General features: G+C 45.7%; 1 protein-coding gene across 1 annotated transcript; it reads right to left on the reverse strand.

The window, feature by feature from the left end:
* Positions 1-24418: 24418 nt before the first annotated feature.
* On the reverse strand, positions 24419-59448 carry Rhoh (ras homolog family member H). Its single transcript, XM_038344013.1, has 3 exons — positions 59205-59448; positions 27769-27886; positions 24419-27235 (listed from the first exon to the last, which is right to left on the reverse strand). The coding sequence occupies exon 3, from the start codon at positions 27026-27028 to the stop codon at positions 26453-26455; it is 576 nt and encodes a 191-aa protein (XP_038199941.1). The 5' UTR covers positions 27029-27235; positions 27769-27886; positions 59205-59448; the 3' UTR covers positions 24419-26452.
* Between the last annotated feature and the right edge of the window lie 8190 nt (positions 59449-67638).

Raw genomic sequence — 67638 nt, forward strand, 5'->3', positions numbered from 1 at the left:
CCAGGACAGTCTCTAAAGCTGCAGAGAAACCCTGTCTCGAAAAACCAAAAAAAAAAAAAAAAAAAAAAAAAGAATGCAAGATGTGGGGACAGGAAATGGATCCCAACATACTTTCTAGATACTTCTAAAAGAAAAATCAATGTCAACATGCAGCAGGAAGCTTTACAAGATGGTAGGAGGAGCCTCACCATGGCTTCAGTGATAACTTTCATTTGGGTTGAGAACCATATTATTTTCTTCACTTGAGCAGAATGCATATATCCCACCCATGAACACAAAAGTTCAAGGTTGAGTTGTGGAAGAAAGTATGTTGCAGGGTATGGGCAGCCAGGCTCTCGTCATGCTGGATTCACTTGCGTGTGTACACAAACCTAATCATTACAGCACCAAGGCCTCTGAGTTACTCTGCCACTAAGTCGCCATGTCGGGGTGTTCTATGTTTTAAGGGAAGGTTGAAGCAAGAGGGTCACTCCAAGATGCAGTTCAGGTTCTCTGGCAGTAGGGTGGGCCAAATCTCAAACAGCCACACAAAGGCATATTTATTGGTTGTTAACATGGTTGTTGTTGTGGTTGTTGTTTGATAAAACAAGTTCTTCGTACCAAAGACCCTGATCTAATCTACGTGTTTTCTGAAGGAAAACATCACACCCCTGAAACTTCAGTCCTTACTGTGCACTGTTTGCAGTACCCAGTAATTCGAGATATTCCTGTGTGTCAGGACACCGAGGTCATGCAAAGGCTGTAAATTTCCTTCAGAAAAACAGCTCTGTAGATAACAGAAAACAATCACTATTTTCCACAGTGATTTCTTCAAGGTCTAAGTACTTCTAGAAAACAACAATCCATTCTGATGTTCACCCTAGACACAGGAGAAACAACTCTCTCATTCAAACGCTTACCCAAGGCACAATTAATTGTTCTACTAGAGTTCTACCACGCTTGCATTTCTGCTCGTTACCCATATTCTGAACAGGTTAAGAAATGAGACTGGCGCATCTCGGTGGTAGAGCACTTCCCTAGCTTTAGTGAACCCCCGAGTTCAGTTCCCAGAACTCTCGACCATTAGATTAATTTTAAAAATTTAGAAGAGAAAGGCAGGACTAGATAGTTAGCTTGATGGCATAGTACTTGCCTAGCACGTGCGAGGCCCTGGCTTTAATCTCTACCATACACAAAACACGTGGGCAGGGTGGGCGGGAAACCATCAGGTGTCTACATGCCTCCATCATTGCTAATAATGCTAGACGAGAGCTAAGTGACCTTGCTGCCTGAACCCCAGAATCAGAAGGTTTCCCACCAGGCTCAGCAGGAGTGGGGTGGAGAGAGGCCAACACTGAACCTCCTGTCAGAAGCAGACACAACACCACAGAGCAGTGGAGGGCATGTGCCATGCTGGCCTTGGCCAGACCTGGCCCCAGAGAATAAATGGACAGGCCAGGATGAACATTCACAACTGCGTCTCCACATTTGCTAATGAAATGTGTTACTCTACCTCCAGGGTTGGAGTGTATGTGCAGCTGGGAGGGGTGGGACACAGGAGGGGTGGGGATGTCAATTAGGCTCCTTTGCAGGAAGAAGCACCAGGAGTAAGAAGACATGCCTCTAGGACAAGCACAAGTCATATTGAAGCCTGTGATGACGATGAGAGCCTCGAGCCTCTGAGGGGAAGCCTGCGTGTTACTGCTCTTTGTCAAGGTCTTGGACTGAATTTTTGCTGCCTGAGGGACCCACAGATGAGAGAGGTTCAAGCTCCTCACAATTCATTTACAGTGGAAACTTGGGCAAATCCTCTACCTAGGCATTGTAAACCGATGCCCCCAGATCACACAAATCCTCTTCCAAGGCATTGTAAACCGATGCCCCCAGAGACCACACCTGACTGAGGCCTAATCTGGACTGATCAAAGGGTGCCTTAAAAGTTTGGAGATCTGGAGTTGGCCAGAAAGTCCAATGGGCAAAGGTGCTTGCTGCCACGTAGGGCAACCTGAGATTAATTCCTGGAACCCACATGGTAGAAAGGGAGAACTGATGCCCCCATGACACAGAAGAGCCCAGTTCATCTCAGCAGAGTGTGTAAAGTACCCACTGGCCAACTGTGTATAAGAGCATCCAGCCACTAAAGTACCCACTGACCAAGCGTGTGTAAGAGCATCCAGCCACTAAAATACCCACTGACCAAGCGTGTGTAAGAGCATCCAGACACTAAAGTACCCACTGACCAACTGTGTATAAGAGCGTCCAGACACTAAAAGTACCCACTGACCAAGCGTGTGTAAGAGCATCCAGACACTAAAATACCCACTGACCAAGCGTGTGTAAGAGCATCCAGATGTTATTAACATCATATCCGCATAAGCTATAAACAATATCGAACAGCTGTTTTAAGCTACAGCATTTCAGAGTCATTTGTTACACAGCCACAGCTAGCTGGCACATCTGACCACATCAGGCAACACTTAGCTGGGTTAAGACTCGAGAGGAGGCCTGAAGTTGGTAACCCCCACCCCCTACTATCCTCACATTCTGTATTGCCTCCCAGACACAGCAGTGGAGTGACAGTGGCCGCTAATGATCATTCTTGGATTAAGAGTAAATTTAAATGACCTAAAAGCATGCAATCAAGGCTTGCGTGCCTACAGTGATGGAGAAAACTGTATAATCTAAGAAAAATGGGAAGGGGAAGCCATCTTCCAAGAGTGATCTCCTACCTCCACGTAGATTTAGCTCTTGTTTCAATCCCTCTCGGCCTCAGTTTTCTCTGTAGAATGGGGTTAAATACACACGTGTTGAAGAAGTCTTTAAGAACCAATTAGGTCTGACAGAACGGCATAATGGTTTAGGGCATAAACTCAGAGGCCTGTGCCCCAGTGTTCACACCCTAGAGCTGTCATCTGCTAGCTGAACTTTTATGTCACACCTGCCCTAGCACACAGATGTTTATCAAAATTGTTCCTCAGCCCTTTTCCTCTGTAAGCATTCTTTTTAATCCTTGTACCTCTCCAGGAAGGGATTAACAATCAACGCTAATTTAAACAAAATTCTTATTTCAACTGATCGCGGCACACGCTTTTAATCTCAGCACTCAGGAGGCAGAGGCAGGTGGAGCTGTGTGAGTCTGAGGCCAGCCTGCGCTACGTACCAAGTTCTGCATCAGCCAAGGCTACATACGGAGATCCTGTCTCAAAGAACAAACAGAAGAAACAAGATTTTTTATTTTAGTAATATGTTAAGAACTCATACTTAAAAAGCAAAACAAAGTCAATTAATTTTAGTTTAAAATAACTTTCTTGAGAATTATAAAATATTTATACCTTCTGGTCAAAGTATAGACATTTTGTGATGACACTCTGAAATAGAGAAACAAAATATGTCATTTATAGTGTCCATTCAAAGCAATGAAATATTCAACCACAAAATAACTATCATCCTGGGAAAACATGAGATGTTCAAAAATAATGCTAAGTTGAAAAAAATATGTATACAACACAGTATGTTAATGGGAATGTTTTAAATATATATACACACACACATAAGATATATGTATATATTTAAGTAATAAGAAGAGAAGATAACAATATAAATGATCATTATGAAAAGTTTATAATATTTTAATAAAATTATATGATTTTAAAGTTTGTAAAATACAGATTATCATCTTAAAATCTTAAGCATTTTCAGGGAAGGGTTAAAGCATATTGTAAAATATTATTTCACTGACATTTATCCATACATTTAATTTAGAAAATTGGTATGTTTTAGTGGGAGGCATGAGAACATACTATGGTAAAAGTACAAAATTTTGTTCTCTTAAAGCTTGCAATTTGGATATTTACACTCACTCTCCCTTACTTCTATCCCCACACTCATTCCTTCTGCTTAAAAGCCAAACAGAGCAGAATAAAATTTCAACCTCTCCAGCTGCAGATCAGAGTGTGCCAGGGGAAATAAGCAGATTCCGTCCTGGTCAAGTGCCCTTCAGTGACGGGAGGACACTGTGCTCAGCAGAGCTTCCGGAACAGTGCTCTCCCTGGGTCTGCACCTCTAGCTCCCATTGCCCAGGGGAACATCACACCAAGGCGTTACTGACCTCAGTGTGCAGCACAGCTCTGGGAGAGGACCACCTAGATGCTACCACTGGGTAGAGAAGTTCCCTCACCCATCACTCCTCCAAAGAAGAGAGGCAGGACGCACTTAGATGTACGTACTTTTATATTAACAAAGATGATTAATATATAGAGATCTCTTCATTCATTGTCAGGGACCATTGTCCTAAAGATGATAGCAGGGACCATTGTCCTAAGGATGTTTGCAGAGAACCCCACATTCCAACTGTCTTGAGAACTATTTGTTAACAGAACCTGCCCCACATTCCAACTATCTTGAAAACTGTTTGTTAACGGAATCACAAAAAAAATGTTTCCGCTTACACCAGGGGTGCTGACTGGTGACCTTTGCTACCCTGGCAAAGTTCCTTCCTACCTCTACCCCCACCCCAAGCCAAGTTCCTCATTCAAGGGCTATATAAACTGCGACCATTACCCTAATAAAGAGAGACCTTGACAACAGAACTCTGTTTGGCCTCCTTCCTTTCACTCGCCCATGATTCTTTCAGGTATTGCCTCTTCAGACCCTGAATAACTGGACCTGCTGGACAGGTCAATTCATGAGCTAGGTGTGTTGTCCACTTGAATCTTACCAGGTGTCCTGGTTGGGTTTTGTCAACAGGACTCAAGGTGGAGTAGCTGGGGAAAGGAAACTCAATAGAAAATGCCTCTATCAGATTGCCAGAGGCGAGTCTGTAGGGTGTTTTCTTAATTAATAATTGGTGTAGGGGGGCAGCCCCTTAGTGGTGGTGCCACCCCAGGCAGGTGGTCCTGGTGGTATAGAAAAGCAAGCTGAGCAAACCATGAGAAGCCAGCCAGTGAGCAGTGCTTTCCCGTGGCCTCTGTGCCAGCTCCTGCCTCCAGCTTCCTACCTTGGTATGGCAGGACATCTGTTTACACTGTGTGAAGATGTGTCACTGTGGTTGGTTTAATAAAATGCTGAACAGTCAAGAGCTGGGCAGGAAAGAATAGGTGGGACTTCCAGGAGAGAGGAAAACTGGGGATGAACCTAGGCATGCAAGAGACTCCAGCCAGACATGGAGAGAATAAACAAACAGAACAGGAGAGAGGTGAACAGCCATGTGGCAGAACATAGATTAATAGAAATGGGAAATTTTAAGCTACAAGAGCTAGTTGGGGACAAGCCTAAGCTAAAGGCCAAGCTTTCATAGTTAATAATAGGCCTTCGTGTCACTACTGGGGAGCTGGCAGTCGCAAAGAAAGTCTGACTACACTCTGACTTCCCCAGTGCTAGACTAGACCCTGTAAGCCAGACAAACCCTTTCCTCCCCAAGTTGCTTTAAGATGGTCATGGTGTTTATCAAAGCCATAGAAGGAAAACCAGAAAATTCCTATTTCAGTTGGTTTGGTTTGCTCTTTCCTAGTTCTCGCCAGGTGGTGGTCAAACGATAGGAGCTGTCCCAGGCCCACAGCTGAGCTCTTGGTATTCATTTATCCCACTTAAGCGCCACAAAATCAAGAGAAGTATTGGAGTTGTTCTCGTTTTGTGGCTGAGAAAATATGGACTTTGCCTCAATCACACAAGTAAGGCCCAGCCAGGAGAGAATTGAACCTTTGCTCCTTCTGAGAAGGTCAAGTCTAGTGTTTCTCTTCATTCCACGTGCCCTGATCGGATCCTGTAAAATAGCATCAGGACACTTGCTAACCACGCAGGAAAGCTAGAGCTTCCTCGGACAGTCACGGCAAGAAAGGCCTGTTATCTACTATAACTTTTGCATGCTATCCTGGTTCCAAAATGATCTCACTTTGTGAACATTCTCCTAATAACAATGAAGTTACTTTTAATTGCTCCAAGTGCGTGGGGCTAGCAGTCATTAGCACCGGCTCAGCACCAGGAGGGACTGTCACTGTCCTAGAGATTAGTCACCTCTTCTGGAAATGAAGACAGGCAGTCCTGAGGCCTCGTGGAGGGCTGGTGCCTCCCTGACTTTGCAGACCTCGCCTAGCTAGCTCTCTGCCCCTTTCTTCCTCAGCCTGTCTCCACATCTCCAGTAACCACACTGTTGCTTATTAACAAGCTCTGTCTGCCTGCTGGGCTGCCTGCTCCGCCGAGCTCTGCAGGAAGATTCTCAGCCCAACCACACTCTAGGCTCATCACAGCAGAAAGAAGTTCCCTTGCTCACATTTTAAGGCAGCTGCAGCCAAGACGTCTACAGAGCTGAGGACAAGCTGTCCTTCCAGTCTTTGCACAGATGCACACATTCATGCAAGAGGAAAGAAGCAGCTTTTCTCAACAATGGTTTTTAATTTTTTATTATTCTTGTCATGTGTATGGGTATTTTGCCTTATGTACAGCAATGTACCATGTGCCTTCCGGGTGTCCACAAAACCCAGAAGAGGTCGTGGATCCTCTAGAACTAAGATCATATATAGACAGCTGTGAGCCGCCATATGGGTTCTAGGGATAGAACCCAGGTCCTCTGGAAAAGCAGTCAGGGCACTTAACTGCTGTTCCATCTTTCCAGCCCCTCAATAATTTTTAATAATATAAAGGGGTCCCAATACCAAAAAGTTTAAGAATGGTAAACTAGGTTACCGGACTCACAGGGGGATCTCAGCGGCAGCAGAAATGCAGAGTATTGTAGCTCTAGAGCTGGGACAGAGCTCTGAGAAGTCATGTTTATAAAGAGGAAGAAACAATAAGTCAGATGAGATTTGGGGGATATACAGAATCAAAATGCACTCCAATTGCCAGAGAAGGTTTCAGGTGCACAGTTGTCCTTTGATATTCATGAAGGATTAACTTCCGGAGTATGAGACCTCTCAAGCTCCTTATAGATGATGGCTTGGTATTTGCATGTAACCTATGCATATGCATGAGTATATGAGTATATGTGTGTGTGTGAGTGTGTGTATGTATGATATGTGTATATGTGTGTGTATTACAGCTGTATGTGTGTATGTGTATGCATATGTATCCCTAATATATTTTAAGTCCTCTGAAGATAATTTATAATGCCTATATAAACCATTGTTCTATTGTATAGTTTAGGGGATGACAAAAAAGTCTGTATACATTCAGCACAGATACAATATGTTGTTTTCTGAATAGTTTGAATATTCAGAATCCCCCACCGTAGGGTTCTCTGAGGTTTGTTTTAGACATCACTGAAAATGTTGGGTACGTACCAGGGAATAAGACTCAGTCCTGATCCTCATGAAACTTACATACCATTGGGAGAGATGGACCGAGAGGCCAAGAACTTGAGTGTACAATGATGGGTCTGTTGTGGAGGGAGTAGGGTGCTCTAAGCCACAGAGGAAGGGTTCCTTGCTCAGCAAAGCTACCCTCCCATGATAAAAAGGATCTGGAAAGTCAAGGAGAAAGGGTGATGAGGACATTATGAACGACAGCCTGGAGGTCCTGATATCCAGGAGGTATGTGGTGGTTTGAAGGAAAATGGCCCCCAAAGGGAGTGGCACTATAGGAGGTGTGGCCTTGTTAGAGGAAGTGTGTCACTGTAGGGGTGGGCTTCGAGGTCTCTTTTGCTCAAGCTTCCCTCAGCGTGATAGTCAGTTGACTTCCTGTTGTCTCTGAGTCATGGTGTAGCACTCTCAGTTCCAGCACCACGTCCGTCTACACACCGCCATGCTCCCTACCAGGATGATAATGGACTGAACCTCTGGAACCATAAACGAGCCATCCCCACTAATGTTTTCTTTATACATTTACCATGGTCATGGTGTATCTTCACATCAATAAAAATCTAACTAAGACAAGGTGAGCAGTGCCTGGATTAGGCAGGGTAGAATGGAGGAGTGGCTGGTAAGATAACATAAAGTCAGACAGAAGTAGATGGGGGATTTAGTCCCAGCAAGAAAGTCACTTGGTGGGGGTGGAGACATGAAGAAGACCCTGATGACTCTGGTGGCACAGTGAGGGTCCTTGGAGGGACAGAGCTTGAAAATGGTATGCCTGCTAATTGGCATTAGGGTAGTGTGATTCCAGCAGAATCTCTGAGGCTGCAAAAATAAGCAACAATGATCATCATGCCCATGATTTAAAGAACTTAGACAGCCTGCTAAAATTGAGCCATTGGGGATACAAGAAATTGGATAAACCTTCCCTGAACTTTCTTTGCCCCTTCTTAGGGGATTTTAAGAACCTTTCTCAGGAAGAGTTTTTAAAATGCTGGGGTCATGGACTCTCAAGAATTCAATAAAAGCTTTAGATAAGATTCTCCATAGGGGAAAAAGTGAATTAAAGGAAGAAATTGTACTCTAGTTCTCTTAACCCATCTACTTATATCTGAAATAGACGTCATCTGTAAGAATGGGAGAGATGATGTCAGCATCACTGGGTACCCGCGCTTGCCTGGTCCAGGAAGCAGAAAGGATGAAGGCAGAAGTTCGCTCTGGAATCTAGAAACCCTCGTTCTCTTCCAGAAATAGCCAAAACAGGAAATGACAGTTTGGGTGAGAAAGGACAGAGGAAGACAAGTGTCACTCAGGTCCAGCAGCATGTCAGTGAAGAAGGCACAGCACAAGAGCAGTCGCCTAGCAACAGAGCTTTCTGGAGTTACCTACACCTTTGCATCCACTGGGCACTGTAGCCATAAATAAGAGGAGACGTTCCCCCTTGGCTTATCTTAGTTCCTCGACTATGCCTCTGTCTTCCTCAGCCTCTGGAAACCAGCCATCTGGACCACTGGCCACCGCTGTGCAGGAGCTTCACTGAACCTTGCCTGTGCTGAGCTTGCCACGCTCTGTGGGCTTTCATGGGCCAAGGTACCCAGAGCCGGTGAGGTTTCTAATCCTCACGAAGGTACACTGCAGGCTAGCAATGCTCTACTACAGGCCTGATGCCGCTGCCTCCTCCTCCTCCTCCTCCTCCTCCTCCTCCTCCTTCTCCTCCTCTTCTCTTTCCCCATTCTCATTCCTTTCACCGCAGGACACAGCTGAGAAACGTGCCACCTCCTGCATCCGCTCCCTTCATGACTTCCTGAGAGCCTCTAACACACTTACGTGCTCTATAAGTGTGCGCAGGACAAGTGTGCTTCTACCCAAAGCAAAAAGAAGAGATAGCTTCAGGCAGCTACACGCCTCCCTCCCCCTTCAACCTTAGCCTCGAGCTCAAAGGTTAGCCCAGAAATGGACCTGAGTCACAGCTGCTGAGTCAAGACCACTGGTGGGCTCTGCCTTCTCCATAGCACCAGGAGGGGGGAAGGTTGGGGGAGCAGGCTTAGCGGCCTCTAGAACACATTCCTGCTGTGGCCTGGTCTCTAACTCAGCTATCCCTCCACAGTAAGTCCTAAGTAGCAACTTTGAAAGCTGTACAAATGTGAATGTTATCTCTTCATCAAGCCTGGAGCTGGGGGGGGGGGGAGGGAACCCCATTGTTACCCCAGGGAATGAATGAGGACCTGAAGCTGTAGATATCTTCCCCCTTTCCCCCTCCCCCCACCAAAGGATACTCCTTCTGCTGGCCTGACTGACAGTGGACTGAGTCCCAGAACTCGAGGCAAAGCAAACTGCCAGCCTAGGACTTCCAGACTCTCCTAGGCAAGAAAATGCAGGGTGGCAGGCCTCCAATTCCGTGCCCTTGGGGTCCCAGCTGAGCCCTGGAACTAAGTACCTAAGCAGGTTTCCAGAAGAAAGGCATGCAAACACAGGCTTATCATCAGCACGTGATGCTAGTGTTAGCGGGTGGCTTTAGTCATGGATCCACTGCACTGGGTTAAAAATCACAAGAGTAAGCCATAAAGAAACCGATTATGGGAGAAGGAAAATCACAGCCACAAAACAAAACCCACACAGCACTCCCTCGGTCCTGACTTCCCATCTCTGGATTGGGATCGTGCATCTTCCATCCGGGAACTTTATCGGCAGCTTTTAGAAACAGCAGCGCAGGGAAGAGCTGTTCTCATACAACCGCCGTTTCCCAGGAGTCCTTTGCTGAAACAGTCAAGATACCAAGAGTGGCAGATTCTGAGACTCCTCCAGAGTCCAGGTGCCCTTAGTCATCTTGTTGTCATGGCAACCATCCGTGGTGCACAGATGGGCACTGAGCACAGTGCCAAGCCCTCTCATCCACATTTAATTCACAGCAGCTTCCTGTGGTTTTTGGATTTGGGTTGCTGTTATTGATTTGATTTGATTTGATTTTTAGATGGAGTCTTTGTAGCCCTGACTGGCTTGGAACTCACTCCATAGACCAGGCTAGTCTTAAACTCACAGAGATCTTCTTGCTTCTGCCTCCCAAGTGCTAGGATTAAAGGCATGTGCCACCATGCCTGATGCTTCTCAAGATTTTATTGTCTCCATAGCCTTGGTGGGGAAACTGAGTCACGGATATTACAAAGCTAGCTAAGGGCCCCTGGCTCACTCGCTCTCCCAGCCCATCAGTGCCCACCACTGGGTTGCAGGCATTCTCCAGGGGAAGGACCTCTGGGAACCCAGTTCAAAGATTTGCACTTTGCAAGAGCTTATTATGAGAGAAGAGAAGGTCAGGCAGCAACACATAGAAAGGGTTCAAATTTCAAGCAGACTGTGGTCTTACCTTCCCAGGTGATGGGCTTCCCAGAACAAGGCTTCTGCCCACTGCCCTCTGTCTGGAAACAGCTAGACCCTTCATCAGGAGCACAGGTTTTCTTCCCAGAAGGAGGCTATCAATTATATTACACTCAAAACAGGGATCTCCCAGACTCATACTGGGGCAATTTTTCTTATCAATGCTATTACGGTGACTATCTCATTTGATTAATTGCTATTTCATTATGTCATCATAACATACAACACGATGTCATAACAAAGTCCCTCAAGGCAGAGAAAATCAGGCCTGTGACCGGAGCAAAGATCTTCTAAGACGACGTCTGTGTCCCTCCTTTTGGCTCTCAGATGATGGGCGCAATGGACCCCAAGGAATTGGAATCCCCCCAGAGTCCCACGCTGAGGCCCTGGTGCTGGAGAGGGAGAGCTTGGTCTCTTGGGAAGAGTTCACACAGCCTGGCAACCTTGTAGGCGCTGAAGCAAGGATGGGCCGGCGACAGGTAAGGCCTACCTTGTCCAGCACTGCTCCGGTGCTATCCTGTCCGCAGCGGTCCTGGCCATTGTTTCCAGGTTCTCAGCCTCTTAGCAGGCATGAAATAAAGGCGCCCAGAGGTTGCAAAGCAGCAGAGAAAGCTCATTCAAAGAGAAGCTATAGTAGAGATTAGGAACTCAGGGGCTCCAGTTTATTTGCCTGGGCCATCTTTTTAGGGGTCAAAGGGAAGGAGGAGTTTGGTTACTAGGGGTGTGGTTTGGGGGATTCTGTTTTGATTGATGTGCTAAGTTCTATAGCCATTTCTCTACTGTGAACGCCCCTTCCCATACACATCCAGTTTTAATTCTGTGCATGCCCAGTTATTTAAGATGGTAAGTACGGAATTCTCCCTAGAAGTTCACTTTGAAGACACAGTTGGTTTCATTGTGTATGTACCCCAAACTAGTACAGGATAGATCAACCTTAGTTACTTTTCTATTGCTGTAAAGAGACACCATGACCAAGGTGACTTAAAGAAGAAAACATTTATCTCACAGTTCCAGAATGAAATAGAGTTTATAACCATCATGGCGGGGAACATGCCAGTAGGCAGGCAGGCATGGTTCTGGAACAGTAGCTGAGAGCTTACATGTTGCGACAACAATGACCATGAGGTGGGGAGGAGAGAAAGAGAGAGAGAACACTAACTGGGGTGGTGTGTGGTCTTTTGAAACCAATAACACATGTCCCCAATAAGCCACACTTCCTAATCCTTCCCCAGTAGCTTCACCATGCGAGTCTATGGGGGCCGTAGTCTTTCTACCCACAATGCTGTCCTTAGATTCAGACACAACCCAAGTATAATGGGCAGAATCTGTCCAAGTGTGATGGTCGTTAAGGGAAGGAGAAAGTCAATCCATTGTTCTGGGAGAGGTGTGCATACAGCTCAGTGCGGGTGAGGGTCCTAGGTTGCTGGCAGACTGTTAGTACATTGTTCAGAGAGAGGTGTATGTGCAAAACACATGCAGATGAGGGCCTTAGGTTGCCAAGTGAACTTTTATAAGAGGGGTGTATGTAGAGCCCAAACCAAGTAGAGTTCTAGGTTGATAAGTTATTCCCTATGCTTTCTTGCCCCAATAGCTTATATTGTCTATTCAAACTTAAACCTCAGGTCAGAACCCTGAGGAGGGACCTGAAGGGTCATAGGACATTGCTATTTATTCCTCTTACCAATCTGGCTACATTGAAATCTTACTTCTTTACTTTTCTCTATTACTTGTCTTTTTAATTAGGTTGTGAAAAAATGGTGACCAGGGCCCAGGCTCTGATCTTCACAACTCTAGCAACAGGATCACTTGAATATTTGGCTTATAACAGACAATTAACGGATGTTTATCTAGTGAATGGCTGACCTTTCCTATCAGAGAAGTGAATGAGCTCGCTTGGTGCTGTTCAGATAGTCTGCAGCCAGCATGGTCTCTTTTGCTAAGATCCCTTCCCTTGGGGGGATGTAAACAATATCTACTGTCCCAACTACAACCAAAGTACACTTAACCAAAGTCCCTCCACCTTCTGGGGAATAAATGAGTTTATTAGGCTTATGAAGAAAGCAGTTGGTGAAGGGTTATGGGCAGGAGCATGGAGGACCCCTAAAGTATCCACCCTGGAAGGCCTGCACCAACAGGGTTGATGGCTGTGTGAATAGAGGCCTCATCCTTCCCCACTTTTATACTCCAGCCCCTCTCCAAGACCCTGGGACCACCTGCAATTAGGGCAGAATTACATACAGCTAGTTGGGAGGGATGGCTGGATACTCAGGTAAGGGTCTTGGGATACACACACACACACACACACACACACACACGGGGGGGGGGGGGGGAGATTGCTTCCAAGAGGAAGCTCAACAGTCAACAAGCCCAGCTGTGACAATCTTTGGTGAGCAGGCCTCACTAGACTCCTGAGGACGGTGCCAGTTTGGCAGAGGACGATAGCCCTGGACAACCGCCTGCAAATGGGGACTGTGGCAGAAGTGTGTGGAGCCCGAGTGTGCAGAATCCAATGCATTTGAAATGATCGATTCCCACTGGACAGTTTCTGTTGAATCTAACAATAGTCTTTGAAAACGGGTTTGGTTTCTTTCCCATCCTTGTTTTCGGTTTTTCAATTTCACATTTTTGTATTAATTCTTCGGGGGATGTTTGTTGTTGCTGTTGTTTGTTTCTTCTTTTGGAATTCGATGTGCTTTTCAACAGCATCCATCTGCAATGGCTGGAAATTTAAAAAGAAGAATGGTTCTTCACCGTTGCCGGCTAAGCAGCGACCACAGAACCACTGGAAAAGACAAACTTCTCTGTCCGTGAGCAGCTGAGTCTTTTTTTTTCTTTTGAAATTATGACACTATACCGTTTCTTCCTTGCCTTCCCTCTCTCCAAATCCTCCCAATTATTCTGCCCTCCTCTCCTTCAAAGCTACGGCCAGCCTCATTTTTCATTAGTTGTTATTTTAGGCATGTGTGTACACACATATATATTCCTATATGGAACTGACTCGGTCCGTACAATAATTCTTGTATTTAGGTCCAAGGTTCCTCACCTCACAAGCTCTCCCTACCCCACCCCAACTTGAAAACAACCAGCGAGAATCAAAGACATCGGCATCAAAGCAGAGCCTCTGTGTTGTGGCAGGATGGGGGTTTTCTTTGCCCCGGGCCCCCTCCTTTCCTTCCTCCCCAGACCCCCTCCCAACCCTTCCTGGGAGGAAGTCTGGCAAGATGGAGTCAGGCGCTCTGAACTAGCCGCCACAGTTTTACTCTGAGGTCAACAAAGCTTAGGGAAGCTTGTTCCTTGCTGTTTGCTAGAAGGCTTAAGTCTCCTCCGAAGACCAAAAAGAATCTGACTAATTGCTTTCCAGCTAGAGCGCCATCCCATTGGAAGGGCAGAGAAGCTGAAAGCAGGGAGCAGTGTGGGGCAAGAAAACCACAGGACCCAAGTTTGGACCCTAGCACCAATAGGACATTCCCACGTCAGGTGGCCATGAATGACCCGCCTACAATTCCAGCACTCAGAAGATAGAGCAAGCTGGCGAGACAGTCTAGTTATATCACTGAGATCTCTGTTCAACTGAGAGATCGTGTTGTGGGATATCTGTACGCTGTGTGAAGATGTGCTGCTGTGATTGGTGTAATAAAGAGCAGAATGACCAATAACTAGGCAGGAAGAGGTTAGGTGAGACTTTTGGGAACAGAGAGGACTCTGGGAAGAAGAAAGGCGGAGTCACCAGCTAGATGCGGAGGGAGCAGGATGGGCAGAACTGAGAGGAGGTAACTGAGCGTCATGGTAGAATGTAGATTAATACAAATGAATTAATTTAAGTTTTAAGAACTAGTTAGGAACAAACCTAAGATAACTTCAAACATTTATAGTTAATAAGAAGTCTCCACATCATTATTTGCGGTCTTGTGGTCCCGACAGAAAAGTACAACTACAAGACCCTGCCTTGGTGAATAAGGTGGAAAGCCGTTAAGGAAACCTCCGAACAGCATCCTTGAGCTTGCGCATGCGTACATACATGTGTGTACACTTCCCAGCAACACGTACACTTGTGTCCACATGCATGCACACAGACACGTGAAAACAAATCCTTAAGCAAATGATAAACCTCTAAATTCTTTATATCAAGACTGAATCAAAACACTTCCGAGTCCAAAGATCCAGAGTAGAAGGTAGAAAGGCAGAGAGGCATCCAAGAAGGGTAAGAGACCTCCAGGTCTGGCTTTGCCTATGACAGCTGTGTGGCCTGGGGCAACTCAGAAAGTCACACTCTTCCATTCCTAAAGTGACAGAATTGGGCTAAATCCTGTCTGAAGTCCCTTTCTTTTCAAAAGTGACAGTCTGGCAAATAATGGGGAAGCAGAATGGAATGCCCTGACCAGGCTACTTTGGACCATAAACCCCCTCCGTAGAAGTTATCTGCGTCCACAGAAGGAGTGAGGAAGCAAGAATTGTTTGCCTGCAGTATCCAGAGTGTTAAGGTCAAGTTTATTTGAGTCCTAACTTTAAGATAATTTCCTACCTTTGGGGTTTTTTTTTTTTTTTTTTACATTTGTTGGATACAAATATGACCTTGACCTAACTTACCTAATAAGTGCTATCAAAATCAATTGACAGGCTGATGAAACAAGATATTTCAGACTGGGTGAAATAGAGTCAATAAAAATGTATTTCTTGTTGTACTAGAGGCTAGAAAAGACTAAGGACCTACAGATTTAGTGAACACTGAGATGGCTTGTTTTTAGCCTTCTGTGGTTGGAATCAAACCCAGACCTCACTTGTGCTAGGAAGCACTCTGCCCCAGGTAGCGCCTGGATATGTCTTCTTGCTGCATCCTCACATGGTGAACAATTATTCTTATTTATAAGAATCCTGGTCCTATTCACTTCCTAGAGGGTCCGTTCGCTAGAATGACCTCATCATAATCTAAACTGTGAAATGGGGGGTGGGGGTGGCAGGGCGTGTGCAAAAGCACAAAAGGTACTTAGCAGAAGGGTTGTGGATCCGATTCAAAGGTGAATTCCCATTATAAGGATAAAGTTGAGGTTGGAATGGGAGACCTCACGCCATAGCCTTCTGTTGCTGTGCTAAAACACTAACCAGGGAAGAAGGGGTTTGTGTTAGCTTACAGGTTACAGTCCATCACTGAGGGAAGCCAGCAAAAGCTCACGGCAGGAACCTGGAGGCCAGAACTAGAGCAGAGATCTCTGAAGAATGCCACTTACCAGCTTACTCTTAGATTCCCGTTCAGCTATCTTCCTATACTGCTCAGTGCTGCCTGCCCAGGGGTGGCACTGCCCACTGTGGGCAAGACCCTCCCACATCAATCAGCAATCGAGAAAATGTCCCACAGATATTCCCACAAGCCCATGTGCAGGAAGAACTCCTCAAGTGAGGTTCCCCTCCCCCACCTGACTCTAGCTAGCACTCCTCAGGTCCAGTCAAGAACGACGTGTCCCACTTGGCCATGTTGCGATACCTCATCCCACTCCCAGGGCACCCTGAGACAAAAATCTTTGTATCCTAGAAGAAAGTGGAGGAAGGGAATCGGAGTCGAGAGGAATAAGCACAAACTCTGGTTCTATCCATCTGAGTTATAACAAAGATGAGTCATCCAAACCTCCTCAGCCTTGACTGCTTCGGCTGCTAAATGACACACTGAGACTCACAGCAGTGCCGTGGTGAGGTCACATGAGACAGTGTGCTTAGAGGGTTGGCCAGTTCCACAGTCATTAAAATAAGATGTGGAGATGCATTTTAAAAACATCAAAGAGCATCATAGGAGTCAGTGTGGAAAGACAAGGATAACAAGGGGCGATTCTCTTAAACAGGTTGTAGGGCCAGGGAGATTGCTCAGTGGGCAAAAACCTGAGAACCTGAGACTGAATCCCTTGAACTCCATAAAAAAAAAATCACATGCAGCTGGGCAGTGGTGGTACCAGCCTTTAATCCCAGCACTTGGAAGACAGAGCTGTAACCCACCCAGCAGGTCAGCTATTCAGGGTCTGAAGAGGCGCTATCTGAAAGAGACACTGGCGGGAGAGAGAAAGGACACCAAGCAAGATTCTGTTGTCAAGGTATCCGTTTATTAGGGTAATGGTTACAGCTTATATAGCCCTTGAATGAGGAACTGAGGAACTCGGCCTGGGGTGGGGGTAGGGGGTACCAAAGGTCACCAGCTAGCAAACCTGGTGTAAGAGGAAACAATCTTTTTGTGGCTCCCTTGACAAACAGCTCTCAAGGTAGTTGGGATGTGGGGGCTCTCTGCAAATATTCTTAGGACAATGGTCCCTGCTATCAAGATAGTTGAGATGTGGGGCAGGTTCCACAAACATTCTCAGGACAATGGCCCCTGCTATCATCCCCCAGGACTGTGGTCCCTGACACAGAGACAAAGGGATCTCTGTGAGTTCGAGGCCAGCCTGGTCTACAGAGCAAATTCCAGGACAATTGGGGCAGTTACACAGAGAAACCCTATCTCAAAACAACAACAACAAAGATGTCAGATACTGTAATGTGCTTATGTAATCCCAGGGCTCCTACAGCAAGATAGGAGACAGAGGTAGGAGAATCTCCTAGAAACCCAGGGGCCAGCTAAACGGGAGTACACAGAGATCCTGCCTCAAGTAAGGGAGAAAGCAAAAATGGCTTCCAGAAGTTATCCTCTGACCTTCACACAGGTGGCATATATGCAGAAACTAAACAGATACTGTAGTGCGCGCGCACACACACACACACATACACACACACAAAGGGCGGTCAGCATCTGCCGTCTCAGATGTCTGAAGTGGGTATCTGGCTGTGAAGAGGAATGATGAGAGGAGGAGGGGAGCACAGAGGTGAGCTACAGGATGTAGCTGAAGAACTAAGTACAAGTGTACAGTTACGAATTCAAGGCTCTCTGAAAGCCTTAAGAAAACCGTCAGTCCAAATCTACCGTGCTACAGCTGCCCTGGAGTTAAAGGCAGTGGTGCACTTGAACCTCTCTCTGTTTCATTCCACGATTCCGCGTGAAAGTTCCAGACAGATTGAGGTGCCCTGCTGTTTCTAACAGTGCTGCCCAAAGGGTGAGCACACCCAGCTGCTTTCAGGGTGGACTTTGGAGAGCTGTGGCCTCGCTGCTGCCGTCTGCCCGTGCTCAGCATCACTCCGTGGTGGTCACTCTGTGGTGGTCACAGAGTGACTCTGCCCTATCTCGATCCTGAGTTCTAGTCATTTCCTTCCTTTAGTCCAGCATCCATTAGAAACCAATTGCTAGTGGAGCTCTCTGGCACGCTCCGCTTCTGTGGACTGTGACTGTTCTGTTCTCAGCTATTTGCTAACCCACACCACAGACAGCCCGGTTCAGATGCAGGTGGACAGATGGCGGCAGGCCCCAGGAAAGGCCATCACTCCTGTAAGACTTCACAAGTCAAACATTGATTAGTGTAACACTGCGCATCCTTCTCCAGCCTGCTTTCTTTTTCAGAGGGGCTGTTTATTTTAAAACAGTATCATAGATACATTCTGTCATTGCCAGACACCCATGAAGGACCTAAGGCCCTTGAGGCTTGGGGATATAATCATCAAACATTATAGCTGCTACTTATTGAGCCTTTACTGAATACCAGGCATAATATGATTTTGCTGAGTTAGCCCACAATGTGCACTACCCTATGATTTCATTTTTACCTGTTTCACATATGAGGAATCTGACCCAAAGAGAAGTTAATTAATTCACACAAGACTGCAGCGCTCAGGGGTGACAGAGCTGGAATTTAAGTTTGGGGATTTAACCATAGACTCCAAATTTTCAAAAGTATTTTGTTGTTAATTATATCATACTTTAAAAAGTAGTAAAATGTGTAAGAACTTTTGAAGAAAAAGCAATAAGAGGAAAATCCTGATGAGCACTCAATTACTGACTGATCAAACTTAAGAAGGTGATTAATAACCAGGCCGTGGTGGCACACACCTTCAATCCTGCACTCGGGAGACAGAGGCAGGAGGATCTCTGTGAGTTTGAGGCCAGCCTGGTCTACAGAGGGAGTCTCAGAACAGCTAGGGTTACACAGAGAAACCCTGTCATAAATAAAGGTGGCCAGTTTGTGTTGTCCTGACCAGCGGGATTTGAATCGAGAGCACAGCAGGAACCTTGAAGGGGAGGAATGAAAGGGACAAGAGACACGAGAAACGGGCAGCAAGTCTGTATTCTGATCAAGCTGCCAACTTTATTTTTTCTCAGGAACATTATATAGCAAAAAGGCAGCGGGGAGGTAGGATGCTGGGAAGTCAAGTCTGGAGTCACCCCTAGCTGATAGGAAGAGATAAGGAAATGCTGAGAGTCTGTAAATGTTTACAGGGGGAAATGCTAATCACTCTGGAGCCCACAGGTCTGCAGGCCTGTAGGCACTCTTAACTCACTGGGAGAGATAAGAAGATACTGGGTTATTTCCTGGGCCCAGAACTTGCCCTAGAGAGGTGAATAGCTTACTTAATTTATGACTAAGACAGCTTGACCAAAATACAGGTCTTTGCTCCCAGCAAGGATGTGTTACACCTCTGGTGGCCTTGGCCATCCGCAGTCTGTTTTCAGGTAAGAGGTAGCCACTTACTTGAATGCTATGCTTTAAAACACTTTTAACCCTCGGTGTTAAGTTTTATACATACTTGAACACCATATAAATGGAATAATTCGACACGTTATTTTTCTATTTGCCTTTTCTCCTTCACATGTGTCTACCCTCATGCCTGCTGATAGACACAGCTATAAGTCATGTGTTTTCAGTGCTGCATTGTGGTCCACGTGTAAATACATCAAAAGTCAACTGGCCCTTGTCTGACCATGACATCATGTGGTTTCTAACTTTTGCCATTAGCTACCATGCTACTAAGCACACCCTTATTCATGTCTTCCTGGCAATCTATGGAAGGGTACATCTGGGTATAGATGTTTCTTTGTGGGGGTCACCAATATGAGATACTCAGCTATGCTGAGGAAAGACAGAAGCTGTACCAGCTTACACTCCATCAGCAGCATGCAGGAGCTCCCACTGTCCCACGTCCTTGTCAATGCTTGGTGCTATCATACTTTTAAATGCTTTTGCTGATATGGTGGTTATAAGACACCTCACTGATGGTCTGATGGTACCTGATTGCCAACAGGTTCGTGAGTACATATATAGTTAAGTCTTTTTTAAAAAAAAATTATTTATTTATTATGTATACAATATTCTGTCTGTGTGTATGCCTGCACACCAGAAGAGGGCACCAGACCTCATTATAGATGGTTGTGAGCCACCATGTGATTGCTGGGAATTGAACTCAGGACCTTTGGAAGAGCAGGCAATGCTCTTAACCTCTGAGCCATCTCTCCAGCCCCAGTTAAGTCTTTTTTTCTCTTGCTCATTGGTCCTATGTTGTTTCTCTACTAAGAAATAGCCTCCTTTTTCTCAGACAAGGTCTTGATGTATTGTCCAGTCTCACCTCAGACTTTTGATTCTTCTGCCTCAGCTTTCCTAGTATTAGGATCTTAGGTATGCACCATGGTGTTGGGCTCAAAAATCTGTCTTTAGATTGAGATGCTTTGCTTGTTGACTGCTGGTCATTCTTGATACATTATGGAGACTAACAGTTTCTTCAGCATAATTGAGTGATTGGAGTACTCATAATTGTTGTACAATACTTGTACACTGTGTGAAGATAGATTGCTGTGATTGATTCGTTCAATAAAAAGCTGAACACCCAATAGCTAGGCAGAAAATATAGGTGGGACTTCCAGGCAGAGAGAGGAAGTAGGAGGAAATAATCAAGGCACAGAGGAGACACCAACAAGACATGGGGGGAGTCAGACATACAGATTGAAAGAAAGGTTAAAAAGCCAAATGGCAAAATGTAGATTAAATAGAAATGGGTTAATTTAAGTTGTAAGAGTCAGTGAAGAACAAGCCTAAGCTATAGGTTGAGGTTTCATAATTAATAAGTCTTCGTGTCTTATTATTTGGGAGCTGGCTAGCAGGACAGAGAAATACTCCTTACATATAATTTAATTTTTAACATTACCATCCCTGAGCTGTCATAACAATTAATCAGCTCCTCCTTTCTAGTCCAAGCAGGTAGATGAGAAGAATGGTTTTGGTTTTTATCTTGTAGCTCAGGGAAGGGGAGTTAGCTACCCACACTGCTTACCCTCACCTTTCAGTGGGGAGTTGAGCAACAAAACCAGGACATACAGGTAAGTTATTATCCAGTGAGTCTGTTGCCCAGAGTCCAGCAGAAGCCAAATTCATTACAGGTAATTCAAATGAAGAGATTTGAATGAAAGCATTACTTGAGAGGCCCTAATAAAGAGACCCCATTGGGATGTTGTCCCAGCAGGGACTTATAACTTCCTTTAGGGCTAAGGGGCCAGTAGAGGAGATCTCAGAGCCCAGAGGAAGTTGGAGCCCCAACCCTGGGGTGGGGGACTTGGCCATTGCAAATAAGTGGCACCAAATCAGGATGGGTAAAAGGAGAGAGCCAGATCCCCGCCTCCACCCTGCCCACACCGCCTGCCTTCTGACTTCTGCTAGAGCAGAAGCAACTAGGAAGAGACCTGGGATGCTAGGTCAATGGACTAGCTTGGAAGGCAGCAACAGAGAGAAATGGAAATCCAGAGAGTGGGGACAGCAAACAGAGACCAGTCAGGCCGTGTATGGTCACCTGAGAATGTTACAGGAAGAATGACAGAAGGCAGGTACAGGAAGGCTGCCAGGCACTGATCATCAGCGTGCCCTGCATGTGTGGCAGGGATCAGTCCTGTGCTCCAGACTGCCAACTGTAATGACCAATGACCATCATTAGTCATAGAACTTAATACACCAAGTTTATGTACATGAAAGTTAGATGGTAAGCTGGGACATTTTAAAAAATGAGTGTAAAAAAAAAATCTCTATAACTGGGCCTCAGCCAAAGAGCTCCTCTGCACATGCACACACGTGTGTGTGTCTTTCTCTGTGAGTGTGTGTGTGTGTGCCTGTGTGTGTACGTCTCCATCTCTGCAAGTGCCTGTCCTGTGAGTGCGAATGTGTCTGTGTGTGTGCACCTGTGTGCATGTGTGTGTGTGTTTTGTAAAGTGCCTTACATAGGCCTGGAACGAGCAGGTACTCAGATGTAATTTATTGATATCTTTATTATTCTATCTGGAATTTTGTTTATCTTGCTTCAGTTGACAGAATCTGCTTCTGTGTGGGTTTCCCGTCGTGTTGCCCACAGATGAAACCCCTAGAAAATTCTGACCTGATAAAGAGATTCAGTTTATGCACCAGCGCAGGGATCCAGCAGTCATGTGGTAACGTGATGTCTGACCAAAGGTTTGCAGGCATAAAGTTCTCCCATAATCATTACACAAATCCTCTACCGAACTAGAAGTTAGTACCTATGTTTTAAGAAAAAGAAACTGAGGCTAGAAGATACAGAACTCAGATTTTCTGATTCCAAAATGTCTCACAGTTTGACTCCTTACTCCTTCATCATTTATGGCTTTTAATGTAACATTAAATTTCATGGTAACTTTTAGAGTGCTCAGAGTTAATTGAGACGCTAGGGCTGTCAAGTGCCTTCATGAGCTCACATCACAAGCAGCTTCCCTGGCTTCTTTTATCTCAAAGCGCAAAACTGCTTGAGATCTTGGCCAGAGATTGTATGTCTTTGCCTTATCAGAAAAGACACAGTCTGAGGACGTCCAAGTCCCCGCCATGGAGTGATGCTGAAGTCACTCCACCCCTAAGGACTGCCCTCTAATCCTGGGGACCTCTGTCACTTCATAGCACTACAGGTTCCAAGCTGGAACCCTCGCACCACATCTCCTCCTGGGCAAAGTGCCCTTCCTGACGTTACGTCCTCGGAAGGAAAGAAAGGGGCAGCCTCTCTCCTCCCTGTTGCTCATTCAGGATACCTGAGACCTGAAGAGAGGGACAAGATGAGGAAATAAAGGATTGTCCAAGCTGCTGAGAGCATGAAGTCATGTTGTGTTTCATGTCTGCCAACCAATCTAGGAAATGACACTGAGAAGCGCAGTAGAAATGGGGATCTTTGCCATAGATGATACTGGGTACTTCCTGGGGTCTAGCCTCATCACCAGGAAAAACGACAAAAAGGGAAGATGGAGAGTGGACATGGAATATTTTATTTAAGAACCTTCTTTTAGGGCTGGGGGCATTGCTTAGGGTAGAATGCTTGCCTGGTATTCATGAGGCCTTGGTTTTGATTCCCAGTACTGCAAAAACAGATAGATAGATAGATAGATAGATAGATAGATAGATAGATAGATAGATAGATAGATAGATAGATAGATAGATAGATAGATAAAAAGAATCTTTTTAGTTGGGTGTGGTGATGGACGCCTGTAATCCTAGCACTAGGGAATCTAAGGCAAAAAGATTACCACACGTTTGGGGTCAGCCTAGGCTGCATAGTCAGATCCTGTCTCAAAACAACAAATGAACAACTCAAAGTCCTCATTCTCTCATACAGGCCCTTAGAGAAGTAGCGGGTGAGGCCTGCAGCTACAGGAGATCGGATGTGGCAAAGCCATTCAGCTAACTGCTCAGGGAGGAAGTGGGGCAGGGTGGTTTTGTGTAGAGTGTGGAGCCACACAAGCCTGTTCCAGACGCATAGTCCTGCATCTCACCTGCTGTATAGCTCAGGCTTGTTCCGTTAACGTGCTGAGACTCGGTTCACTCGTGTGAGCCGCTTATAGGCCACGTATCATGATAATGGCATACAGGAGCTTAGCCTGTACCCAGGTATCTGTACCACTCAACATACTTCAGCTATCAGGATAGTCCCTGGCTTTGTTGTATCAGGCTTGATTACTCCGTTGCCCCATTCAGCTAGGATGAATAAACCAAGGCAAAACAGCATTGCTATGACGGATGTGTGTGTCCCTTCCCCTCACACTGCTCCCCTGAAGCCTGATGGGCGTGAAGGCATTGAGAGATAATGTGTTAGAAAGGTGGAGCCTTCACAGATGGGATGAGAGCTTTTATGAGAATTCACCCCCCACTCCACATAGGGACATTGCAAAAACAAAAAAACAACAACAACAAAAAAAAACCATCAACTAGATGAGGAAGAGGTCCCTCTGTAGAGCCTGACTGTGCTGGCTCCTGACCCCAGAATTCCCAGCCTCCAGAATTGTGCTGAGGTCACGCTATGTTCTGTTGTAGTGAATAAAGAACAAATAAGTTGACCATTTAAATCCACTTTTTCATGTAAACATGAGCATATTTAATCTTGCCACTTGAAATAATACAGGAGAAACATACAAACAAAAGCACCATAAGTATTAAAGGGGAAAAACCACACGCCTTCATGTAGACATGTAAAACTGAACACACAGTCCTGTGAAGCACGCCCTTTCTTCCACAAAGTCCTTCTTGTCTCTTCCATGCCTACTCGGGTCTGCTTCCCTCTCCTAACTGCTTTGAGGTCCAATTTCCGCCTTTCTCTCTCCAGCCAGATTTGACACAACTTCATGGTTCCTCCCCTGTTTTAGGCCCTGGGGACACAGAGCTAATTAGGAGGTAGCCCTGCCTCAGGGACACAGAGCATAGCAGCGAAGACCTCCCCTGACTGGCTAAATCTGACTAGCTGCCTGCTGAGAAGGCTTCACACATAAATTCCTGCCTTCCAGCTTGAGAGCAGACCTCACTGGGTGTCCTTACTCCAGTAAAGGCAACGTCATTAACATCCTCTCTGGCCACCCTTTCTCTTCCTCCCTCCATCTTTCCCACTTTTAGATGCTCCCCAACCCCCACCTCTTTTCAATAGAAAGAAAAAAATTATTAGGGAACAGCTAATTTAGTGTGTGGCAGTTCGTTTCTTCGGTGTGTTTTAAAATATTGCGAAGATTAATCTCAAAACTGTGCTTGTTGTTAAAGACCTTTGGCTCACACCTATCATCACAGCATTGGAGGGGCTGGGACAGGAGGATCACCGCAAGCTTGAAGCCATCCTGGGCTACAGTGTGAGAACAAAACAAAAAGTTTCAATTCCCCACAACACACATGCCCAAAGAAAAATAAACACAAAAACCTTTGTGTGCTGGAAAATCAGAAGAAAATAAGAAGGACATGAGGGACATGGAGGGTATAGCCCCTGTCTCCTCCCCTGCCTGGTCAGCTCTTCAGCATTCCAACCTTCATGCAGATGGGACCATGAACTAAAGACAAGCGCTCTCAAGTCAAGAGAGGCAGGCGGCCCAGAGGCAAGGACAAGCCACAGAACCAGAGGGCTGAGAGATTAACTGAAAACAAACCTATCAATCCTATACTATGGAGGTAACTCCTCTACCCAAGATCCAGGTCCCAGGCTTTTGACTGGGTGTGGGAGGGGCAGAGAAGAAGGCAGCATGATATGTTTACCAGATTGTAACCACAAAGAACCAGCAAGAGAACCAATGTGATAAACTGATCTGCTTATGCCAACATATGGGATGCTCCTTTGGGCTCCTCGCCCTTCGTGGTGACAACCACACAACACCTTAGCAGTTCTGGGCTCCAGGAAAGATGGCTCAAGTGGGTCCTAGATATTAGATTGGGATGGTAAATGACAATCTGGGAGTAGAAGAGGCGGGAGACACAAACTTCCAGACAATTAGAAAGGAGGTTGTGTGGCTGCGCATGGCCCTATTCATTTAGTATTTCATTGGTAACCCTTTGCCATCTGAGTAATTACTACAGGCTTTCTCAGTCTCTGAACTTGGAACTTGTGATGTTTTTCAAAGTGATTATCTATTCACGAAACAGTAAAAGCTATAAATCCTGCCTTTCCCTTTGTACCTATGTACACATACATGCATACATAGTTGGCTTTTTAATTATCTTAATTCAGTCCTAAAATTAATAAATGATGGGGTCATGCCTAGTTTAGAATTCAAATGAGAACAACTTTGTCAGATTAATTATCATTCAGAACATTTGCCTGTCCTCTTCTTCCAAGACCTGTAGCCAATCAGAAAGCGCCCATCAAGAGACGCAGGCAAGGAGAAGGGTCCCCAAGCTCTGCTGATGTTTCTTTGCACAGTGTGCCTCTCTGGCAGAAAGATTTTTGCCTTTCTTCTCTGTCTTACTGAATGAGAAAGGAACACTTGGTGTGTAATTGGAGCTCTCTGAGTGACAGGTAATATCGTAAATAAGAAATGTTTTTTTGTATTTACATAGAAAACCTAGTAACTGTTCAATATCATTTGGCGGTGTTAAAATACCTTACAGCCTGGAGCTGTATTTTATACACAACTCTGAGTAATAGGGAAATGAAAAACGAGTTGCAGGGACACATTTATGGTCATTTGAAAGTGTGATTATCTAGAGAAACACGGCACGCAAGTCGTTTCAACCAAATTAAATTCAGGAGAAAATAGTAGCACTACAGACATATGGTTGAGCCCCACGAAGTTATTCCCCTCATACAGCAGCTTGCCTTTTCAAAGACTTCCCAAGCATGAAAACAAAAGCCGTAGAGTTGATTACTATTTAAATAAAATGTGAGTTTAAATATGGCATACTTGGGAAATTCACTCCATTGTCTAAGTTAGGATGGTTGTTTTAGTTTTTCATTGAAGATGGTCTATTCATATGGCTTCCCAAGGACTCTCTCTGGCTGTGCTGAGCAAAGAATGCATCTGTAGAGCACAGTTAGTGGAGGCAGCAGTGCCCGACCTCCCCGGTAACTCCATCCAGAAAGAAAGGCTGTTCAAATGTGCCAAGAAAGAGCATCAGCGCTCTTGCTTGCCGCCTTCCCCTCTCCCATGAGTCTCTGAGGTATGTTCATGAATATTGGGTGCAGGACCTTGGGGTTTAGAAGATCTTGCACTCATTGATGGAGAAGAGCTTTCTTCTGTTTCGTCTCCTGGCCTGGTTGACAGCTGTCCGGACGGCACATTCAAATACCTGCTGTACTCCCCGGTTGCTAAGGGCTGAGCACTCCAGGTAGCCCTTGGCTCGCACATCCTGGGCAAGTCTCTTCCCTTCTATGGCATTGATGCAAGAGGCCCTGTGGGGCCCTGACTCTCTCTGGTCAGTCTGTGTGGCCACAACCAACACTGGGGTACAGGGTAGATTGCTCCTGATCTCACTAATCCATTTGTTCTTCAGATTCAGGAATGAGCTGTGATTGGCCACAGAGTAGCACATCAGTACTACATCAGCCTGCTGGTAGGACAGGGGGCGAATGCTTCTGAAGGCGTCATTGCCCGCAGTGTCCCAGAGGCCCAGACTGATCTGGATGCCGTCCATGAAGACGTCCACGCCAGTGTTCTCATACACAGTGGGCTTGTAAGCCTCCGGGAAGGTCTCGGAGGTGAAGCGCACCAGTAGCGAGGTCTTCCCCACGGCACTGTCCCCTACCAACACACATTTGATGGAGCTCAGCATCTTCTCTGTCTGAAGTCCTACTTCCCAGTCCAGGATGCTAAGGAAAAGAACCCTCAATGAGCTGCGGCAGCAGGATCCATCTCATGAGAAGACAGCAAGCAGGGTTTATGTTCTCAGAATCTTGGACATCAGTTATAGATGTTACTTCTGTCCGCCCCGGGGAAAGGCAGCGACTGCTTGAGAAAACCTCTGAAGCTTGGTTGTCAACTGGAACAGAAAGAGAATGGGGGAAAACTGAGGTTTTTCTTTCTGATGACAAGGAGCCTCTTCATTGCCAAAGTAATTAAGAGTGAGGGTCCCACCCCAGGGTAGCCATTCAACCCTACTAATCCAGTCCCATCCCCACCTTTGACAAAATAAGTTAAAGCTTATTATTATCCAACATTTAGCACCTATAACATCTCCTGGCCAAGAGACAGGAGTAGCTTGTCCTTAAATATCAGCCCTTGAATGATGGGTATAGTGGTGCCCATCTCTAATCCCAGGAACCAAGAGGCTGAGACAGGAAGATCCAAAGTTAAAGGCCAGCTCAAGCTACATAGCAAGAGATCCTATTGAGAGAGAAGCTGGAAGAAGGGGAGAGAGGAGAGGGGAGGGAAGAGAGGGGAGGGGAAGGGATGGAAGAGAGGGGAGGGGAGGGGAGAGAGAAGAGGGGAGAGAAGGGAAGAGAGGGAAGGGAGAACCAGTTGTGATGATAACACAGATCTGGTCACCACATGAAAAAGGATTCAGATGCCCACCTGGTGTGTGAATGACACTTGTGAACCGGCTCTTGACTGGCCAAGAATCAGGAAGGCAGGAAAGGCAGCTGGGTGTGTGTGGCCTCAGGTTCTAGTGGGTCCCAGCCACTTTGGGGAACTGCAAGGAAGAGAAATTAATGAGGGATGAATACCGTATATAATTTCCTTCCCTTGTTGGGAAGTTTATGCAGGAATTTGAGTTGAAGCAGGAGAAATCACTGGAAGACTGACAGTTTGCTGTGGTTTCTCCCTTGCGATGCTTTGGTAAGGTTGGTTAGATGGGGAAGACCCTCCGTGAAGTTCTCCACAGCTGCAAGCAGGCTCCACCACCTACAGGGCAGGGGGTGGCTCTTGACCTGTTGTTTAAACTCTCAGTTTCAGCTTACACACCCATAGAGCTGTGGTGGGTTTAGAGACGTGGAAATTAAGTTCATCAACCATTTGGAACCACCACCTGCTTAGCAGGCACTGACCCACAGCCACCAATTAAACAAAACAACTTGCTCAAAAACAAGTACGCTCCCCACCACTTTTCAACAGGACTGCACAAATGCAGCAGGACCTGATTTTTTTTTACAGGGGTAGATGGATTCTCATTTGTCTGTGGGTCAGAGAGCTCCAAGCAAAGAGCGCTGTCTTGCGTGCAGCTATCACTCTCTCAAGGCCAGCCCACTTCAGGCGAACCAAAGGTTTCAGACTTCAGAATCCAGAGTAAAGGTTGTCAACGCAATTGGCCTTATTAACCTCCCTGCTAGTAATCGTCCTGGCATACCACACTTAAAGCACACCCAAGGCAGACCTCTGTAAGAGGCAGTTTTTAAAATTGCCCTTCTAAATCCTAAGGAATCTTCCAAAGACTTCTGACATCCGTGTCATCTCGCAGTGTCTTCTTAATAGACGCGACAACCTCTGCAGATGAGTTAAATAAACAACACACGAGTTTTAGGAATTCCTTTTCTCTGAACACATAAGCTAAGTGATCTTGGCCAAGTTACTCAACCCGTCTGGATCTTGGCTTTCTCCAAATATGAACTTTCTGGGGGCCATCAGGGTCTCTGCCTTCACCCTGAAGATGCCCAACCTTGACTGTCCCTGGCATAGCGGCTACAATACCACGTGTCCACCAGACTCTCTCAAAATGGCCTGGACACCCATTTGCCACCAGATCTTTCACAAAAGGGCTCCACAATGCCCCAGGTGACTTTATCCCCTTAGATCCACAGACGACGTAAACACGAATTTGTGACTTTGCTTACAGCCGACACCTCCTTATTTAATTGTTTATGCCAGTGTAACAGGACAGAATTAGCAAAATGGTGCATGTGTCAGATTTGTGGGTTACTGCAGCGACATATTTCTGACAGATTTATTGTCAGAGTTCCTGAGCGCATGGCTATGAAAAGACATCCCTGCGATGTCACGATAAGAGGGGATAAAAGGGCAGACAGGCATAGAATGGCCTCTGGAGTGCCTCATTTAAAAGTCACATTTAAAGAGTTTCTTAACTCCACAATGCCTCGGTTTTCTCCTGGTAAAAACTGATGTAATAGTATCTGCCTCCCATAGTTGCTGAGAGTACCCTGTGGGCTTAAATCCTTCACCTAATACATCACATGAACACGCCAAATGCAAACACTGAACTATGCACTCATTATCAGTAACATTGTTGGGAAATCACCACTAAATATAATGGCAAGCAATTATTCCTTCACATGAGGAATTGGAAGCATCACCTAAGTTCACCGGCAAAGAGTGGACTGTGCATCTTATTCCCAGAAATAAAGCCAAAAAACAAGACAGAAGTTTCTTCTTATAGCCCAAAATTAAAATAGTACATAAAGGAAGAAACGCTGGGATGTGGCCCCATAGGGCTCAGAAAATGCCAAACAGGAGAAAAGGGCTCTGTGCGGAGTAAAGTGGCCTTCCCACACAGCCCATTGTGACTGAGAGACACATTGATTGGTTCAGCTCTCCTGTCCGTGGTTCCTCATGCTGTAAGCAGTTAGGCACAGCAAGCTTGCCTGGTGGCCCCACTAAGATTGCAGCCAAAAGAAAACCTTTATTGCTGACCCGGTAGACAAGAACCAAAGCTCCGCACTAATCTGTAAGGTGGAGTAACAGGCTAGGCCTTTAGTGGATGGCCATATATGGAGCTGGTGAGGAGGCAGAAGACGCAGCAACTCCCTATATAGACATGATCTTCAGTCTCTGAGGCGTGTCTTATCCACCCTCGGGACAGCCACTATGGCCCACATGGGCAGCAAGGAGGCGGGTAGGCTTTCAGTGGTTTCTCCTAAAGGACATTCTCCCTTATACTGTTTGTGGGTAGAAGACAAAAGTGAGTTCTCAGCAGCATGTCACGAGCGGATAACTGGCCAGGCGTCTACAATAGGACTCTATCAGGGAGCTACTTCAAGCGTCCTCTGAGATGCTCTAAGGAATACCCGTGAGGGACCGTTACGCTGCATCTCTGGGGCTTCAGATTAGAATGAGTGAGCCTCCTGTCCCGGTATGTCAGAGTCTCATCTCCGTGGCCTGATTTTCCTTTGTTCTCTTCCAACTGTTTCTAACAAAAGGGGGGGGGGGGCACCTTCTGCAGAACTCCACAGTTCAGACACAGAGTCACATGGAAGAGCGCCGCCATGCCACAAAAGAAAGGTGCTGGCCCTTCCGTCTACTCTGACAAAGGAACAAAGGGAGGCAGAGAGAGGACTTGGGACATGAGCTATCCTAATCCTCTTCCTCTGAGGTCAGACACGGCCTCAACTCTCACCTTGAGCAGACAGACTTATTTCTCTCTAGGACCCCTTCTATATATAAATTCAGCAATTCTCTAGCAGCTAAAAACCTGCCCCTCATTCACGCCAAAGCGCCACCCATTCTCAAAAGTGTTCATTGACTTCCACGCCCTATGTCCCATTGCCATTCCTATGAACTATCTCAGATGCCCTGCTCTGTCTCTGTAATTCCCCCTGTATTTACTCGATGCCAAAAGCAGCACAAGGCTGAAACGGCTAGACCCATTCGTAAAACCAGAACCAGATCACGTCTTCACGGGGCGTTTGTGAGGACCGGGTTTGGATGAAATTGTGGCAGCTGATTCCTTGCTGCACTTTGAAATGCTTTCTCGTAGAGAACTGCTCTTATGTGTACCCTGGAAAACAAAGTCCCTCCAGAACACGTCATAGTAGAAAACAAACATCAAATTATAACTATGTGGATGGTTCTAAGTAGATGGCTTTGGTGGTTTGTCAACAACATTGCCCCTCTAGGCACAGTAGATTGGGCCTGCTGTCCTAGCACTGTGAGACTGAGGCAGGAGGATTGCTATGAGTTCCAGGCTAGCACAGGCTACAAAGTAAAACCTTGTGCTTACCCCAAGCCCCCCAAAACAAAAACCCGCAGAAATTCAACAGTTCAGAAATTCAGTGAGAAATACCATATGCAGTCCCCTTCACTTGCTGGGTGATCACCTGGTGCTTGGTTTCTGTGGGATTCGCATGAAAGCAGAAAGCGCTGGAATGCTGGTGCCATTTGCTCTGGCTTTTCCCTTGAAATACTTTTGTAAGGTTGGTCACTAATGGGGAGACCCTCTGTGGAGTTCTACAGCCGAAGGCAGGCTCCATTACCTACGCTGCATATATGGACTTTTCTATGAGTTGCTCGAACATGTCAAGATGCTGGCTGTTCCCGGGGCCTGTGATTGCAGGTGGATCTCGTTTCCTTCATTTTGCTTATGTGAATTTAGCAATACGTTTACTAAAAAGGCATGCTTTACTTGTGCAATTTATTTACTCTCTCTCTCTTTCTCTCTCTTCCTCTCTCTCTCTTCCTCTCTCTCTCTCTCTCTCTCTCTCTCTCTCTCTCTCTCTCTCTCTCTCTCTCTCTCTCTCTCTCTCTCTCTCTCTGTGTGTGTGTGTGTGTGTGTGTGATGCTGGGATTAAACCCTAGGGCCTTGCACTTATGAGACAAACACTCACCCACAGAGCTACACCCTGCCCCACCTCCCCCTACCTGCAGCCTGTGCAAGTCTGAAGAAGTGTTTTGTTGTGCTGTTTTGTTTCTTTAGTTTGGGCTCTGAAAGGAAGATCAAGGCTGAGCTGGACACATGAAACCAACAAACTTTCTGGGCTGAGGATGTAGGGTGGTGGCAGGTGGCTCCCCTAGCACATGTGAGTCTCTGCATTTAATTCCCACCACCCCCCAAAAAATGAACTTAGAAGAGGTACATTAGTGTCTTTGATTCTGGACAGTTGGATTTGCTTAAGTTTTCTGGAAGTGCTCACTCTGATGTCTGTTTCCTTTCTATGCCAGTTTTACTCTCTGCTTTTGGAAGAAGGCTCAGGAAGCCGGGCAGCCGCCTCCAGTTCCAGACACCCCGGTTATCTTCCACTGAGCCCCCTCCTCCTTTTTGCTTACACAAGAGTTAGGGGTTAGGGTTTTTTTCTATAGGGGGGTGTTTTTTTTTTGTGTGTGTGTATGTTTTAGATATTCAAAGAAATTGGAATACCACCTGCTTAAATTAAATGCCGTTAAGGAAATATCATTGATTTTGTACAGTGACAATTGGGTTTTTTTTTTCATTGCACAAGGTGAGCATGACTGAGGTGAAAATAAAAACTCTGAAATGCTGCAAATTCTGAAACATTATTGTTTGTTTGTTTACATTTATTTACTGGAGGGAGGCAGGGTGCATGTCATCTCACATTTATGGAGGTCAGAGGAAAACTCGTCCCAGCTGAATCTCTGCTTCCACCTTGCAGGTCACAGAAAATGACCGCATCAGGCTTGGCTGTAAGCGCCTTACCCCAACTGAGCCATCCCAAGGCCCAGAATTTGAAATTTTTGAGTATTAACATAACCTTAAATTTAAGATTAGACACCAAGGAAATTTGCTTCATGCACAAAATTATTTAAAATACCTTGTATAGTACCTTCCACTATGTGTACGAATTGTATATAAAATATTCATGATTTAGACTTGGGTTCCATTACTGACATATATAATTATGTAGATGCAAATATGCCAGTCTAAAATATACGAATGTTTCAAGTTGAAGAATTTTTTTTTAACCAGGCAGGGTTAGTGGCTAAGGCAGGTCAGTGGGTAAAGACATCTGTCACCAAGTCTGAGGACCCTAGTGTGACTCCTGGGATCCACTCCCTGAGAGGAAAGAACCGACTCCCGCAAGATGTCCTCTGACCTCTATAGGCACAGACAGCACCTGCACTGACCCCACCCCCACGCCTGTCCCCAACAAACAAACAAAAAAATTAATTTGTAAAGTTTTAAACAGTGGGGTCTTTGATGGGCATCACTAATGTTAATAAAGTGTGTTTGCCTTAGACCGGCCATCCTCCTGTCTCAGCCTCCCACGTACTATGATTACAGGACTGTGTAACATGTCTGCCTACTATAATGACTTATTTGACCAGTGACTGAGGCAGACACAGACAGGCACCGGCTCGGCCCATGCCTCCAGGTGGAAGCCACAGCTCTAATTAAGGATCCTGTAGACAAAACTGGTGATTCAGGTTCAACCTGTGTTAGAGCCTCACTGAAACAGGAACGCTGCCGGCTGCTCTCTCCAGGCTGGCCCAGGCCGGAAACACATTCCGCCTGAAAGATGGGGTTACCAACCTCGCTAGCTGCTACATCACTCTCGCTAACTTTCCTTGACCCCTCCTCCCGAATTCTGCAGAATCGACTGTTTGCAAAGGGCAAAAACGTTAAAAAGGAAAGGAAAGAAATTCAGGAGTGAAACGTGCATAAACCACTCGAAACCAGGTCAGGAATCAAAGGCAGTCTGAGAGTTAGGGAGCTCCTGCCCTGGGCGCGCTTCTCTGACTGCATCCTGTATTAGCATGAGGTGGTTTCTCCCCCTCGTCTCTTAAGTGGCTAGCTCCTTTTCCGATTTGTCCAAATTAGTCTCCACTAGGTCCATGACCCCTCCCACCTCCACCACACCACCTATGACTAAGGGAGCCACCACGTGCCACGGACTCCCTGTGAGCCACCCACACTGTCCACCGCATGTTCAGACCATGATGATGAGCAGCAGTCCTGCATTTGATTTTCTGGTCCCTTCAGATGACCTCATTTCTGGTCACTTCCTTTTTTCTCTGGATCATCTCTGATTCGTCCAAATTAGTCTCCCCTAGGTCTGTGACCCCTCCCAGCTCCACCGCACCACCTATGACTAAGGGAGCCACCATGCGCCAAGGGCTCCCTGTGAACCCTTTTTTTTCTGTTTGTAAAATTAGTACACATATATTATGGGATATTTCAAAACCATGAACAATCTAAATTATAAGGTGAAAAACTGCCTCCCACAGCCAAGAGCTGTGCGATATTCGTATAACTATCCCTACTATTTTTCTCCTACACTTCACGTTTTTGCAAAATTAATATCATATTTGACATATTTTTTGTTTGTGTAACTTTTCTTGAAGAATCCAAGTTAGCTTCCAACTCACTTTGTAGCTAGGGATGACTTTGAACTTCTGGTGCCCTGCCTCCACCATCCCAGTCCTGGAATTATGGTCAAGCATGCCCACTCCTGGCTTATGTAGTGCTGGGATCAAACCCAAGGCTTCATGCATGCTGGGTAAGCATACTATCAACTGGGCTACAAGCCCAATCTCCTCGGTTTAACACTTATACTGTTAATATTTCCTATACCAGGATTTGCCCACCATAATTTTCACGACCAGATAAAATATGCAGACATGAAAACATCATTTATTGCAGGGTGCTGGTGGCACACACCTTTAATCCCAGCACTCAGGAGGCAGAGACAGGTGGATCTCTGAGTTCGAGGCAAGCCTGATCTACAGAGTGAGTTCCAGGACAGGCTCCAAAGCTACAGAGAAATCCTGTCTCGAAAAAAAAAAAAAGAAAAGAAAAAGAAAACAAAACAAAAAAAAAACCTAAACCATCATACCATCATTTATGTAACCATTTGCCTATTGCTGGATACTTTCATTCTTCCTAGTTTTACAATAACATGAAGATGTATATATAATTTTGTATCAATATATGATTATTTCTCTAAGATACACAGTAACAGCAGTTGCTGGGACAAAAAAAGATAAAATTGCACTAGTGTTTTTCAGCAGTAGGAATGCTGCTTCATCACACTAGCATCAATATTTAATATGTATGGTGTGCCATATGTTTTGGAAATTCCCCTGATTTCTGGTACCCCCTCATACTGAGCAATCCCCAGGCTGTAGGGTAACAAGTCCCCCACTGTGGAAAGAAACTCAGTAAGATGAAAGGACCCAAAGGTCATCAAAGTCAACCCACTCATTTCCCCCACGAAGGAAACGAGGAAGCTGAGAGCTTCCGAAAGCAGCTCAGCTGCTGGGGGAATGACTCCACACCCAGAACGGAACCTGCTGAGTCAGCACATTTTCCATCCACACTGGATGTTTCTTTCAAATGCATCGTGTCTTTTCTTTAACATTTGGGCACAAAGCTCATAAAGCTAGCTAGCTCCTCTAAATTATTCTTACTAAATTAATCTGTTCACCCATCCCTCCAGGGGAAAGTTTCCACTCCATAAACAAAGGTGACCTTTTTACTCAAAAAATAGCACCCGATTCTAAAATGAAATTATTCTTCAGACAGCTATTCCCTTGTTTGTTGACTTCCTTTTCAGACAGATCATCTCTCTTGTGGGTAATCATTACACTTAAGTCCTTTAGAATTAGGGTAAAGCCATAAGTTGTGACTTATTTAAGTGATTAGGAGGGCAGGCCGTTTGGCTCTGGACATTTAGCCCAGAGATGCAGCAGAGAGCAGTGAATTTGTTTCGTGTGAACATCTGTGAAGGGCCCAGGTATGGAGTCCAAGGGCCTGGTTAGATTCTCACCTCTCCCCCTTGCTGATCAAAACCAAAACCTCAGGTGAGTCACAAACCGGAGCTACAAGGTGTGAGTGATAACATGTATGACCTCTAAGTCAGACGAGGGGATGCTGGGTCCGGTACCCCACTGAATGGCCAACCTTTGGCAAGGAGTAATGAACACTGATATCTATCAGACATCGTTTGAGATGCTTTATGAAAACTGCCTCGTTTGATAGCAACAACTGCAGTCAACACCACTGTCCCTCCAGTTTACAGAAAGGAACAAGAAATAAGGCACCAAGTAGGAATCGGCCTTGCCCAATCTATGGAGGTAGACTAGGGTCTGAACGCCAGCAGTTAGCCAAGGAGCCTGTCGCATGTCTCTTCACCCCCTCTTCACCTCCCGTGCCCCCATGGGTCAGGCCTGCCTACCGCTGTAACCTTAACACAACTCGATCCTAAACAAAGTCCAAGGGAAGTGGGAACACTGAGTGATTCTCTCCAGTGTGTGCGTGACTTCCTCCTCTCTCCAGGCCTGATCTCTGACAGCAAGCAGATCTCTTCAGCCACTCTCACACACTGCTGGTTAATTGTCCAGACAGAAGACAGGCAAGTGTGTTGGTGCACACCTACCACCCAAGTAGTAGAGCGGCTGAAACAGGTAGGTGGTAAGTTCAAGGTCAGCCTGGGCTATATAGCAAGTTCAAGACCAGCTTGGACAGCTTTTCAAGTTCTAGACCAACTGCAGATAACAGACCCTGTCTCAAAAATAAAGAAAATAAAAACAAAAGTAGAGGATGTGGCTCAGTAATATAACATCTAACTAGCAAGTGTAGGCCCTAGGGTCAAGCCCCAGTAGAGAAAACAGCAAAAACAAGCAAAAGACCTGTTGTCTTCACAAAATGTTGTTGAACAAAATTCGGTGGCACCTAGTTGAACACTTTTAAACCTCCCTCCTCCATAGGACAAAACTATTTCTAGAAAAAAAACATGTTCTTGAGCCAATCTTTAGCTTTAGAGTAAGTTATAAAATGCAATTAAACTCCTAGAACTCTAGATGCGATTCCTGTTCTCTACAGCCACCCTGCCATCACCATTGAATCCCGATCTACTGTTCAAGGGTAGGAACGGAAACGTCTGGGGTGGTATACTTTGCCTCTGAAATGCTGGTAGAATCTGCCCATGCTATAAAGAACTTACTCTGAGACAGGCATGGTGGCACCCATCTGTAATGCCAACACTTGAGAGTCTGAGGCAGGAGGATTGACAGGAGTTTGGGACCTGCCTGGTCTAGTACTAGGGTTCTGTAGCAAGACCTTATCTCATGAAAGAAAAAAGAAAAAAATGAAAGGAAGGAAGGAGGGATAGAAGAAGGGAGGGTTAGAGGGAGAGGGGGGAGGGAGGGAGGGAAGAAGGAAAGAAGCTGGAGAGAGAAGTAAAGAGATGAGAGAGAAGAGGGAAAAGCGAGCAGGAAAAGAACTCAGTCTGGCGTCATCACTGACAGCGTACAGTGATCAGCAAAGGGGACCCACATTGGCCTCACTGCTGTTTTCAAACTCTTCACAAACCATACACCCCTTATGACCTTGTGCCACCTCATTCCTCATATTCCTGCCAGTATCTACCAAAAGTCTGAATGCATGTGCCTTCTAACCAGCAACTCTGCATTGGGCTGGGATCCTTACACAGAGTCGAGGCGTGTGAGAATTTAAGCTGCTGTAGCGCTTGTAACAGCAACAAAGTAAATAATCTAACTGAATGGTCCAGGAAGAGGCAGTGATTGAACAAGTGATACCACATCCACACAATGGACTGCCACCAGGCTCTAAAAAGAATCCAGTCAGCCTCTGTGCGTCACCCGGCAGTGTACACTACACCAGCTGAGAGACAAGCTCTTGGCATGGCAAAGGACCCCTCCTTCCCATTCACACAGAACTAAATATACGGACCTAACACAGCGGCCCTGGCAAGACCCAGTCTCCCTTGTCCAAAAGAACACCGGTGCAGGCAGAGCAAAAGGCATAAGCAGGCAAAAGGCCCTGCTGTCAGCAATGGGCGGCCGCTCCAGCTTCCTGGAGATGCTCACCTCACCTTACACTTGCTCCTCTAGAGAGCAAACTCCCCTAGGAGCATGGCCGCTGTTCCTTAAATTACCCACTCTTTAAATTCTTTGGCATACAGACATGAGTACTTTCTCTATGGAGACTTTATCACAAATACAGTCCACAGTGATGTGATTAAATGTCTCCCTAGATGCTCATCTCAAAGATCAGGAAATTGAGACAGGACCGTGTAGCACCTGTGAAAACCGCCAGGGCCCCTCACAGGAGGGTTCTGCTTTTAATGGCTTAATTTATTTCTTATATGCATAATGTTCTAGTAATATCAACTTAGAAATTCACAGAAGTCTGAAAAAATATGACAATCTTTTACTGACTTCCACTTAAACTTGGCCGGCCTAACAGGGACAGAAGGTGACAAAGAAAATGCTAGTATAGTTTTAGACTGAGCCTAGAGGTTTAAAAATTTATTATTTTTTAACTTGGGTGATAATGTCTCTGACCTTCATTTTTTTTTCTTTATGGAGGTGGTTTCTTGGCAGGAGGTAATGTGCAGTCCACAGGGAGGCACCGTGATTTTGTGACAGCATCAAATTCAGGCCCCAGAAGCTCCAACCTTGGCTAATAAAGCCCTAAACCAGAAAGAGGAAAAGCAGGATTCTGCCCAGAGAATGGCCTTGCTCTCAGCTTCCTCCCCCAGAAAAATTAGAGCAGGAGCAAATGAAGACTCTGCCAGAGGCGAAGAAAACATGCTAGTTTCTGAGGTCAGTGTTAAAATCACCAGGGCAGTGAGATCCAGGGGGTGGCATTTGAACGAAGGTCCTGGAGGAGAAAGGAAGAGAGGAGGACAGACCGCGAGGAACCGGCCCTAAGCCCAAGGTAGCATGTGGAAACCCTGCACATAGGTGGGGATCACAGGCTCCAGCGTCTGAAGCATGGGTGGCATTGGAGCAGATTTGTGACCCATTCTCTCTACTGCAGGAGCCCTCTCTCTGTATTCCAGTCTCTTCTGGTCTGTCCCTACAACATTAACAGGATCTCCCCAAACCCTCCTACTCTTCCCAACCTCAGTATCCTCTACGGTGCTGCCCTCCTCTTCCAATACATGTCCTTATTTGCTCTCCACACCCTTCCCCAGAGCCAAACTCAGATGCCACCTCTTCCATGAAGTCTTCCAGGAACTCCCAGAAAACATCCTTTTCCACTACTGGAGAAATTTTAATAATGTGGGGGAAATACATATGATAGCAAATGTTACGTGAAAAAAAAAGAAACACTAAGCAGTAAATACAATATAACTGGCTTTTTAATAAAATGAGAGGGAGGGATAGAAATCAGGAACAATACCAAAATACTAATACTGTCTTAGTGTGGCTACAGGTTTTTTGTTTTTGGATTGGGTTTTGTTTTTGTTTTTTGTTTTGTTTTTCTGGGACAGGCTCTCTTTGGGTATCCCTGACTGCTCTTGAACTCACTATGTAGATCAGGCTGGCCTAGTACTTACAGTACTGGAGTGTTGGAATTAAAGGAGTGTGCCATACTTGGCTTATTTTTTTTTTATCTTTTTAATGTTTATTTATATTTTCCAAATTTTCTTTCTATGTATGTAACTGTTTATGGAACAAAAATTATACACATAAAATCCTATGATGCTTTGCAAAAGACTATCTAAACACACCCTTCAGTTCATTTACTAATACTGTTGAAGAGTCACCTCCCGCTTCTACTTCTTCTTTTGTTTTTTGTGGCAAGGTCTCACCAGGTAGCCTTGACTGGCCTAGTGCTCACTCCATAAACCAGGCTGGCCTCAGATTTGCAGAGATCTGCCTGTTGGGATTAAAGACATTTACCCCCAGGCCCAGCTGTACAGTCACGTTCAAGAAAGTATGACACAGGAGGCTTGAGCCAGGCTGGGCTGGGCTAGTAGAATACCCTTGGGCAAGCCCAGAGACACCACCACCCCATCCTCTTCACCATTGCCTCATCGGCCAGGCCATGAGCAACGGTTGTAGAACCTACCCCAATTTAAAATGAAGGAAAGAAAGCCTGGTGTCCACTAACCTAAATCTGGAGGTTTTGCCCCAATATTCCTCCCAAGGAGGGGGAGATACTAAAAATGCTGTTTAAGATTTTTTAAAGTATCTTTATATAATTATGAAAAAGCTGAGACCATCCCAAGGGACTGTCAGACCGTGAGAAAAGAACTCAGTGAAGCAGGTGACATTTGCAAATCAGAAGAAACAGAAATGACAGAATAAGCACCAACTGCAGCCCCAATGTGCTCTCTAAGCAAGAATGGCGGGCATTAACCTGCAGTACCCACCCAGAGACACGGATGGGGCTCCAAAGGGCACATCGGTCACAGGTGCCTCCTCCTCTACCCACAGGGAACCAGAGGGGAGACCAAGTTTAGACTCCAGAGCACGGCAAAAGGGAAGGTGAATGAGGAAGATGGCGCCCAACTGGGTACCTGGTAGACATTTTCAAATCCTTTCTAAAGAAGTATATGTTTTTATCTTAGGCCTTGGAAAAGCCAAGCAAATAACCTTTCAAAGTCAGTTTAGAGCACACACAGTCATTTGAAAATCATATTAATGTATGTATGTGTTACCACCTGAAGCAAACCTGACAAAAGTTGAGATTGTTTTCATGTTCAAATGTTTTTGATGTCCTGTTCTCCCAATGCAGGACTCCACTGAACCCCCATTTCCCACACCCCTGCTATATAATTAGAACCTTCCCGAATACATGTGCCTAGTTTGAAATAACATGGGCAGACTTACCTAACCTGAGGCATTGTATTATAGTTCCAGAAAACTAATAGACCCCACCAAAAATGCCACACCGATCATAGTCCAGTGACCAAACGGCCAATAAGAAGACTAAAGAACTTGCATTACACCCAGCAAGGCTCTTCAGTATTCTTTCTTCTTTGGACTTTTAAAACAAAAGGGCTAGGGGAAAGAATATTGCCACAGAGAAACACAAGGCTGCCCTGCGGGGCAGTTGTCATAGCATTGTCCCACTAAGAAAAGTCACTCTTCCTAGAGACCACGTGGAATTCTTATCTCTGTCACCTGATCAGGGAGGGTGGCACAGTAAACTATGTCCTAGAACATGTTGCTACGGGCCCCTCCAATCAGATCCTCTATGGACTTGTTTACTTCTGAGATTTTGTTTTGTTGTTGTTGTTATATTTTCTAATATTTTCTATGAGTAAATCTTACCCATAAGAGTAATTCTGAAAACCTCACAGTGGGATCTTGTTTCATTTCTAACCTGGTTCAAGAGAGGTGAGGGTGTGTGTGTGTGTGTGTGTGTGTGTGTGTGTGTGTATGTATGTGTGTGTGTGTTCAGGTACTAGAAGAGTGAGATCCACACATGATATATATATATATTTTTTTTTTCAGAAACAAGGTCCAAAGAAACTTTGCTGTCTGGAGTTCAGTTCGAGTTGAAAGAGTCTGTTCCCTGCTCTGTACTCCATTGTACCCATGATTTAGAGGTTTCCTTTCTCCATCACATGAAAGCCTGTTATCTTTCTCTTCCCTTTACTTATCTTCTGGCTGGATGCCAGGGTCTTCTTGGCCGACTTATCGCTGCCATTTGTGCACAGAGCAGAATATTCGTTTTTAAGGATTACAAACCAGAATCTAATCAGCTCCCCACAGCGAGAGGACCTCGCTAACAAAGAAACTCACGACTGGTCAAACTGCAGAAAATAAGTGTCCGTGACGTGCTCAGCCACAGATGGGGCATCTAGATCACACTTCAAGAGACCGTCACAGAAGAGTGGGTGGTAAGATTGTAAGAGCCAGAGGTCAGAGGAGACAAGGATGAACCAACGTCGTCTGGACTCGGTATCACTGCTGCACCCCTGATCCCACGGCAGCTGTGGTTGCCTACACAAGACCCACAGAAGACAAAGCCACCTGTCAACATGTCATCATGGAGACGGGAGGGGTCATGAGCCCCGCTCCTAGCTGAGGAACTACTGACAGTTGATGGGTGCTGGCAGAGGAAGACCCCGGCAGACTGACTACATTCCAGTGGTTGACCCACCCCGTATGTGTATGGGCAGAGCTAAGTGGGCTCAGGAGGTTGTTTAAAAAGAAAAGGACAGGAAGTTGGGAGGAGGTCGGAGTGTGGGAGTTGATCTGGAAGGTGTTATCAGAAAGAGTTGGAAGTGGATATAATCAAAATACATTGTGCACCCGTATAAAATTCTCAAATAATTAATAAAGATACATTTGTTTAGAAGATCCCAGCAGCACACTTCTTGGTCTGGGATTATCAAAGAGTTAATTCTTGGGGAATCTTTCCCCCAAGGAGATGGCGAAGGAAGCAGTTTCCAGATCCAAAGAGAAGGCGAACGAGGGGTAGTTCCAAGCGTCCAACAGGGGAACCACATTACCAGGAGGTACCTGCCTGCCTAGGGTGACATACAGGACTGTAAAAAGGCCCTCCGCAACAGAGATGCCCTCCATTAACAGAGTAGCAATCAGTTTGCATGTGTGGAGATGTGAATACACTCAGAAGGTCAAGCCTTCCTCACTGTCCGCTGCATTCTGTCCCCTGCTCTCCTCAAAGTCAATTTTATTAGAAGAGAAAATACTCAAGAGAATCAAGCAAACAAATCTCCCCCCACTGTACACCAGAGTGGGGCACCAGGAGACATCATTTCTGGGTGTTCCCCGTTTGAATCTGGAGTCCCCCTATAAAGACCCAGTCACAGCAGACCTTTAAATTGCTGTCACAAAGTCAGGAGCTGGGAAAAGTTGACTGAACATAAGGGAAATATCTTAGCAATTGATAGAATTAGGTGAATATATATGACTCAATTTCTTATTTTTCCCAGCATTCTAATGATATTTTGTTCTATTTGCCAGTGTAACATTAAAGTCCAGACACATTTTTATATTCTAAATGTTTAAAGGACTTACTGAAACTTTATTAGCCTAGAAGTTTTAACAATGAAGAATAAAATGTAATAAGTTATACAAATAAGGCCAGTTTTGCACAGTAATGTAGTAATGAATTTTTAATGACATTTATTTAATTATCTTGTGGTCAATTCCCTCCTCCCACTATGTGGGTTCTGGGAATTTAACTCAGCTCATCAAGTTTGGTGGCGGGTGCCTTTACCCATTGAGCCATCTGGTCAGCCCTACATTTCTTCTTGATTTTTCAGGTTAGCACACACGAGGAAGGGTTTCATCGTGGCATTTTATTACATACGTGCCGCTATCCTTTATTCTCTTCCATTCAGGACTCATTTTCCTAGATGCTTTTCTTTGGCTGTGTTAAAGTTTGGAGATAACCAACACCTCCCTTTTCCAGAGTTATTATCATTCTTAAAGGCAAGTGCTCAGGGCCGACTGAACAGCTTGCTGACAGTGTGACTAGCCTCGGACACTCCCGACATACTCACTTTTTCCTTCAAATAACTTAATTTTTTTTTCTCTAATCAAAGGACATGGAATACGCTTATACTAAAAATATTATTAGTGCTTTATCTGAAATTCGGATTTTTAGCTGATATTTTGTATTTTTACTTGGTTAAGTTGGATTGGGGGGAACCCAGTCAAAAGTCAAGATAATTGCGTTAAGCTCGGTTGCTGGTGCAGGTTCAAAGTGTGCCTGCATTACAGAGAACAAATGGATTAAATTTTGCTTGGCACTGGAAGCAAGTTACCACCACTGGAGCTAATTTTATCATCACAGGGAACAAGACGGTTTCATCCCAGGTCTTAAAGGCACTGAGCATGTTGGAGATACGTGTGTTCCTTATTCCAACTCCTAGAAATTCTCTGCACGTCCGACCATAATGGGCCACATATCCAATGATGGCTCCACAATATTATAGCGTCTGTTATGTCATAGCTGTGTCCTCCCCCTCCTGGGATGCCATAGCTGTCCCCCATCCTCATCCCATTCCACCCCAACACTGGAGATGGGATCTGGAGGTCTGAACATTCTAGGTAAGAATTCTACCACTGAGATTTAGCCCTCTTTGGTTTTTTACTTTATTTTTGAGCAAGGGAGTCAACTAAGATGTCCAGGCAGGTTTTAAACTCACTCTCACCCAGGAAGGCAGTTCTACTGCCTCAGTCTCCTGCAATTACAGGTTATGTCACCATGCCCAGTTTAGTAGTTGCCGTGACTTATGTATGTATACTTTATGAAGTTTGCAGAGTGACTAAATTGATTCAGGAAACATTTCCTAGAGCCCAGCTATAGCATCAAATATCACATGGTCATCTTCCAAAACAAGCACACCTCAGAGACAACCATTCTTCAAGAAGCAAACCCAGGAAAACAAAGGCATCTCAGCCCCACTAAACATCCAACCATGTAAGCCAGGAAAACATGTAAGCCAGGAAAACAAAGGCATCTCAGCCCCACTAAACATCCAACCATGTAAGCCAGGAAAACAAAGGCATCTCAGCCCCACTAAACATCCAACCATGTAAGCCCAGCTGCCCACCGCAACATCCACTCAGTATCTACAGAGTTCTAGACCACGCTGCGGGCACTTCCATAAGTTACCTCATCTTCTCTTCATAATAATCCCCCACGGTAGAAAACACCCCTAATTTATAGACCCATCAGATGAGACACAAGGAAACATTCATAGCCGCTGACTGTGCTCGCTGCTTTTTGGAGCAGAGCTACAGCCCTGAGTGTCACACCATCCTGTGGTGCTACCAACTCCTACATAGGGGGAGGAACTGGAAGGCAGGATAAGGCAGATGAATAGTTTTCTGACTCTAACCAGGCCCTTGAGCATTGTCCCCCAACCCCTTTGTGTGTGTGTGTGTGTGTGTGTGTGTGTGTGTGCATGAACATATGTACATATGTACGTGTGTGTGCATGCGTGCATGTGTGTGTGTTCTTTTAGACAGCATTCTCACAGCATGGCCCAGGTTAGCCTTGAACTCACAGCAATCCCCCTGCCTCAGCTTCCCAAGTGCTGAAATTACAGATGTGAACCACCACATCCAGCTTAGAGGTTTCTCCTATGTGCTATACCCATGCTGGCAGATAGATCTATATTAAGACACAAATAAAGCAGGGTTTAGAATCTCAAAGAAACAGTGTTTCTATCACCGTACGCTCTCACTTTATCCTCTGATGTCTGTGCATTTTATCTACTATTTAAGCGACTTTTCTTAATTCTTGCTTTACACACAGCACTCGCCAGTCATGGGAGTCCCTGTTTGTCTGGAATTTAGCCGACTGTGGAGACAAGATGCAGACCTGCTGCTAGGGAAGCAACAAATGGAGACAGGAGAGGACTGGTTAATGAAGCAGATGCATCAAAGAAGGCAGACTGGAAACGGAATGGGATAGCGTGGAGTTGAGAAGTGCTCAGGCTTAAGGCCCTGTTACAGACTTATGGAGAAAGCTGGACTTCCTCTGGGCTGTGGAGGGAAGGATGGTAAAGGTTGGCGTGGAAGCAAGGAGGATTGGCAATGGTTGAAACCTCTCCAAGTGTCTCACAGAAAGTGGCGTTGAATAAAATCCGGAAAGAAAAGGAGTTTCACAAAGCAAAAAGAGGGGAATGTACAAAGGCCTGAAGGAGTAATACCACTTACATGTCTAGGGACCAGATAGATCGCTCTGCCTGGACCCCGGGCTACAGCTGGAGAATGATAGGGAGCAAGAATGAGAAGCTAGGCCTGCTGGGATGGCAAAGCACAGGCCATGCAAGTGTAAGAACAGGAGTCTCAGCACCCATGTAAGAGTCAAGAGGCGCAGTGGCCTGCCTGTAAGCTTGGCCTTGGGAGGTAGAGACAAGTGATCCCTACAGCAAGCTGGTTGTCTAGTCTAGCTGAATCATGGGCTCTGGGTTCAAGTGAGGGGCTCTGTCTCAATACACGGTGAAGGGTGAGGGAGGAGCGCACCTGACATCAACCCCTGGTCTGAACACTCATGAATATGCATGTTCATGCACACACACATACACACACAACACACACACTAACACACACACACACACACACACACACACACAAAGAGGTGAGATAGAAAAAGAAAGTTAAGCTGGCCATTTAAGATCCTGGAAAATCTGAAGGTCTTTGAGATGTGGGTGTTTAGTGGAGCTGTAAAATATGTTGGGTAAAACATTCTTTCCAGTCAACATATAAAGCACACATTTTGAAAGCGAAGTATACTAATGTGCATACACACACACGTCTAAGGATGACATAGTTCTTATTCTATCCTTACCCCGCCAACACCTAGCACTGACAGTAAATGGTGAATACAGAGACTCAATGCTAAGTGTTAAGAACAAGGGGCACTTGAGTGCTAGCCCTAATGGGGCATTTCCTATCACTCCCTCTAAGGCTCATGGAACATCACAGAAAAGGGGCAGAAAGAATGTAAGAACTGGAAGACAGGGAGGCGGGGTGCATGATAGCAAGCATGGTCTCGTAGGCCTGCCACAGACTGGCCCTGTCCATTAGCACAGAGATCCACAATCAGACAATGTGCAGAGAGTGAAGGACTCTGGACTCAGTCCTAACCCCTCCCCGCGAGGTTCAGGGTCTATTTAAAAGAGGAAGGGGTGATGGGTGACTCCAAGGACACTGTCTTCCCGGCACAGCAGGACAGGTGCCATATGAACTCACAGAGATTGTGGCAGCATGCACAAATCTTCCACGGGTTCAAGCCAGACAGCGTCTCAGTACTGAAGGGGGAAGAAGACATGGGGTCTTTATATTCAATACCCTTTGGCAACTGGAAGAAACAACTTTCTCCAATGGGCTGTCGCTGGGTATATCAGCCACACTCCAGGGCGGGTCCACACCCAGGAGTGTTTAGCCAGCACACAACAAACTCCATGGTTTTATATTTTGTTTTGGTTTGGTTTTTCCGTCTTATTGGTCTCTTGTTTTTTGGATTTGTTTTTGTTTTAAAGAGAGAAACAGACAAAAACATAAAGTTGGGTAGGTAAGGGAGTGGGGAGAATCTGGGAGGAGCTAGTGAAAATGAAAAGACTGGCCCAGGTGGCCTGATCCCTCCCTGCTGAGCTATTCTGGGGAAGTCATTGTTTTCAGGTATGTATTCAGTGATGAGCCCACCAGGTTCCAATGGGGAGCTCCAAACCCTTGGTCACTTTGCAAACAATCACCTGTGTACTTGAACTAGTTCCAGAACATGGGAAGGCTCCCACCTACTTGTTCATGGAGCAAGGGATGCTGGGTATTTTATTTATTTATTTAGTCAGGTCTTGTGAACTTGCAGGCAGAAGCATTGCTGATAACCTGTGTGTCTCACAAGCAATACGTGTCCTAACATGATTCTTAGTTACTGTTAAACCAAAGCCAGAGTTCAGAGCATAGAAATGCTGGCAGGCAAGCCTTACAACCTCAGTTCGATCCCTAGCTCCCACAGTAGAAGGCAAGAATCTCTGACTTCTATACATGGTCATGCTTACACACACACACACACACACACACACACAAATAATAATAATAATAATAATAATAATAATAATAATAATAATAATAAATAAAATGTAAAAAAAATCCAGAAAAAAACAAACGTATTTGAAAATGTAATCAGGGATATTACACAAATCAAACATGAGATTTCTCTCAGTTAAATGAAAATTCTCTTCTTTGCTAAACTAATCCTTTTAAAGAATTTTTTAATGTTCCAATTTTTATTTAGCATTTGAAAGGAACAAAAGATGATATAAAGTAATTTTCCTCTTATGCTAAAATGAACACACTCATGATTTATCAAGTACACATGTCTTTCAAAGTATATAAAAGTTGTTCCAAAATTGAATATTTTTGGTTCCTTTGGGAAATTCCTGACATGTGAAGAACTTAGAAACAGTCAACTGTATTCATTTGAAAATTTTATTTTCCTTTAATTCCAAAACTAACTATAAAGCAATAGAGCTAGCTATAAGATCTCTAACTTTAAAATATAAACTCGCCAGCCTTTATACTCCAGTTCCCATCATTAAAAGTGGTGGTGCATGCCTTTATTCCCAGCACTTGGGAGGCAGAGGCAGGGGGTCTCTGTGAGTTCGAGTCTAGCCTGCTCTATAGAGTGAGTTCCAGGATAGCCAGGGTTCCACAGAGAAACCCTGTCTGGACGGAGTGGGTAGTTCTTTTTGTGCATATCGAATTATAAGACCTAAGATCCTTGAATTTTAAAAGGTAAAATATAGATGTAGAGATTTTGAAGCATCAAATTTCTTCAAAACGTCACAGTAATTTCTACATCATAAGCACACATCACCGTGGTCACTAGCTGTGTTTTAATGAGACAGTATCCCAGGGCCGATAGTCACTCTCGAAACTGGCAAGACAAAGAAAAGGGTAACTGTAATTGGTGGATAGCATAGTGAGCTTATCTACCTGTGAAAAAAGAAAATCAGTCAGTCATGGCGAAAGTTAACTGCAAAACAGCATCAATAGCTGTGGAAAATAAATCTAAAGTGTGATCATTTCAGTCCTCCAAGAAAGGGCCACTATGCCAGAAAAGCTAAAAGTGTAAAGTTACCTCGTCGCCGGTCAACACAACAAAAACATGAACTTCAGTTGACAACGCTGGCGTTCTGTTTTGTTTTCTTGACTACAATTTTGAAAAGTAGCAGTCTAGTCTTAAATTGAAACCACAGGCATCTAAGGCCCGTTGGAAGAGCATTGAACCTTTCTCCCGGATAAGCATTTGATGGGTCTTTCCCAAGTCAAATGGGCAGAACTTGGGGAAACCCAAAGAACATTTGATCTAAATTCTACATGGGCCTCCCTACTCTCCACACACGTTCACAGCTCTAGAATCTAATACTAATATTGCCTAATATCTGTTTTAATTACTTTCCCCAAGATATAGATGATGAAAAGAAGTAAAGCTGACCACAGGCCTCGGAGAGACAGTTATAGTCTCCCTTTGTTAACTCAAATGCTCCTTTTGAGAGTTAGCAGGATTTCTCTTAGACTAGAAAGCAACACCAGGACCGTTCTCTGTGGGCTCTATACACCTTGAAGTGAAGAGACTGGGTAGAGATTTTAATACACAAAAGCTTATAGGCTGCAAAAAATGCATTCCTGTGAGCTCATGTTAAAAAGTGTGTATGTCTCATTTGCTACAATGGCCTGGCACTACTATTATGAACCTACATTCAGTATTAGATTTTAAAGCCAACAGTGTCGTAGATGCTTCTCTGAGAACCTAGGTACAGGAATAAAATGACGATATTGCTTTAGAGATGTAGGAAACTGTGGTACTGCGGATATGTAAGGGTTTTCTGGCTTTACCCCTCATATTTCCTGTACAGACCTTTAATGCTATCTACCCCGTCAGCATAAGCAGGGCCAGGGCCGCTACCAACATAAATTCAGTCAGTTACTGTCCAAAGATACAGGAGCTGACAAAAGTCAGGTTTTATCTGGAGAAAAGCATTGTGGAGCAAATTATATGAAGGGTTTTGTTGCCGACAAAAATGGCTTTACATCATTTAAATTTGGTTCTAAATATATGGCTTTCCCTTCCCCGTTCATGGGTAGGAGGACTAATTCCACGTGTTCTTAGATGTCCCCACTATGGTGAGCACTGCCTTCAGCTCACGGTTGGAATAAAACTAAGAAATTTTTGTGGCAACCGAGAAAGAAAAAAAATACAAGAGAGAGAGAAAGAAAAGGGTTTGTGGCGAGGTGTATATCCTCAGCCGCTTCTCAAGAGAGTGGTAGTTGGGCCTGGAGGGAAGGGAGACAAAAAAAAAGCAGGGTTCCACCTGAAAGAAAATGGAAGGATCTGGAAGGGAGAGGAAGCAGTGGCACTGGCTAGCTAAAGGCAGCAAGGATGCCAAGTGGCCTGCAGAAAGGGTAAGTTTGCCCTTGGCCTTTGCCGTCCCTTGGCTTACAGTGGTATGCTGTCCTGATGAACCATCGTCAGCTGGAAGTATTGTTTACTGAAAATGCACTCAGTAACAGTCTAACTTCCTAGCTTAGACTGTACCAACATGCTAAGCACACCAACATCAGCCTGTGCCTGGGCGCAGTCATCTAACTTGAAGACTGTTTTATAGTGAACTGTTGACTTCCTTATGTCGTGTGTGGCGTGCTGTACTGAGAAAGAAAGGCAGAACAGCTGTACGGGCCCACTGTGAAGTGAGAAAAGCTGTAAGCCTAACCATTAAAAGCCCACACTTGAGTGCTGAGGGCTGGGACTAGGGGTCGTAAAATGCAACGTTACTACTCTGATCCATGTCGAACTTGGCACAAAACCTACCCTCAGGTGTACAGCGATTAAGACAGTGATGGAAGGCACTTTGTACTCCTTATATGAATGTGTCTGTTTGAGATTCTCATTTTATTTCTCAAAAATACGGGTATAATTGTCATACTACCCTGGAAAGAGAGAATGTCGACTCATATTTCATGAATTCTTAGCCAGCTTCACATACTTGTTCTCTGGAGGGTTGAGGAAGGGCACACTTCACGCCTCCACCCTGCAGCCCAGCCTATGACTGTGACTCCATAGTGTGGTAATCTTAGCAGAGCTGGCTGGTTAAAGCGGGCAGGTTCGGGGTTGAGTCTCTGCTCGAGAAGAGATGCTCAGAGGCTTGAGTTTCCAACCAAAGCGCAATTCCCCAAATTGCCAGACCCAACAATGACCAAATGGTATCTGTGCTCAAAAGACTGCATAGGGAAAGGACTGGCCCCAGAGCTGTCAAGGTCCAACCCAATGTTCAGCTTCAGGGAGGAAAGACTGTATCTGGGCAGGGGATGTGGTTCGATGCCGGAGCACCTGCCTAGAGCATGCGTGAAGCTATAGATTCAATCCCCACGCTGTGAATGAATGCACACACATGCAGACACAGACACACGTACAGACACAGGGTGGACAGGAGAGGAGAGGGATGGAGAGGGAAGGGATAGAGAGGGAAGGGAAGGGAAGGGAGGGGAGGGGAAGGGAGAGGAGGGGAGAGGAGGGGAGGGGAAGGGAGGGGAGGGGAAGGGAGGGGAGGGGAGAGGAGGGGAGGCTACATCTTACGCTCAGGAATAGCACACACCACCTGTTGCCTTTCACTGCATGCTGGAGGTGTCAGCTGACCCCTGACCTGCCACTCTCCTCTGCAGTCTGAATTGATCCACTCTGTATACAAAAGCTGCTGTTTCTGGTGCCAGCAGAGGTTACACATAACTGTACGTAGGACACTAAAATGAAACCCTGGAAAGTTGCTCTCCCAACAGGGAGCTGACCTTGGGTTCACAGAAGATGATTCAGAAGGAAAGAGAGCAGTGATCACACAGTCTCTGGAAGGAAGCTGCTTAAGGATCTGATGCACCTTCAAGCCGCCATCTTGCCCATCAACATCAGTGGAAAGTCAGCATTTCTGTCTAACCTGACGTCACAAGAAGCAGAACTTGATTTCCTCCATCCCGTAATGCTTCCTCCAAGCTACTGACAGCCTCTGAGGCCAGTGTTCTTAATGCGAAGTCTATGGGTTCTGAATACACACTCCCGAGCTGTGGGTCAAATGTCCATGTTCCTATATATGTGCTTTTTCTCAGAGGTCTTTGCTTCTCATTAGATCCCAAAAGATTTGGTAGTCCCAAAACTTATTAAGAAACATTCTTCGGGGTTGGAAAGATGACTTAGTCGTTAAGAGCACTGACTGCTCTCCCAGAAGACCAGGGTTCAATTCCCAGCACCCATAGGACAGCACAGAACTATCTGTGAATCCAGTTCCAGGGGATCTGACACCCTCACACAGGCATACATGCAGGCAGAACACCAGGGAACATGAAATAAAAATAAATACATCATTTAAAAGGTAAGACAGACTCTTCTAGTCAGACTGGTGGCTCATACCTGTAATCTCAGCACTCCATGAGGAGTGGCAGGAGAACCGCCAAGTTTGAGGCCTCCCGAGACTACAGATTGAGCTCCAGATGGCGGACCACTGAGAGAGACTCTGTCAGGAAGAGAGAGAAAGAGAGAGGGGGGGAGAAAAAAGAAAGAGGGAGAAAAAGAGAAAGACAGAGAAAAGAGGAAGACAGAAAGAGGGGGAAAGGGAGGGAGGGAAAACTGAAAAGAAGGAAATAAGAGAAAGGAAGAGAGGCGGGTAGATGGGTGGGGTGCAGGAAAAGAGGCACAGGGCTGCTCCAGAGCATAAGCAACCCCGAGACATGTGGGGATGAGGGTGGTCAGCAGGTGCTTACAGAGTCTGACTCTAAGCGTTCGACGCTTCGTAGCCAAAAGACCCTGGATCAGGCCTCTGGTGGGAAGATGGGCTCTCGGCTTGTTCTTGATTTATCACATCCTATTCTGAGAGATTAGAAGCTCTGGTGATGGGAAACATGAGGAAGGGATACTAAAGATTGTTTGAGAGTTTATGACAGTCACAGATCCTCTGAAGGCAGGCAAGCAAAACAGACGGTCTCGGGGCCCCAGCTACTACAACATGCACATCATTTATTTCTGATGTTTATTTTATGATGTAAATCTGTCATTACTATTGTGAGTACAGGAGGTCTCTGGTTATGTTACTACTCCATTTTATCAAAAATGATACCTTCTCTCTTCCTTTAATATAATATTATCACTCACCAAGACCCCCAATAATTTCTGCCATAATCACCCCTATATTCTCCTGTAAATTTACTCTCTCTCTCTCTCTCTCTCTCTCTCTCTCTCTCTCTCTCTCTCTCTCTCTCCAAAGATTTCTCTGCAGTTTTGGAACTCTCTTCTGCAGACCAGGTTGGCCTCGAACACACAGAGATGTGCCTGTCTCTGTCTCCTGAGTGCTGGGATTAAAGGCATGCACCACCACTGCCCAGCTTGTAAGTCTATTTTTAATGACTACCTCTTAGTTGGTTGAAACCAAAGCATTCATGGGTCTTCAAACTTGCCTGGGTGATTCAAATTCGTACCAAAAGCTGTTTGCTTATGAAGGGGAATTCTGTGGTACTAACTGCATCAGGGGAGTACAGTAAATACAGCTTCCCAGCTTTAGCTTATTTCGATAACAAACAACTCCTGACTTCGCTCTCTCTGCTGATATATCATCACAAGATAGGCTCTTGGACTGTGAGCCTCCAGCCCCCTTCCTCACCCATAAACCACACACACACACACACACACACACACACACAAGAACAGAGACAGAGAGTGTGTTTCCTCTAAACTATTACCCTTCGATCTACAGTGTCTCCCAAACAAGGACCTATGGTTTGTCCACATCAGACTTACCAGAAATATACAAGCACATTCCTGCCTGCCTCCTCCCTGACAGAAAACAAGAAGGAGACAACCTAGGATGCCCCCATCCTACAGGTGATTCTTGTACACACACGTCTGAGAACCCACAATTCAGGAGAACTATATCCTCTCCAGTTTACACCCTTGTTTAGAAATCAAAACCGAACTATTTCCACACACATTTGGCTACCGCTGAGAGCATCACCGCGGCCTCTTCCTAAGACGGGTTCTCTTCTCGCTCTCTCTGGCCTCTGTCTCTTTCACTGTATTTTCCACCTATTTTATTATTTCTCTCCTACTCTGTTGGAAATTTATTCCACTCTAAGGAGAGAGCAGGTTCAATATTTTTCCTAATAATTATCGCAGTGTGCCCCCCCCCCCAATACTGTGACATTGGACCAGCTAGCTCTCCTTGGATGAGTTTCTTGCTTTTTTCTTTCCTGTGGTGTTATTATTTGCTTGCTTTGCATTCAGACAGTTTTGCAGGAGGCTCAGCTGGCCTTCGGCTCTCAAGTCCCCTGCCTCAGCTTCCCAGACACTAGGATCACAGGCATGCAGCGCCTCTGACCTTAGAGTTTAGCTTTTCTATTGGCTGGTTCTCAGTCTACGTAAGGAAAAGCTGTGTCCAGAAACCGTTTAGGGCTTGAGTGTGCAGTGACATTTGGCCTTCTCGTCTACAAGGTGCTTGCTCAAGTTCTTGGAGCCCAGGAACTTCCTCCAGTCTCAGCTTCTCAAAGGAAACCCGTCAGCATCCACAATTCTGCACGGTCCAGATCCCAACTCCCTTTACCATGCTCTGCCCAAGGGACCATCCCAAGCTTTGCAGGTTAGCGGCAAGGCTCGTGCGGCACACAAATTCCCTTGCCCTCTCCTATTTTCTCCAGCTTTTAAAAATGCACGCGCACAGTTACAGTGAAGTAAAAACAAACTCTATTTTAGCATTCTGACACACAAAATACTTTCACTTCTTTCTTTTTTCTTTAAAATTGGCCAGCTATAGTAGTGAATGCCTCTTTTTTTTTCTTTCTTTTTTTTTTTTTTTTTTTTTTTTTTGGTTTTTTCGAGACAGGGTTTCTCTGCAGCTTTAGAGCCTGTCCTGGAGCTAGCTCTTGTAGACCAGGCTGGTCTTGAGCTCACAGAGATCCGCCTGCCTCTGCCTCCCGAGTGCTGGGATTAAACGCGTGTGCCACCACCGCCCGGCTGTGAATGCCTCTTTTTAAAAAATTTTTTTTTCATGTTCATTGGTGTTTTGCCTGCATTTATGCCTGAGTGAGGGTGTCAAATCCCCTGAAACTGGAGTTGCGAGGTGTCATGTGGGAGCTGGGAGTTGTACCCAGGCTCATCTGGAAGAATAGCAAGTACTCTTAACCACGGAGCCCTCTCTCCAGCCCCAATGCCTTCATTTCTAATGGCTCACCTTTCTCATTCGCCATAAAAATCAGCAGAGCGGCCAAACTTTTAATCAAAGTTTTCTGAGCAGCACGTTGTGTTTACAGATTTGGTAATGTAAATCTCCCGTGACTGGTTTCTAACTAACAACACAAGACCACTGAACAAGGAAGAAGAGAGGGCCACCTAGCACACAGTCCTACAGCACGGCCATCAACAGACCCACAGCTGCCAGGGACTTGGGCGCCTGTCAAAACTTCTGGAAACACTACAGTCTGCTCTTGCAAGCTGGCACGGATTGACTCTAGAACACAAGGGTATCAGCTGGTACTTTCCAAAAAGCAATTTTTGTTTGTTTGTTTGTTTGATTGATTTTTGTTTTTAAGACAGAGTTTCTCTGTGTGGCTTTGGCTGTCCTGGAACACACACTGCAGATCAGGCTGGCTTCAAACTCACAGAGATCTGCCTGCCTCTGCCTCCCAGAGCTGTGATTAAAGGCATGTGCCACCACTGCCCAGTGCAATTATTTTCCATGAAAAGCCCTGAAAATTCACCTTATTCTCACCTGTTCAACCAGTGAGGGTTTTCGTCAACAGATTATGTAAGTAACAAATAAAACATAAAAACTGAGAGAGCAATACTATGTTTTGGGGTGCTTGATTAGCCACCAACCCACTGACCGTGTTTCTCACGACATCATCGTCCGTGAGGTCATGTATGCAGCTGCCCGGTTACTCCAGCAGTGAGCTGATGAATGACTACACACGGCTCGCAGGGGTGTGGTAAGAACAGGGCCTGTTACCTCACCAGGCTCTGCCCTGGTTTTCTTTTCTAGGAAAAGGGGAAGAGGTCACTGCTGACTCCAGTTTTACCAGAAATCAACTGGCAAGATAAGAAGGCCCCAGCTTACACAAGAAGAAGCCATGGGACATTCAGAAATGCTCTGGAAATTTCTTCCCAGCTTTCCATTCTACAGAAAAGTAAGGAGGGGAGCTGATTGGTCACTTTCTCCATTCCCTTCTACAGGAAAAGAAAGAGGAGAGATGATTGGGCACTTTCTCCTTGCTAGTAAGTATCTTCCTTTGAGCTCCTTAGAGCAGTGATTCTCAACTTGTGGGCCATGACCCCTTTAGGGGTCTCATCCAAGATACCCTGCATATCAGATATTTACATCACAGTTTATAACAGTAGCAAAATCACAGTTATGAAGTAGCTACAGAATAATTTTATGGTAGGGGTTCCCATACCACAAGGAGCTGTCTTAAAGGGCTACAACATCTGGAAGGTTGAGACTTAGCGGTTTTAAAGAAGACGCCTTAATGAGAATAGGATTGAACTAAAAAAGCTCACGCCCTTGATCCAGTCCTCTCACGCCCAGAAACTGTCTCAAGGAATAAATTCAGGACAAAGGAAACCCTCGTCTGTGTTCGAATGGCGGTCACAACAGAGAGAGGACAGTCACAGCACAGCACTGTCTCCAGCGACCATATTGGCGTGTGGGGACTGGTAGGAGAGAGAGCTTCATTTCATGGCTCTGAGATGGCCTCTGTAAAGCCACCAGTTCCGTGTCATCTCAGGGCTTGTGCTTTTGATCACACAGATTCCTGGACTCAATTCCAGGGCTATGGTAAGACACAGAAGAATGAAAGCTGCCCGCATGGTTTCGAGGTCCAACCAGTTCCTAGTGCAGACTGCACAGACACTGGTCAAGCAGCTGCTGGGGAGAAACGTCAGACCAGGCCATAGGTCGGGTGTTTCCAACACTCCCTGCTTTTCCCCCTAGACATCCCTTCCATCACTTAAGGCCTCCTCTCACTGACCAACTCATCCCCTTCCAGTTCCCATCCAGGGCCCCCTTTCTGGCTGTTGTCCCTCTCTTTCTCTAGTTGGAGCCCCAGAATCTCCTCTCTCCATTCTCAGAAGGTCTTAGAAGAAAAGCAGTATCGCTATTTGACTAATCTTGACACAAAATTGAGAATCAGCTTCATAATTAGCATACCAGCTGTCACTACACTTCAAAAAGGAGGCCTTTCTAGTCCAGGTGAACCTGTCATTTAGAGAGGAAAGGAAAAGCAGGGAGCTTCGAACCTGGGCTTTCACCGAACCTAAGCATCCAGACCCTCAAGCAATACTTCAAGACCTCATGGTCAAAAGTATCGCACTGTGGAGGAGGAATGGATTTTCGGCTGGATCTTGCTAGCATTGCAACTAAAATATTAAAATTATGTGATTTAACTCAAACTGGGCCAAGAAATAAACTGCTCTCTCTGCCTCGGATTCCAAAAACCTCTGTGATTCCACCCACAGCCTTCAGACATCCATCCAGATGTTCACAAACATCTGCAGATCCTCAGAGGAGTTCTCTAGGCAGTTGGAAGAGCTGCGGGGGAAGGCTTAAAACATCGCTTTTCTAATCTGTTCTTTTTTTCACATGTTAACATTTATAAAATATCTAAACCCTGTGTCTAGTCCATAGCTGGTTCTCAAAATGCTAATTCCCCCCAAATACAGCTGACTGTGGTGTGGCTTGGGCAGTGAGACCAGGATGTAACCTCGTGCATGAACTGACTTTGTGGAGCCCATTCTCGATGTTTAGATACCTCGCTTGCTCAGCCTAGGCACAGGGTGGGGGAGAAAGGGCAAACAGGGAACCTTGATCCTGCCTCAACGAGGGGACAGGACGACAGTCTTAGCTGACTTCCCGGGGGGAGAGGACCTTAACCTCTCTGAGGAGCAGAAGGGAGGTGGGATGGGGGAAAAGAAGGGGAGTAGAAGGAGAGGAGAGATGGGGAACTGGGGTTGGTATGTAAAAAATTAATTAATTGATTTAGAAAAAGTTAATTCCCAGCCTTTTACCTATCACCCTAAATTTCCCTTAAAAGGAATACTGTGTTCAATAGGCAAGTTTGTAGACAGCCTGCTCTCAGGCCAGCAATCAACTCATTTTCATTTGTGTCCATAACCAAGTCTTTACAAGTCCCAAGGGCCGGCCTTTGAGAGTTTATTGTAAGCTAGATACTAAGTTAAACACCTTGTGTATTTTATCTCGACAACAACCTTTTGAGGTAACAATCTTCAGTTATTACTGCTGTTGTTAGAGCTGTCTTATAATTTAAACAGGAACATTGGAGAATTTCAATAACTTATCTGAGGTTCCCACGGCCCAGAAATAGTAGAACCAGGGCTCAACATGGGTCTTTTGGCTCTTGCTCATCTTCTGTGTTATTTAGATCCCAATTGTCGTGGTCCAGGAACTATTATAATACACTGTCTCTCTAAAGGAATGTCCCTGGAAATGACAGCTGTGTGGCCAAAATGGCTCGCACTCGCCACAAGAAAAGTTCACAGACTCTTTGGAGAAGCTTTTGATAGGGTCAGAGACTTGCTTATCCACCTAGTCAACCTCCCATGAGGAAAGCCACCCGCGGTACCCAGACGATTGAAAGTCTTCTTAAAATGTGAAAAACAGGCCCGGAGTTTTCCCACAGGCCTTTCTCTGCATCCACGATGTACCAAGGAACGATGTTAGAGGCCCAGAAGGAATCGCAAAGCAGTTACAAGAAAGCAGAAGGCAACCCAAGGATGCAAAGCTGATCAAGCCTCCCCGAAAATGGCTAAAGAAAGCTAGAAAACTACCGAATGCTGTCTGTTCTCATTGAACCCGCCATTTGACCCACATCCTGTCTTCCTAACCCTATCCTCCTGCAGAGGGTAAACTGCCTTCTCTTCTTGGGCCAGTTAGTCTCCTCTTTATGTAAAGTCCACACGGCCCTCCAGGTCCAAAACAACCTTCCCCTTCTCCATCTGCTGGGTTCCCATCCTTCTGAAGGCCCGACTCCTCCTAGCTGCTATACCTCACTCCCACACCCTTCTTGAAACCCCTACATCCCTGAGAGCCTCTGCCACCTCGCTGCCTCTCCTGTTTCCCAAACGGTACTTTTCACTCTGAATACTAGAGTCTAAGGTCCACCACGGAATGAGTTTCCTTATATTTCTCTTCTCTCATGCACAGCATCTTAAAACTGGTGAGCAATCATCAACTACTTGCTCCTTGAATAAGTCGTGACTTTAACTTGGTAAAATGCCTTAAACCAGTGATTTCCCAAGTTTTTGCTGTTGTTTCTGATGCTATTGCTACCACCCAGGCAATCATTTGGCAGTGAGAAACCACCTCAGATACTAAATTTAAATTGAATGGAAAGGTCTAGAAAGGGGCCATTAGCATTGAGGCTAACTAGGTAGCAATTCTGGATCCAAGTCTGTATGATATGTGTGTGTGGTGTGTGTGTGTGTGTGTGTGTGTGTGTGTGTGTGTATTCTTTACCTAACTAGATAACTTTAAAACTGTTGCCTGTAGCAGTTGGAGGGTCCTTTCACTTCCTTTATCAAATGCCACTGCGTGATGTTTAAGTCCCCACACGAGCAAGCTCAGACGCAGTCAGCCCCCCCAAAACAGGCATTTTCTATATATGAGAACACCTCGGAAATCCAGACAATCACATTTTTAATGTTTTAGGAATATGTGTGACCTTCCAGGCTTCGTGGGCACACACCTGTAATCCCTACACTTGGTAGGTGGAAACAGGAGGATCCAGGATTCAAGGCCATTCTTTACTACAGATTGGCCAGCCTAGTCTACAAGGGGCCTCACCTCAAAATAAAAACAAGGCAAAATGACAAGGAAACCTCACTGTGTCTTTGCTAAGACTTTGGAGAGGGGATGCACAGCAGAGCACACCCCCACCTCTAAGTTTGGGCTATGCTTTTTATAACGGATTAAACAAGGTAATTACAATGTACAGCTTTAAGGAAAAAAAATCTCAGCAAAATTACAGAGATCACCAAATTACAGAGACCACAGGACACTGAAGAATTGTTTTTAAAGGGACAAAAGCCTTACCTGTTGTAGAATGCCAAATGAATGTCTCAACACCAAGACGATTGACTCCGGAAGTCTCAGTTGCTCCCCATAGCCATGGAAAGGCTGATGTAGCCAAACCCTATCACTACCACGAGTCCCTCCTGGGATCCCGCTCTCTCCTCCCCAAGGCTCCCACTGATCCGCCCTTGAAGGACGCCACCGCTGGACGGGAAGAGTTCAAGTCGGAGGTGGCGAGCCTCGGTGTGGTGTTCGAGGTGACTAAGGCAGCAGGAACACTCTGAAAGAGGCAAAAGCGATTACCAAGTTCCTGTGCTGAAGTGAGTTTCCTGTCACCGGCTTCTCTGCGGAGGGGTTTCGTCTGTGTGGGTTTAGGGGCGTGTGTACAAGCGTCTCCCGCCGAGAGACTGAAACCTACCCAGCCGAGAGGCAGAAGTGGGCTTTTGCTGCATGGCTGGGTTTGCGTTTAACATATTATTATTTTTTTATCCTTCCTGGATCATTTCTCTCTCCCAGTTCCCTCCAGTTTCCAACCCCAAAGCACCTACATACAGGTGAGGAAAGGAACAGGGGGAAACCAGGGTGAACCTTTAAGGAAGTGAAACAGAAGAAAAATGATTTCACTGCACTAACTGGTTTGGTTAATTTAAGCTTAGGTCAAAGCACCTTAAAACTTAACTTCCGGGTGAGGATGTAGTCAGTAGGTAGAGGACTTGCTTACCCCTGGTTTTAATCCCCTGTATCAAACAAAACTCTATGTGGTGGCACACACTTGTGATCCCTGCATTCAGAAGGATGAGAAATTCAAGGTTGCCAGGCACAATGGTACACACCTTAATTCCAGCAACTCAAGAGGAAAAAAACAGATGGATCTTTGTGAATTCAAGGTCAGCCTGGCCTATACAGAGAGTTCCAGAATAGCTGGGACTACACAGAGAAACCCTGTCAAAAAAGAAAAAGAAAAAGAGAAAAAAGAAAAGGAAAGAAAGAAAGAAAGAAAGAAAGAAAGAAAGAAAGAAAGAAAGAAGGAAGGAAAGAAGGAAGGAAAGAAAGAAAGGATGTTGTTCAAGGCCATCCCGTTACACAAGGGGTTCACAGCCAGCCTGGCTGTAGACAGGAGGCGGGTTCTCTGCTTCATTCTGCTTTACTAATAACGGATTGCGTTGCTGGTGTTAGTAACCGTTCAAAAGGAACAGGCTGAGCCCCAGCAAAAGCTCCAGCAACTGCCACACGGCAGCACCTGTGCTGGGAGGGTCTGGACTCTGAGCTGTTTTCAGACTCCTCTGAGTTTCATTATTTGCCTAAAAACACAACCGTACTTGTCCCGTCCCTCTGTGCTAGCCAGGTGTAGAGACCATCTGCAACAAGGTAGACTACAGCAGAACCCCCTAAGTCAACCCTGAATATCAATACCCCCTCCCAGCCCAGGCCCAGGCACCCCGAGTCCAGACTCATTGTAAATGCTGCCGCCCAGGGTAGTGTCTTTCTCCGAATCCCACAAGAACAAAGTCAACGACATTCAAGCCAACAAAATGAAAGGGTGTTCAATGCGAGGGTGCAGCCCGGGGCACACCTGGGCTTGGAACACTGTTGTGACCTGATGCTGTGTGCAGCGAAAGGCAGACAACCCCAGGCAGGCAGAGTCTACCCTTGCTAAAACCCTTGGAAGGGTTGGAAGACAAACAAAAGTATGCAAATAGAATCCATAATTCCAAATTACAGCAACTTTCACAACAGAATCAGAGACATTAAGCCCAAGGGCAAGACAATAGACGCATCCTAGAGGGTTGTGAGCGGCTCACACGGAAGATAAAGTTTGGAACTGTCACACAACCCTGACTGAAAATTAGAATGTCTGAGGCGTTGCTGTTATCAGCCCCGGGGTGCTACCTACAGAGATCTCATTCTTTTTCATGCCCACCCCTCAGCATTTTAAAAGTGCAGCTCTGGCTGTCATAGACAAGAAAGAGGCAGGCTGGGGAGGGAGGGGAGAGGGTCCCAAATACAGGCAAATGGCACAAAGACCCTCAGGGAGGATAAGATTGGAGAAGTGAAATGTTGGAACACCTACCAGTTGGGAATTGGTGCACGCCTTTAATCCCAACCCGGGGGTGGGGGGGGGCAGAGGCACGCAGACCTCTGAGCTCAAGAACAGCCTGGTCTACAGAGCGAGTTCCAGGACTATTACACAGAGAAACCCTGTCTCAAGGAGGAGTAAAAAGAAGGAGGAGGAGGAGGAGAAGAAAAATAGGAAAGAAGGAAGGAAGGAAGGTTAATGTACCTGAGGCATGGTATGGAGGGAGGGAAGGAAACAAACAGGACTTACAGGTAGACACAGAAATTTCTTTTTTTTTTTTTTTTTGGTTTTTCGAGACAGGGTTTCTCTGTGGCTTTGGAGCCTGTCCTGGAACTAGCTCTTGTAGACCATTATAGCAAAGAAGGACTTAATCTCTCTCTATCAAACACATGGTCTCTGCCCAGAAAATGCCCTGTGGGAAACTTGGTCACCACAGGGCTATTATTAGGCAGGGAAAAGACAATGGTTTGTGAATAGTTCCTTCTTTGCCCCCGAGTTTGTGTGTCTAAGGCTGAGAGCAGCTCCTGCAGACACAGACACCTTCTCCAGGTGAAATGAGTCGGAAACAAGATGTCTCTCAGGAGGGTGAAGTAGAAGGGTCGGGAATTGATGGCCAGCTTGGGGTACAGAGAGCATTTCTAAGCGAGTCTGGTTTAAGAGACCTTGTTTCAAAGTTAAATAAAGAAAGGTACGGATGCTGAGGTGAGGCCAGGAAAAACCAAATACGAAAATTAAGCTTCAACAAGAGGTTGGTTAGGATAAAACAGAAAGTGTTCTGCAGAGTGGTTCTAAGCATTCTGGCAGCCAATATGAAGCAGAGAAACACACACAGAGAACTCAGCAGTCTCTGGATGAAAATGTGCGTGTAAAACCATGCTCCAGACAGCAAGCCCAGCACTCCAGATGCTGAGGCCAGAGAATCACCGTGAGTTCAAGGCCAGCCTGGGCTGCAGAGGAATAGTGCTTCCAAAACACAAAAGCAAACCAGCAAAACTAGATACCAAGCCGGGGATGATGGTCCCCTACCTCCTGGGTGCTGAGACTCCATAGATACTTTGCCTCTGGATTGTGCAAGAGATGATGTCACGGAGGAAGGAAACCGCCTTCCTTAAACAGCCAGCACAAGTTTTGTGGGGTGACTCCTCAAGTCTCTCTCGGGCCAGGCTGACTTCACCTTGACGCCCTAGGGAGCCCACAGGGACAGTCATGACAGACCACTGATATACCAAGTGTATCTCATCGGGAGGCTCTAGTTCAATCCAGAAACAGAGATGAACTTCAGCTGTGCTTTAAGAAAGGCATCACCAACGGTTTTTCCCACCCAGTTTCTAAAAGCTTTGATACTCCAAAGCTTAAGAGTTCAATACGATCCACCTATGGGGGAGGAGGAAGGGAACAGTGGTTTTTCTCAGGTTACCAGTGAGATGTGCCACCTCTTGGGAGGGAAGAGGAGCAGGACAGTGGCAGCTACCCCCATGGATCACCTCTCCTTCTCCAGGAGAAGATGTGGGCAAGATGTACCACAGCAGAGCCCAGAAGGTCTAGGCTTCATCCTCTGCATAGGGCCTTCACAAATGTGCCCATGCCCCCAGGTCAGGCAGGGTTGAGGGTGTCCCAGACGTGTCCAGCCTGGAAGGAATGGGAAGGCATAGCCACATCCGGCTGCAAGGTTCCTCTTTCCCATCTCTGGACTCCTCAGCTGACCACGCTTCCTCTCTGAAAGGCCTGCTCTCCCTGCCTGGAGGAGTGTTACTGTCTCTCTTTCTCTTCTTTCTGCTCTTTTAACGGAGTTAGTGGGCCTGATAAGAAAGGAGGAAGCCGGAAACTTACAAGTACACATAAGGACACATGCACACACATAGCCGTCGTCTCTGGGCATCGCTTCTCATGCTTCAGTCCAGATTGGGGACAGAGGTAGGGGAAGCACTAGGGGCTCAGCGTGACAGGCAAGAAAGAAATATTTCACTCCGGGCAGAGCTGGGCCACAGTAGGGAAGGAGGAGTGGTCAGTAATACAAGGCCACTGGTCCATTCTCTTAGTTTCAAGTATCCCTTCCCTGAGATTTCTAGACAATATCATAGGTGGTACAGTTAAGAAGCAAAGACTTGGGCCAGTGAAGTGGTCGAGCAGGTAGACACTCGCCACCAATGCTGGCAGCTAAATTTGACCCCGAGATCCACATGGTTAAAAAAGAGAACTGACCCCTGCATGTTATCCTCTGACCTCCATAAATAAGCCGACCACCACACAGACCTCCATACATATATCTCCATACATACACCCACCGCCACACGGACTTACATACGTATATCTCGATACATGTGCCTAGCACCACACAGACTTCCACAGATTTCCATACGTATATCTCCATACATGTGCCTAGCACCACACAGACTTCCATATGTATATCTCCATACATGTGCCCAGCACCACACTGATCTCCATACATGTGCCCACCACTACACATACCTCCTAAACAAATAGTAAAAATGAAATAGTTAATTTGAGCAAAAGACATTTCAGAGTCATCCTCAACTACACAATGAGCTCTCAGCCAGCCTGAGAGACACAAGCCCCCCGGGGGGGGGGGGGGAGCCAAAGACTTTCTCAAAAACATCTTCAGTTGATTTTAAATGTTCTCTGATAGGGCCAAAGGAGGTCTTAGTGTTTCTTCAGTGGCATTCCAAGTGTGAGAACCTCTTTCATTGAGATTTTAAATAGTGTGCCGTCTGACTCTGTATTCTGAACTCGTAAGTGTGGTCTTGCACAGGCTTGCTGCCAGCTCTCATAGAAAGGCCTCTTGTATGTAACAACCGTCGTTTGTGGTGAACGGTAGATTTTGGAAACCTTCAGTAGGAGTCATTTACTGAGCTATTCTGAGCCCGTGTTTGTATAACACCTCTTTTTCCTAGCATGACTGCATTACCCAAAATTATTTTGGTTCAGTGCGGAGTGTTCGTTCACACCAAACGATGCCTGTGAAGAGCCACTCGATGAAGCAGCTTTCTGAAGGTGGGGAGGACACACTGAATCTTGTTTTAATGAACTGAGTTTCCAGTCTGGCATTAGCCATCCTGGAACTGTCCTAATACAACTCCGTAGGTGACAGTATTAAGACAAAAATACCCATTCCTTCTGATTGGGAGATTTTCTTGACTGCTCCACTTAAGAGTGTTAGCTCCACTTAAGAGAAAAGATCTGAATTATGATATGTCATTTTCAACATAAAATTATACTCACATAAAATACTCTTTAAAATTCTAAGTATTAAAAATATCTTGAAATGCCGTAGGCTAGAAATCTCACGAATGGCTTCCTCCGTGCAATTTCTAATTCATTACAAACCACGGCCTCCCTGACCAGATAAGAATACCATTTCAAACACACTGTCTCATTTCCCTCTTACAGACATAACCATAAAACCAGCATTTCCCCCTGCTGCTATGCTCATCATCCGTTTTTATTTTAAGATTTTAGTGGAACATAGCATATTGCTGTTTTGTTCCTGTGAATCTTGGGTTCTCAGGACACCCAGCTGCCAGTTTTTGCTCCAGTCTGTTTGCCTCATCTGTTTTTATCGAGCAAATATTTACATCGTGGGTCTTTTGTTTGCAGAGCTCTCCTCATTGCAATGCAGTCAGTTGCAGAAGATGACAGCACCCAGAAGGGCCACTCAGCTAGGGCTCCACAGTCAGGGTTGGCCTCTTGCTGTGGGACTGTCAAATAGAGCTGATGTAGCCATATGACCGCTTCTCCTGCAGGCAGCCCCGATGCCCTCTCCTTCCCCACTGCAGATATTAATCAACCGTCTTAGAGCCCTTGCAAAACCCTTCAGGGGCAGCTTGACAGGCTGCAGACGAAGCCAGGATCTCTCTGTTCTATGCACTACTTGTTTTCGACACAAAAGATCCAATTGTTCACCCACCTTACTCACGGGATAGAGCGGCACTTGACTGGGAAAATCAAATCCCATCTATAAAGGTGAAAACTGGCGCCATTTTTAAAGACAGGACGGCGGGCTCTGAGGGCAAATCCACAAGAGACAAAAGTGAATCGTAAGGGGAGTTAAGAGAAGAAGCCTTTGGGGTCCAGTGCATGAACGCCTAAGGAGCTACCACAAACGCATGCCCCATGTTGTCGGTTGGATTTGTCTCAGCAGGAGGAAGACGACAAGGAGGCCTCCTCTGCCTCTTCTCACGCTCGCTCCGACTGTTGCCTTGATAGGGATCTTCAGTTTGGGCACAGACATCACAGGGGAACTGCAACCCGGCACAGCTGCTCAGAGCATTCGGTGCAAGCCTTGTGGTTCCAGGGCACACCACTCGCTTGCCAGTCTCAGAGTGACTGATCTTGGTGCGGTTCTGGAGGGAACAGCTTGAAGTATGTATGCATAAGGACAGTTGGGAAGCACAGAGGAAGGGTAAACTTGGCTTCAAACCAGACACGTTTCTAAATCTCAACTCCACTCGAAGAACAAGTCCTGACCGTCTGTCAGCAAAACAGGTAGATTCCTAGCAAACCTGGACGGACTGTGTAAAAACATAAAATAAAAAATATGCCTAGCCTGGTTCAGTGAGCAATGCCTCCAATCGCCAAATCCCTGCAATAGGAAGGCTGATGTGGGTAGTTCAAGCTGAGGCCCTTGTTTACGTGATGAGACCCATCTCGTAACAAAGTAACTAGCTAAAGCTATACAGTGCTTGGGATGCGGGGTGCACACTCCGTGGGTGCTGCTACGGCCACTCTCGTTCTTTGACTCTTTACCCAAGCTTAAACATCAGCTGTTGAATTGTAGGATTAGAGAAATTTTGGCAGTCCCTAAATCCTGGTGAGAATAAATAAACTCACACAGGCTTCCACATTACACACAAAAGCGTAATGTTGCAAATCCTCTGTCCATGGGTTAAAGGGGCCCGGAAACACTCAGATTAACTTTTAGTAATGTAGTGATGAAATCTCTTACACATACTCTGAATGTCACAGAACATTCCAGACCATCTCCTGATGTCAGCTCACTATGAATGCTTAGGATACTGTTTTCTCTCATTGGGCAAATATTTGCTCGACTATTTCGCATTACTGTTTATCGGACACTGTGCTAGGCACTAGGAAGTCAGCATTCACCACCACCAATAAATTCAACCTCATCTTCGGAGTTTGTCTACGGGGAAGGGCAGCCACACCTGTAATTCAAGGACGCTTTATGCTATGGTGTGCTGATGACTAGGGCGGAGAATAAAGCAAGCATGGGAAGGGAAGAGGTTGTACGTGCCAACCATGTAGCCAAGAGAGTCTTTGTGGGGAAGAAGGCAAAGGCTTTTTGGAGCCATCTTGTGTGTACCCTTTTCTGTGTAAGCGGATCCTTGACATCAACACTGATCCCTAAGTTAGCTGCAACTTTCATTGCTGGGTCCTGGCTTTCCACACACCACCAGGAACTGGTCTCCTCGCCTGCCACATCCCCTGACCCCTCAGCCATGAATGGCAGCCCTTCCTCAGCAGCAGGGACCCCAATTCATGTTTACCCCACAGTGCCAGCCTTCCTCTGAGTTCCCGTAGCCCTTCACGTTTCTGAGCCTTTCTTATATCTCATCTCTGAATCTCCAAGTCTTTTTCGTCTAGTTTCGAGGAACTAGAGCAAGGCTTCGGGTGCCTAGTGAGCAAATCCCAGCCAGTGTCACAAGGCCATTTTCCTCTTCAGCTTGCTAGACGCTGTCTCTTAGACTAGTATTAGTGGCCACTGCTGTACTGTTTGTTAGCACCTAACCAGTGTGAGTTATGTACTTTCTATGAGTTTTCCTACTTAATCACCCTGACAGCTATGAACGGGGACCGTATCAGAGCTATCTGTGTTCACAAAGGAAGAAACCGAAGAACAGGGAGCTTAAGTATCTTGCTTAGGGTCACAAATACAATCTGGCACAGCCTGTTTGCCCCGCTTCACAATGACAGCCATTTGAATTTGTCTATAATCTGTAATACCTTTGACTAGAGGATACAGCCATATCCATTAAATATTGTGAATTCTCTCACATTAGATGGGTACCCCACCTTTCAAATTTGTCTCACCCTGAATTCAAAATGGCTTGTGAGGATCAATTTTAAACTTTTAAAAACTACTATTATATGACCACTTCATGCCTGCCATCCCAAGACTAGAAAGGCTGAGGCAGGAGGATGGCAAATTTGAAGCCAATGTGGACTACACAACAAAGCCCTGTCTCAAAAAAAAACAATAATAGTAACAACAACAAAAACCCCACTATTGTCACCACAGAGAGCAAGTTCCCATTGCCCTGTTAAACAGGTCTTCTCCCTCCCTCTCCCCCATCCTAATGCCTCTCATTTCCTGCTCTAGCACACAGAGCACAACTTGCA

The sequence above is a fragment of the Arvicola amphibius genome, chromosome 1 (genome assembly GCF_903992535.2).
Source record: "Arvicola amphibius chromosome 1, mArvAmp1.2, whole genome shotgun sequence".
Taxonomy (NCBI): Eukaryota; Metazoa; Chordata; class Mammalia; order Rodentia; family Cricetidae; genus Arvicola; species Arvicola amphibius.

Bases quoted from the DNA above. Each gene is read 5' to 3' on its own strand.
- Rhoh (XM_038344013.1), bottom strand. From the start codon at position 27,028: ATGCTGAGCTCCATCAAATGTGTGTTGGTAGGGGACAGTGCCGTGGGG.